The following is a 72,089-nucleotide window of genomic DNA, read 5'->3' as shown; positions in this document are numbered from 1 at the left end:
GACAATACTTAGTAATTTAACTCCCCGATGGCTGGGGCTCTTTGTTATATCTGGCTTTTAATTGATAAATAAATAGACCGGAAATGTAACACCCTTGCCAATGAGATAGTTTGGTGGTGTGACAATAATCACCATCACTGGGAGCAGAGGATGGACACTTTATGTAGCTCCACGGATTACTCATCTTTAGGTCACCTTGTGCCCATTACAGTGTGCGGGTGTGGCGACCATAACAGTCAATGAGATTAATTAGAAAGATATGGGGGAGATTAACTAGCGTAGATGGTTGTGACAAACTCCCCTTTTTTAAGTGAGTTTGTCACGAGTTCTTGGAGGGGACTGCTTGCCACCCTCCTTCCCACAGACTATGGACCCGATAAACTGTGATATAAAAGTCTCCGTTTGTCTATTGGAATTATGTGGTTCAGTAACTGAGCAGCCGCACGAACCAGAGACCACCCTGGAGCTTGTTAAACCTAATTGATACTCCAAAACTGTGTGTCGTCCTGTTATTGGAGGGAAAGGTTTACTCCTGTGTCTGCTGTTCCAGCTTGCAGGGGATTTAACTGGGAAAGTCCTTGTAAGGACTAGAGCTCCCAGGACTGCATTTCGGACAGTGCCTGGGGGTGTCTAGAGCGAATTCCCCATTCGGCTACAGGAGGGAGCAATTCCAGGGCCCCAGTCAAGCCACCGCGACTCTGGGCAGAAGTGCTGCGTTTTTTTTACCTGTTCCAGCTAGGAAGCGGTCCTTGGCGGAGGTACCCAGCCGGGGTACAGGGAGCTTCGCTTCAATGGTATTGGGTGGATGAATCTGATAGATATGGGGAGATGAATTAGCGGAGATGGTATTGGGGAGATGAATTAGCGGAGATGGTATGGGGGAGATGAATTAGCGGAGATGGTATGGGGGAGATGAATTAGCGGAGATGGTATGGGGGAGATGAATTAGCGGAGATGGTATGGGGAGATGAATTAGCGGAGATGGTATGGGGGAGATGAATTAGCGGAGATGGTATTGGGGAGATGAATTAGTGGAGATGGTATGGGGGAGATGAATTAGCGGAGATGGTATGGGGGAGATGAATTAGCGGAGATGGTATGGGGGAGATGAATTAGTGGAGATGGTATTGGGGAGATGAATTAGTGGAGCTGGTATTGGGGAGATGAATTAGCGGAGATGGTATTGGGGAGATGAATTAGCGGAGATGGTATTGGGGAGATGAATTAGTGGAGATGGAATTGGGAAGATGAATTGGCGGAGATGGAATTGGGGAGATGAATTAGCGGAGATGGTATTGGGGAGATGAATTAGTGGAGATGGTATTGGGGAGATGAATTAGTGGAGATGGAATTGGGAAGATGAATTGGTGGAGATGGTATTGGGGAGATTAATTAGTGGAGATGGAATTGGGAAGATGAATTGGCGGAGATGGAATTGGGGAGATGAATTAGCGGAGATGGTATTGGGGAGATTAATTAGTGGAGATGGTATTGGGGAGATGAATTAGTGGAGATGGAATTGGGGAGATGAATTAGTGGAGATGGAATTGGGAAGATGAATTTGCGGAGTTGGTATGGGGGAGATGAATTAGCGGAGATGGTATGGGGGAGATGAATTAGTGGAGATGGTATTGGGGAGATGAATTAGTGGAGATGGAATTGGGGAGATGAATTAGTGGAGATGGTATTGGGGAGATGAATTAGTGGAGATGGTATTGGGGAGATGAATTAGTGGAGATGGAATTGGGAAGATGAATTGGGGAGATGAATTAGCGGAGATGGTATTGGGGAGATGAATTAGTGGAGATGGTATTGGGGAGATGAATTAGTGGAGATGGAATTGGGAAGATGAATTGGCGGAGATGAATTAGCGGAGATGGAATTGGGGAGATGAATTAGCGGAGATGGTATGGGGGAGATGAATTAGTGGAGATGGTATTGGGGAGATGAATTAGTGGAGATGGAATTGGGAAGATGAATTGGCGGAGATGGTATGGGGGAGATGAATTAGCGGAGATGGTATGGGGGAGATGAATTAGCGGAGATGGTATGGGGGAGATGAATTAGCGGAGATGGTATGGGGGAGATGAATTAGTGGAGATGGAATTGGGGAGATGAATTAGCGGAGATGGTATGGGGGAGATGAATTAGCGGAGATGATATGGGGGAGATGAATTCTATGTTTCTATGTAATTAGCAGAGATGGTATTGGGGGACTGATTGAGAATCCATGGGGTTACATTCTATTTATTACCAGTGATGGGATATTAAATACTGGAGAGTGGTCTCCATTAAATCATGTCTGTTTCTCTCCATACAATTCAATGGTCTCTGCTACACATGATGTCTTTTTTTTTCTGCTCTTATCATTTTCCCTCCCTTCCAGTGCCGTCTATGAGCCAGTGACTAAATCTTATTCCCCAATCCATATTGTACAATATGGAAAGCACCGATAAGCTCTATAACATTTATTAACAAAACAAAAAAAAATGCAGTTACACATGTGGCCACTAGAGGAGTGTGTAGACTAGGACATGATACCCATCCACTGCTTGTCACTGTGACCGAATCCTCTCTCTGCGTCCTCTCTCGCCTCTGGAGGTGAGATGATGGACTCTACAGATAGCCTTTCAGTTGGATTTTCCGTGGGGAAGTGTGAATTCATGCAGTCTGTCCGATTGAAAATTAAAGGAACTACAGATTGGCTCAGAGAATCACTTCTGATGATGTCAGCCAAGCAGGCAGATCATGAATAGAGGTAGCAGCAATTCTGTCTAATCTGGTATCTGGTTTAAGATCAGAAATTCATGGGAGCAAATCCCATACAAAGTTTATATTGACGTATTTTTCAATACAGTGAATTTCTATTGAATTATAATCTGTTCTATTAGAATTCAATCAATACAGTAAAGTTAACTGCCCCCTATTAACCAGGAAGGACCGTAAGGACACCAAACCTGGAGCAGGACGGTAGACTCTCTCAGAAACATATCAAGTTGTTTTTATTGTGCATGAGGTAACAAAACATCTTACGATGCCACAACAGCATGTGTAAGCGCATTTATAACATAGCAAATCACAGATATGGCATTGAGATTTAGTATAAACAAGTGTAGTTTGCTACGTCTGTGGTTCTTCATTAAGAGGTATGAAACTAAACAGGCTAAACTAGTTGACATATGGCTTAGAAAAATGAATGTGTATAATGAATGATGATTATCATGTATAGTCTGCCCTCTTGATAGTAATAGGTTGCCCTCTGGACAGTAATAGGTCGTTTAGCATTAGTTTACTGAGACAATGTGAGACAATACAGCCCTGTCAGTTAGTGAGGAGGTCTGTCTAGGTCCTGGCATGGAGAAGCAGTAAGCAATTATAAAACATAGGGGACATGGATTGCATGGGAAGGTTCATTCCTTCTGGCAGCAGTAATAAACCTGTTAGGCAGATAGAAAGATAGGGAGTAGTAGAAGGCAAAACAAAACATAGCTTAAGGGAGAGCATATCTGAGCGTGTCCCTCCTGCGCTGGTGCGCCATGCCGTTACCCTATACCCTTGCTGACTTGCATGATAAAGGATAGTGTCCCGTTAGTCCAGATTTGGTCGCTCTGCCGACCCCAGGCCTTCGCGGGAGCCCCTGTGCATGTCCCTCCGCTCCAGCTGCTCTCAGTGCTGCAGGCGATATCCCGGGTGGTCTTGGTGGTCGGTAGTACCTTCCAAGGACGTGGGTTAGGCAATCGGGTGCTACCCCTTCTGCTCCTCAGCCCAGGAAGGCGGCAGTGGGCTTTGGGTTTTGCAGGACGTGGCTTTTTTCTTGCTGGTCTCGCACACTCAGGCGCTGTTGGTAGTCTCCGTCGGTTGTAAGCCGCTAGGTGCAGTTTGACAGGAGGTAGGTGTCTGTGCTCTGCTTGTCCCTGTTTCTCCATTAAGGCAGAATCTGCGAAAGAGATCGTCCAGTTGCTGTTCGAGTGGCTTTAGTAAGCTGTGTGTCTCTGCAGCAGGATCAGCAGACGCCATCTTGGCCCCTTGTATACTGCTATGTGCTTGCATCAGGGGTTGATGGATGTCGTAGTTCCGCTGGTGACTCATATGTGCCGGGATAACTCCCACCGGCTGGGGGGGGAGCGGGGTTTCCACCAGTTTTGGCATTTTCCAGCTGGTCTGGGAGCAGGGAGATCGGCCGCTTCTCCCACGCTCACCTCCAACTTTAGGCCGCAATTTCACTGTCGGGTTCAGCTTGTCCGACCGGGCTCCAAATCCTCCAGTGTTGAGATCCAGGGTGTCGCCTGCTCTCTACTGTGTGGAATCAACGTATTTGCCGGGGGAAAAGTTATCAATATATTAGCTTTTAGAGAGTTCTCGCTCGGAGCACACGGTTCATGCAGCCATGCAGCTCGGCGGTCAGGCCCCGCCCCTGTTGTTGTATTTTTTAATTCATTTTAATTATTGGGGTATGTTAGACTCCTCTATGGAGCTGGCTCATTCTCCAGGAATTATAAAATTAACTTGAATTAGAGTTTATTTCTCCTTCTGTGCAGCAGCCCCATTGGTTGTTGTCAAATAATCTTTGGTTTACGATAGCACCTTTTAGAGTTGATTTGCAAATGACCCCAGCAAATTCAGAGCACTTTCCCATCGTTAAGGTCAGTGCTCGGAAGTATCGGCAGGAGATAAAATCCAGTGTACATTCTCATCCATCTGGAGGGTGTAGTGCTAGATACAAAGACTGATAAATGTGGTGAATTGTGTCCACATTTTTCCTTGCAGACTAATCTGTATTTATTTTGCTATCTGGGCTAAATTAGAATTGGACTGTGGTATTTTTTAAAACATACCATGGATATGGGGGTATACATAAACGAGACAAACCACGGATACGGTGGTGTACATAAACGAGACAAACCACGGATACGGTGGTGTACATAAATGAGACGTACCATGGATATGGGGGTATACATAAACGAGACATACCACGGATACGGTGGTGTACATAAACGAGACAAACCACGGATACGGTGGTGTACATAAATGAGACGTACCATGGATATGGGGGTATACATAAACGAGTCACCTTATGGAAGTGCTGTATGTGGGTCTTCAGGGATAAGAGGCTGAACCTTGGCATGAGTGCAGTGGACCATTTACATGGTACGACCCTCGGTAACTAAAGGGGTACAACAATGATTGACAGGGAGCTAAGATGGAGCTGGCTCTCTCTATACTGACTGCCAGGTGTAAAGGGCGGGGCTTATAACAATGATTGACAGGGAGCTAAGATGGAGGTGGCTCTCTCTATACTGACTGCCAGGTGTAAGGGGCGGAGCTTATAACAATGATTGACAGGGAGCTAAGATGGAGGCGGCTCTCTCTATACTGACTGCCAGGTGTAAAGGGCGGAGCTTATAACAATGATTGACAGGGAGCTAAGATGGAGGTGGCTCTCTCTATACCGACTGCCAGGTGTAATGGGCGGAGCTTATAACAATGACTGACAGGGAGCTAAGATGGAGGCGGCTCTCTCTATACTGACTGCCAGGTGTAATGGGCGGAGCTTATAACAATGATTGACAGGGAGCTAAGATGGAGCTGGCTCTCTCTATACTGACTGCCAGGTGTAATGGGCGGAGCTTATAACAATGATTGACAGGGAGCTAAGATGGAGCTGGCTCTCTCTATACTGACTGCCAGGTGTAATGGGCGGAGCTTATAACAATAATTGACAGGGAGCTAAGATGGAGGCGGCTCTCTCTATACTGACTGCCAGGTGTAATGGGCGGAGCTTATAACAATGATTGACAGGGAGCTAAGATGGAGGCGGCTCTCTCTATACTGACTGCCAGGTGTAATGGGCGGAGCTTATAACAATGATTGACAGGGAGCTAAGATGGAGCTGGCTCTCTCTATACTGACTGCCAGGTGTAAAGGGCGGAGCTTATAACAATGATTGACAGGGAGCTAAGATGGAGGCGGCTCTCTCTATGCTGACTGCCAGGTGTAAAGGGCAGAGCTTATAACAATGATTGACAGGGAGCTAAGATGGAGGTGGCTATCTCTATACTGACTGCCAGGTGTAAAGGGCGGAGCTTATAACAATGATTGACAGGGAGCTAAGATGGAGGTGGCTCTCTCTATACTGACTGTCAGGTGTAAAGGGCGGAGCTTATAACAATGATTGACAGGGAGCCGAGATGGAGGTGGCGCTCTCTATTCTGACTGCCAGGTACAATAGGCGGAGCTTAAAACAATGATTGACAAGGAGCTAAGATGGAGGCAGCTCTCTCTATACTGACTGCCAGGAGTAAAGGGCGGAGCTTATAACAATGATTGACAGGGAGCTAAGATGGAGGTGTCTCTCTCTATACTGACTGCCAGGTGTAATGGGCGGAGCTTATAACAATGACTGACAGGGAGCTAAGATGGAGGTGGCTCTCTCTATACTGACTGCCAGGTGTAAAGGGCGGAGCTTATAACAATGATTGACAGGGAGCTAAGATGGAGGTGGCTATCTCTATACTGACTGCCAGGTGTAAAGGGCGGAGCTTATAACAATGATTGACAGGGAGCTAAGATGAGGTGGCTCTCTCTATACTGACTGTCAGGTGTAAAGGGCGGAGCTTATAACAATGATTGACAGGGAGCCGAGATGGAGGTGGCGCTCTCTATTCTGAGTGCCAGGTACAATAGGCGGAGCTTAAAACAATGATTGACAAGGAGCTAAGATGGAGGCAGCTCTCTCTATACTGACTGCCAGGTGTAAAGGGCGGAGCTTATAACAATGATTGACAGGGAGCTAAGATGGAGGCGTCTCTCTCTATACTGACTGCCAGGTGTAAAGGGCGGAGCTTATAACAATGATTGACAGGGAGCCGAGATGGAGGTGGCGCTCTCTATTCTGACTGCCAGGTACAATAGGCGGAGCTTAAAACAATGATTGACAAGGAGCTAAGATGGAGGCGGCTCTCTCTATACTGACTGCCAGGTGTAAAGGGCGGAGCCTATAACAATGATTGACAGGGAGCTAAGATGGAGGTGGCTCTCTCTATACTGACTGCCAGCTGTAAAGGGCGGAGCTTATAACAATGATTGACAGGGAGCTAAGATGGAGGCGTCTCTCTCTATACTGACTGCCAGGTGTAAAGGGCGGAGCTTATAACAATGATTAACAGTGAGCTAAGATGGAGGTGGCTCTCTCTATACTGACTGCCAGGTGTAAAGGGCGGAGCTTATAACAATGATTGACAGGGAGCTAAGATGGAGGCGGCTCTCTCTATACTGACTGCCAGCTGTAAAGGGCGGAGCTTATAACAATGATTGACAGGGAGCTAAGATGGAGGCGTCTCTCTCTATACTGACTGCCAGGTGTAAAGGGCGGAGCTTATAACAATGATTGACAGTGAGCTAAGATGGAGGTGGCTCTCTCTATACTGACTGCCAGGTGTAATGGGCGGAGCTTATAACAATGATTGACAGGGAGCTAAGATGGAGGCGTCTCTCTCTATACTGACTGCCAGGTGTAAAGGGCGGAGCTTATAACAATGATTGACAGTGAGCTAAGATGGAGGTGGCTCTCTCTATACTGACTGCCAGGTGTAATGGGCGGAGCTTATAACAATGATTGACAGGGAGCTAAGATGGAGGCGTCTCTCTCTATACTGACTGCCAGGTGTAAAGGGCGGAGCTTATAACAATGATTGACAGGGAGCCGAGATGGAGGTGGCGCTCTCTATTCTGACTGCCAGGTACAATAGGCGGAGCTTAAAACAATGATTGACAAGGAGCTAAGATGGAGGCGGCTCTCTCTATACTGACTGCCAGGTGTAAAGGGCGGAGCCTATAACAATGATTGACAGGGAGCTAAGATGGAGGTGGCTCTCTCTATACTGACTGCCAGCTGTAAAGGGCGGAGCTTATAACAATGATTGACAGGGAGCTAAGATGGAGGCGTCTCTCTCTATACTGACTGCCAGGTGTAAAGGGCGGAGCTTATAACAATGATTGACAGTGAGCTAAGATGGAGGTGGCTCTCTCTATACTGACTGCCAGGTGTAAAGGGCGGAGCTTATAACACTGATTGACAGGGAGCTAAGATGGAGGCGGCTCTCTCTATACTGACTGCTAGGTGTAAAGGGTGGAGCTTATAACAATGATTGACAGGGAGCTAAGATGGAGGTGGCTCTCTCTATACTGACTGCCAGGTGTAAAGGGCGGAGCTTATAACAATGATTGACAGGGAGCTAAGATGGAGGTGGCTCTCTCTATACTGACTGCCAGGTGTAAAGGGCGGAGCTTATAACAATGATTGACAAGGAGCTAAGAGGGAGGTGGCTCTATCTATACTGACTGCCAGGTGTAAAGGGCGGAGCTTATAACAATGATTGACAGGGAGCTAAGATGGAGGCGGCTCTCTCTATACTGACTGCCAGGTGTAAAGGGTGGAGCTTATAACAATGATTGACAGTGAGCTAAGATGGAGGTGGCTCTCTCTATACTGACTGCCAGGTGTAAAGGGCGGAGCTTATAACAATGATTGACAAGGAGCTAAGATGGAGGTGGCTCTATCTATACTGACTGCCAGGTGTAAAGGGCGGAGCTTATAACAATGATTGACAGGGAGCTAAGATGGAGGTGGCTCTCTCTATACTGACTGCCAGGTGTAAAGGGCGGAGCTTATAACAATGATTGACAGGGAGCTAAGATGGAGGTGGCTCTCTCTATACTGACTGCCAGGTGTAAAGGGCGGAGCTTATAACAATGATTGACAGGGAGCTAAGATGGAGGTGGCTCTCTCTATACTGACTGCCAGGTGTAATGGGCGGAGCTTATAACAATGATTGACAGGGGGCTAAGATGGAGGTGGCTCTCTCTATACTGACTGCCAGGTGTAAAGGGCGGAGCTTGTAACAATGATTGACAGTGAGCTAAGATGGAGGTGGCTCTCTCTATGCTGACTGCCAGGTGTAATGGGTGGAGCTTATAACAATGACTGACAGGGAGCTAAGATGGAGGTGGCTCTCTATACTGACTGCCAGGTGTAATGGGTGGAGCTTATAACAATGATTGACACGGAGCTAAGATGGAGGTGGCTATCTCTATACTGACTGCCAGGTGTAAAGGGCGGAGCTTATAACAATGATTGACAGGGAGCTAAGATGGAGGTGGCTCTCTCTATACTGACTGCCAGGTGTAAAGGGCGGAGCTTATAACAATGATTGACAGGGAGCTAAGATGGAGGTGGCTCTCTCTATGCTGACTGCCAGGTTTAATGGGCGGAGCTTATAACAATGATTGACAGGGAGCTAAGATGGAGGCGGCTCTCTCTATACTGACTGCCAGGTGTAAAGGGCGGAGCTTATAACAATGGTTGACAAGGAGCTAAGATTGAGGTGGCTCTCTCTATACTGACTGCCAGGTGTAAAGGGCGGAGCTTATAACAATGATTGACAGGGAGCTAAGATGGAGGTGGCTCTCTCTATACTGACTGCCAGGTGTAATGGGCGGAGCTTATAACAATGATTGACAGGGGGCTAAGATGGAGGTGGCTCTCTCTATACTGACTGCCAGGTGTAATGGACGGAGCTTATAACAATGACTGACAGGGAGCTAAGATGGAAGTGGCTCTCTCTATACTGACTGCCAGGTGTACAGGGTGGAGCTTATAACAATGACTGACAGGGAGCTAAGATGGAGGTGGCTCTCTCTATACTGACTGCCAGGTGTAAAGGGCGGAGCTTATAACAATGATTGACAGGGAGCTAAGATGGAGGTGGCTCTCTCTATACTGACTGCCAGGTGTAATGGACGGAGCTTATAACAATGACTGACAGGGAGCTAAGATGGAAGTGGCTCTCTCTATACTGACTGCCAGGTGTAAAGGGCGGAGCTTATAACAATGACTGACAGGGAGCTAAGATGGAGGCGGCTCTCTCTATACTGACTGCCAGGTGTAAAGGGCGGAGCTTATAACAATGGTTGACAAGGAGCTAAGATTGAGGTGGCTCTCTCTATACTGACTGCCAGGTGTAATGGGTGGAGCTTATAACAATGACTGACAGGGAGCTAAGATGGAGGTGGCTCTCTCTATACTGACTGCCAGGTGTAAAGGGCGGAGCTTATAACAATGACTGACAGGGAGCTAAGATGGAGGTGGCTCTCTCTATACTGACTGACTGGTGTAAAGGGTGGAGCTTATAACAATGATTGACAGGGAGCTAAGATGGAGGTGGCTCTCTCTATACTGACTGCCAGGTGTAAAGGACGGAGCTTATAACAATGACTGACAGGGAGCTAAGATGGAGGTGGCTCTCTCTATACTGACTGCCAGGTGTAAAGGGCGGAGCTTATAACAATGATTGACAGGGAGCTAAGATGGAGGTGGCTCTCTCTATACTGACTGCCAGGTGTAATGGGCGGAGCTTATAACAATGATTGACAGGGAGCTAAGATGGAGGCGGCTCTCTATACTGACTGCCAGGTGTAATGGGCGGAGCTTATAACAATGATTGACAGGGAGCTAAGATGGAGGTGGCTCTCTCTATACTGACTGCCAGGTGTAAAGGGAGGAGCTTATAACAATGATTGACAGGGAGCTAAGATGGAGGGGGCTCTCTCTATACTGACTGCCAGGTGTAAGGGGCGGAGCTTATAACAATGATTGACAGAGAGCTAAGATGGAGGTGGCTCTCTCTATACTGACTGCCAGGTGTAAGGGGCGGAGCTTATAACAATGATTGACAGAGAGCTAAGATGGAGGTGGCTCTCTCTACGCTGACTGCCAGGTGTAAAGGGCGGAGCTTATAACAATGATTGACAGGGAGCTAAGATGGAGGTGGCTCTCTATACCGATTGCCAGGTGTAAAGGGCGGAGCTTATAACAATGATTGACAGGGAGCTAAGATGGAGGTTGCTCTCTCTATACTGACTGCCAGGTGTAAAGGGTGGAGATTTTAACAATGATTGACAGGGAACTAAGATGAAGGTGGCGCTCTCTATACTGACTGCCAGGTGTAAAGGGCGGAGCTTATAACAATGACTGACAGGGAGCTAGGATGGAGGTGGCTTTCACTCTATACTGACTGCCAGGTGTAAAGGGCGGAGCTTATAACAATGATTGACAGGGTGCTAAGATGGAGGTGGCTCTCTCTATACTGACTGCCAGGTGTAAAGGGCGGAGCTTATAACAATGACTGACAGGGAGCTAAGATGGAGGTGGCTCTCTCTATACTGACTGCAAGGTGTAATGGGCGGTGTTACGACACTCACCGCCAGGGGAGTGAAGCCGCCACTTAGTAGTTAATCCCCTTTCTCCAGAAATGCAGTTTTAGTCCAGCCGATCGTCAAACTCCCGAACGGAGCATACGAACACGGCAACTCCCGATCAGCAATCCATCCGAAATCCTTTCACAGCTAGAAATAAACGAAAACGCTGTCCCAATAGTAAATCCCTCCACAAACGAGACCAAGCTCCGTCTTGAAGGTCAAACAGGAATGTCTTTAATGGGGGCTACCTGCCCGGTATTTATGCGGGTCTCCACAAGGTGGACACTCCCCTAGGGGACCTTGTGGAAGACTGTACAATATATTAGACAGTAGCCAATCGCAGTGGCTTCAATATAAGCCCTTCCCATTTTACCCATAAATCCTTCTTCTCTATCCCTGAGATAATTAGGAAGAAACCTAATTATCTCCCAGGGTAGAGGCCAACGCCATTTTAAAACATAGTAAGAAAAATACAATAAAATACATAAATTCAGAAATACCGATTGCATATGGTTCGTGTAACGTATCCCCAGATAGCCTGGATCTGAGTGCATATTCCTACCGAATATCGCTCAGATCCGATGTACATAGTTCAATCGCCATGGAGTCAAAGTCTTTCACAAGTCCTTCGGGATACGACTGACTCCATGGGACGGCTACCTGGGTAAAGTCCATACGAAGGATAGAAACTCCCGAACTGACTGGTGTTCGTACGCCTCGACGAAATAGAAGGCGGGCAGCAGCTTCCAGCGGTGTTCGGCAGATAAAGTATCCGTTTTTAGTTCCATAGGTTTTGCACCGAACACCGCTGATTCACCTCGTGTCCCAAAATGGCCGCCGCCTCGTGGTCGGCATACGAACGACGACCACCCGTACGAATGGAATGGAGAGGTGTCTGCGGTTAACCGCAACGTTCTAATTGTGGTCAAGGTGTTAACAAGCAGCACACTCCTCTCCTGGTTGGCCATTTGTTCGGTAGTTTCCATCGGTATTCGGGGAAACACACGGACAGGGGCATACGGAGAGGAAATCCACGAAATCAAGGCAAACAGACGAACCAGCAATATAAGTCTATACAGATGGATTTGTCACAGGCGGAGCTTATAACAATGATTGACAGGGAGCTAAGATGGAGGTGGCTCTCTCTATACTGACTGCCAGGTGTAATGGGCGGAGCTTATAACAATGATTGACAGGGGGCTAAGATGGAGGTGGCTCTCTCTATACTGACTGCCAGGTGTAATGGACGGAGCTTATAACAATGACTGACAGGGAGCTAAGATGGAAGTGGCTCTCTCTATACTGACTGCCAGGTGTACAGGGTGGAGCTTATAACAATGACTGACAGGGAGCTAAGATGGAGGTGGCTCTCTCTATACTGACTGCCAGGTGTAAAGGGCGGAGCTTATAACAATGATTGACAGGGAGCTAAGATGGAGGTGGCTCTCTCTATACTGACTGCCAGGTGTAATGGACGGAGCTTATAACAATGACTGACAGGGAGCTAAGATGGAAGTGGCTCTCTCTATACTGACTGCCAGGTGTAAAGGGCGGAGCTTATAACAATGACTGACAGGGAGCTAAGATGGAGGCGGCTCTCTCTATACTGACTGCCAGGTGTAAAGGGCGGAGCTTATAACAATGGTTGACAATGGTTGAGGTGGCTCTCTCTATACTGACTGCCAGGTGTAATGGGCGGAGCTTATAACAATGACTGACAGGGAGCTAAGATGGAGGTGGCTCTCTCTATACTGACTGCCAGGTGTAAAGGGCGGAGCTTATAACAATGACTGACAGGGAGCTAAGATGGAGGTGGCTCTCTCTATACTGACTGACTGGTGTAAAGGGTGGAGCTTATAACAATGATTGACAGGGAGCTAAGATGGAGGTGGCTCTCTCTATACTGACTGCCAGGTGTAAAGGACGGAGCTTATAACAATGACTGACAGGGAGCTAAGATGGAGGTGGCTCTCTCTATACTGACTGCCAGGTGTAAAGGGCGGAGCTTATAACAATGATTGACAGGGAGCTAAGATGGAGGTGGCTCTCTCTATACTGACTGCCAGGTGTAATGGGCGGAGCTTATAACAATGATTGACAGGGAGCTAAGATGGAGGCGGCTCTCTATACTGACTGCCAGGTGTAATGGGCGGAGCTTATAACAATGATTGACAGGGAGCTAAGATGGAGGTGGCTCTCTCTATACTGACTGCCAGGTGTAAAGGGAGGAGCTTATAACAATGATTGACAGGGAGCTAAGATGGAGGGGGCTCTCTCTATACTGACTGCCAGGTGTAAGGGGCGGAGCTTATAACAATGATTGACAGAGAGCTAAGATGGAGGTGGCTCTCTCTATACTGACTGCCAGGTGTAAGGGGCGGAGCTTATAACAATGATTGACAGAGAGCTAAGATGGAGGTGGCTCTCTCTACGCTGACTGCCAGGTGTAAAGGGCGGAGCTTATAACAATGATTGACAGGGAGCTAAGATGGAGGTGGCTCTCTATACCGATTGCCAGGTGTAAAGGGCGGAGCTTATAACAATGATTGACAGGGAGCTAAGATGGAGGTTGCTCTCTCTATACTGACTGCCAGGTGTAAAGGGTGGAGATTTTAACAATGATTGACAGGGAACTAAGATGAAGGTGGCGCTCTCTATACTGACTGCCAGGTGTAAAGGGCGGAGCTTATAACAATGACTGACAGGGAGCTAGGATGGAGGTGGCTTTCACTCTATACTGACTGCCAGGTGTAAAGGGCGGAGCTTATAACAATGATTGACAGGGTGCTAAGATGGAGGTGGCTCTCTCTATACTGACTGCCAGGTGTAAAGGGCGGAGCTTATAACAATGACTGACAGGGAGCTAAGATGGAGGTGGCTCTCTCTATACTGACTGCAAGGTGTAATGGGCGGTGTTACGACACTCACCGCCAGGGGAGTGAAGCCGCCACTTAGTAGTTAATCCCCTTTCTCCAGAAATGCAGTTTTAGTCCAGCCGATCGTCAAACTCCCGAACGGAGCATACGAACACGGCAACTCCCGATCAGCAATCCATCCGAAATCCTTTCACAGCTAGAAATAAACGAAAACGCTGTCCCAATAGTAAATCCCTCCACAAACGAGACCAAGCTCCGTCTTGAAGGTCAAACAGGAATGTCTTTAATGGGGGCTACCTGCCCGGTATTTATGCGGGTCTCCACAAGGTGGACACTCCCCTAGGGGACCTTGTGGAAGACTGTACAATATATTAGACAGTAGCCAATCGCAGTGGCTTCAATATAAGCCCTTCCCATTTTACCCATAAATCCTTCTTCTCTATCCCTGAGATAATTAGGAAGAAACCTAATTATCTCCCAGGGTAGAGGCCAACGCCATTTTAAAACATAGTAAGAAAAATACAATAAAATACATAAATTCAGAAATACCGATTGCATATGGTTCGTGTAACGTATCCCCAGATAGCCTGGATCTGAGTGCATATTCCTACCGAATATCGCTCAGATCCGATGTACATAGTTCAATCGCCATGGAGTCAAAGTCTTTCACAAGTCCTTCGGGATACGACTGACTCCATGGGACGGCTACCTGGGTAAAGTCCATACGAAGGATAGAAACTCCCGAACTGACTGGTGTTCGTACGCCTCGACGAAATAGAAGGCGGGCAGCAGCTTCCAGCGGTGTTCGGCAGATAAAGTATCCGTTTTTAGTTCCATAGGTTTTGCACCGAACACCGCTGATTCACCTCGTGTCCCAAAATGGCCGCCGCCTCGTGGTCGGCATACGAACGACGACCACCCGTACGAATGGAATGGAGAGGTGTCTGCGGTTAACCGCAACGTTCTAATTGTGGTCAAGGTGTTAACAAGCAGCACACTCCTCTCCTGGTTGGCCATTTGTTCGGTAGTTTCCATCGGTATTAGGGGAAACACACGGACAGGGGCATACGGACAGGAAATCCACGAAATCAAGGCAAACAGACGAACCAGCAATATAAGTCTATACAGATGGATTTGTCACAGGCGGAGCTTATAACAATGATTGACAGGGAGCTAAGATGGAGGTGGCTCTCTCTATACTGACTGCCAGGTGTAAAGGGCGGAGCTTATAACAATGATTGACAGGGAGCTAAGATGGAGGCGGCTCCCTCTATACTGACTGCCAGGTGTAATGGGCGGAGCTTATAACAATGATTGACAGGGAGCTAAGATGGAGGTGGCTCTCTCTATACTGACTGCCAGGTGTAATGGGCGGAGGTTATAACAATGATTGACATGGAGCTAAGATCGAGGTGGCTCTCTCTATGCTGACTGCCAGGTGTAATGGGCGGAGCTTATAACAATGATTGACAGGGAGGTAAGATGGAGGTGGCTCTCTCTATACTGACTGCCAGGTGTAAAGGGCGGAGCTTATAACAATGATTGACACGGAGCTAAGATGGAGGTGGATCTCTCTATACTGACTGCCAGGTGTAAAGGGCGGAGCTTATAACAATGACTGACAGGGAGCTAAGATGGAGGCGGCTCTCTCTATACTGACTGCCAGGTGTAAAGGGCGGGGCTTATAACAATGATTGACAGGGAGCTAAGATGGAGGTGGCTCTCTCTATACTGACTGCCAGGTGTAATGGGCGGAGCTTATAACAATGATTGACATGGAGCTAAGATCGAGGTGGCTCTCTCTATACTGACTGCCAGGTGTAATGGGCGGAGCTTATAACAATGATTGACAGGGAGCTAAGATGGAGGTGGCTCTCTCTATACTGACTGCCAGGTGTAAAGGGCGGGGCTTATAACAATGATTGACATGGAGCTAAGATCGAGGTGGCTCTCTCTATACTGACTGCCAGGTGTAATGGGCGGAGCTTATAACAATGATTGACAGGGAGATAAGATGGAGGTGGCTCTCTCTATACTGACTGCCAGGTGTAAAGGGCGGAGCTTATAACAATGATTGACACGGAGCTAAGATGGAGGTGGATCTCTCTATACTGACTGCCAGGTGTAAAGGGCGGAGCTTATAACAATGACTGACAGGGAGCTAAGATGGAGGCGGCTCTCTCTATACTGACTGCCAGGTGTAAAGGGCGGGGCTTATAACAATGATTGACAGGGAGCTAAGATGGAGGTTGCTCTCTCTATACTGACTGCCAGGTGTAAAGGGCGGAGCTTATAACAATGATTGACAGAGAGCTAAGATGGAGGTGGCTCTCTCTATACTGACTGCCAGGTGTAAAGGGCGGAGCTTGTAACAATGATTGACAGGGAGCTAAAATAGAGGCGCCCAGTGACCGGATAAAGAGCTGGGAATTTCTACATTTTAATTTTCACATCTCACGAATACATATTTGTTACAAGCAGAGATAAGTAAATATTATATAAAAATATAAAAAACTCAGTGAAGTGACATTTCCCCTTTAAACGTCTGTCTATGTGACTCATTTCCTTAAACTATGTGAATCATGGTGAGATGACAAGCATAAATTCACTATTTGGGAAGGATTGCTACTTCTAATTGAATAGTTTCCTGCTCTCTTGACTTCCTTGGCTGCGTTCCAATGTGCACACGGAGCCCTTCGGCCATGTGGAATTCTGTGCGTTTGGAAAACATTAAACAATATACAGAAATAAACAGGAGATTTCCGGTTTAATGGAAACAAGCTCAATATCCCACAGACTATCTCAAAATCTGCCGCTGTCATTTTAATTGTTTCGTTATAATAACTTGTACAACAAAACACAACTGATCCGAGGACAGATCAGGGAAAGTGGATATTCTGCTTGTTACATGTTTTATTTACATTGTAGTCTCCATGTTAGGACAGGGTTATCCGACCTTTTCGCACCCCAGATGTTATGAACTGCATCCCCCATAATACTCCAACAGTCGTAATGCTGGCAAAGCATCAGGGGAGATGTAGGCCACAACATCTGGATTAGCGAAGGTTTTCTACCCCTGTGGGTCTTCATTCTCTCCTGGGCTCTGCTCTGCCCCCTAGGGACCACATTGAGAGATGTAACACTTAAAACAAAATGACATGCAATTCTAGCCCAGGGGGATTCCGAATGTTCGTTAAAGTGATGGAACCTGTCCTGCAATTTACAGGTAATACATTTTCTGAATCATACTTTATTTTGTGATTTAGTTTGTAATCAGAGGCCATCAATTCATGGTTAGTGACCAGTAAATGATCAGATGGTTTAAGTATTACTGACCTTTATAATGTATAGATTAACTTTTAAAATCTGACAATTCCATAGAATACATCTCTCCCTTTCTTATAGATAATATTAAAAAATGAAATAAAAAGTAATGTAAAGAAGATATACACATTCTAAGAAAGAGACGGCATGTAGTTTCAGGTAGACACCTCAATCACCCGACTCCACTGATCAGAAACATGTCATTCTCTAGTGTACAAACACATACAGTCACTGACAAACACATAGTCACTGACAAACACATACAGTCACTGACAAACACATACAGCTATTGACAAATGCATACAGCCATTGACAAACACACACAGCTATTGACAAATGCATACAGCCACTGACATACACATACAGCAATAACAGCAGTCATTACCTGCGGGTTACAAGATATCAACCTCTGGCCATCACCCTGGGGAGTGCACTGCTCTCCCAGACCTTCTTCCTCCTCGTGGAAATAAAAGTTCCAATATCAGGAATGTATAGATCGAATCAATACCAATGTGTAGCTGCTCAGAGCTTCACATGGCCACTCGCTCGCTGGACACTCGACCCTCGGTGCCAGCCCTGGACGGTGGGACGGGAGTCCACCTTCTAAACTGACCCAATAAATGCAGAGTTGTTGGTTAATAGATTGCTTGCTCACTTTTATTTTATGGTTTGTTGTGTCAACAAGATCACAATATATATTTTTTTAAATAATCCCTAAATTATTAATGTCTTTCTCTGAAGTGTAGAAAGGAAGGAACAGGAATTAAAACAGCTGAGATGGAAAAAAAACTATGAAACAAAAGCCCACAGCTACAATTTAACCTCCACCTTCCAGAGTTATATAAATTATTTACTGTTTGTTATATTGTGCATCTTACAGCGACGGTAAAACAGTATTCATTTTATATGAAAATCCTTAATAAAGTGAAAATTAAAGTCACCTTAATATTATTTTTTTATCAAACAGGGCAGTGAAATAATAACTTTAACATAACAGGAAATCCCCGTAACGAACGGTGTCATGCTTTAATAGGGAAGACAGGGAGACAGGGGACCTCCTTACGCCATAACCTTATAGCTGCAGTTATAATACACTGTGTGCGGGGAGACAGGGGACCTCCTTACGCCATAACCTTATAGCTGCAGTTATAATACACTGTGTGCGGGGAGACAGGGGACCTCCTTACACCATAACTTTATAGCTGCAGTTATAATACACTGTGTGCGGGGAGACAGGGGACCTCCTTACGCCATAACCTTATAGCTGCAGTTATAATACACTGTGTGCGGGGAGACAGGGGACCTCCTTACGCCATAACCTTATAGCTGCAGTTATAATACACTGTGTGCGGGGAGACAGGGGACCTCCTTACACCATAACTTTATAGCTGCAGTTATAATACACTGTGTGCGGGGAGACAGGGGACCTCCTTACACCATAACCTTATAGCTGCAGTTATAATACACTGTGTGCGGGGAGACAGGGGACCTCCTTACACCATAACCTTATAGCTGCAGTTATAATACACTGTGTGCGGGGAGACAGGGGACCTCCTTACGCCATAACCTTATAGCTGCAGTTATAATACACTGTGTGCGGGGAGACAGGGGACCTCCTTACACCATAACTTTATAGCTGCAGTTATAATACACTGTGTGCGGGGAGACAGGGGACCTCCTTACACCATAACCTTATAGCTGCAGTTATAATACACTGTGTGCGGGGAGACAGGGGACCTCCTTACACCATAACCTTATAGCTGCAGTTATAATACACTGTGTGCGGGGAGACAGGGGACCTCCTTACACCATAACCTTATAGCTGCAGTTATAACACACTGTGTGCAGGGAGACAGGGGACCTCCTTACACCATAACCTTATAGCTGCAGTTATAATACTGTGTGTGGGGAGACAGGGGACCTCCTTACACCATAACCTTATAGCTGCAGTTATAATACACTGTGTGCGGGGAGACAGGGGACCTCCTTACACCATAACCTTATAGCTGCAGTTATAATACACTGTGTGCTGGGAGACAGGGGGCCTCCTTACACCATAACCTTATAGCTGCAGTTATAATACACTGTGTGCGGGGAGACAGGGGACCTCTTTACACCATAACCTTATAGCTGCAGTTATAATACACTGTGTGCGGGGAGACAGGGGGCCTCCTTACACCATAACCTTATAGCTACAGTTATAATACACTGTGTGCGGGGAGACGGGGGACCTCCTTACACCATAACCTTATAGCTGCAGTTATAATACACTGTGTGGGGAGACAGGGGACCTCCTTACACCATAACCTTATAGCTGCAGTTATAATACACTGTGTGCGGGGAGACAGGGGACCTCCTTACACCATAACCTTATAGCTGCAGTTATAATACACTGTGTGGGGAGACAGGGGACCTCCTTACACCATAACCTTATAGCTACAGTTATAATACACTGTGTGCAGGGAGACAGGGGACCTCCTTACACCATAACCTTATAGCTACAGTTATAATACACTGTGTGGGGAGACAGGGGACCTCCTTACACCATAACCTTATAGCTGCAGTTATAATACACTGTGTGTGGGGAGACAGGGGACCTCCTTACACCATAACCTTATAGCTGCAGTTATAATACACTGTGTGGGGAGACAGGGGACCTCCTTACACCATAACCTTATAGCTGCAGTTATAATACACTGTGTATGGGGGAGACAGGGTACCTCCTTACACCATAACCTTATAGCTGCAGTTATAATACACTGTGTGCGGGGAGACAGGGGACCTCCTTACACCATAACCTTATAGCTGCAGTTATAATACACTGTGTATGGGGGAGACAGGGGACCTCCTTACACCATAACCTTATAGCTGCAGTTATAATACACTGTGTGCGGGGAGACAGGAGACCTCCTTACACCATAACCTTATAGCTGCAGTTATAATACACTGTGTGCGGGGAGACAGGGGGCCTCCTTACACCATAACCTTATAGCTGCAGTTATAATACACTGTGTGCAGGGAGACAGGGGACCTCCTTACACCATAATCTTATAGCTGCAGTTATAATACACTGTGTGCGGGGAGACAGGGGGCCTCCTTACACCATAACCTTATAGCTGCAGTTATAATACACTGTGTGCGGGGAGACAGGGGGCCTCCTTACACCATAACCTTATAGCTGCATTTATAATACACTGTGTGCGGGGAGACATGGACCTCCTTACACCATAACCTTATAGCTGCAGTTATAATACACTGTGTGGGGAGACAGGGGACCTCCTTACACCATAACCTTATAGCTGCAGTTATAATACACTGTGCGCGGGGAGACAGGGGACGTCCTTACACCATAACCTTATAGCTGCAGTTATAATACACTGTGTGCAGGGAGACAGGGGACCTCCTTACACCATAACCTTATAGCTGCAGTTATAATACACTGTGTGCGGGGAGACAGGGGGCCTCCTTACACCATAACCTTATAGCTGCATTTATAATACACTGTGTGCGGGGAGACATGGACCTCCTTACACCATAACCTTATAGCTGCAGTTATAATACACTGTGTGGGGAGACAGGGGACCTCCTTACACCATAACCTTATAGCTGCAGTTATAATACACTGTGTGGGGAGACAGGGGACCTCCTTACACCATAACCTTATAGCTGCAGTTATAATACACTGTGTATGGGGGAGACAGGGGACCTCCTTACACCATAACCTTATAGCTGCAGTTATAATACACTGTGTGCGGGGAGACAGGGGACCTCCTTACACCATAACCTTATAGCTGCAGTTATAATACACTGTGTATGGGGGAGACAGGGGACCTCCTTACACCATAACCTTATAGCTGCAGTTATAATACACTGTGTGCGGGGAGACAGGAGACCTCCTTACACCATAACCTTATAGCTGCAGTTATAATACACTGTGTGCGGGGAGACAGGGGGCCTCCTTACACCATAACCTTATAGCTGCAGTTATAATACACTGTGTGCAGGGAGACAGGGGACCTCCTTACACCATAATCTTATAGCTGCAGTTATAATACACTGTGTGCGGGGAGACAGGGGGCCTCCTTACACCATAACCTTATAGCTGCAGTTATAATACACTGTGTGCGGGGAGACAGGGGGCCTCCTTACACCATAACCTTATAGCTGCATTTATAATACACTGTGTGCGGGGAGACATGGACCTCCTTACACCATAACCTTATAGCTGCAGTTATAATACACTGTGTGGGGAGACAGGGGACCTCCTTACACCATAACCTTATAGCTGCAGTTATAACACACTGTGCGCGGGGAGACAGGGGACGTCCTTACACCATAACCTTATAGCTGCAGTTATAATACACTGTGTGCAGGGAGACAGGGGACCTCCTTACACCATAACCTTATAGCTGCAGTTATAATACACTGTGTGCGGGGAGACAGGGGGCCTCCTTACACCATAACCTTATAGCTGCATTTATAATACACTGTGTGCGGGGAGACATGGACCTCCTTACACCATAACCTTATAGCTGCAGTTATAATACACTGTGTGGGGAGACAGGGGACCTCCTTACACCATAACCTTATAGCTGCAGTTATAATACACTGTGTGGGGAGACAGGGGACCTCCTTACACCATAACCTTATAGCTGCAGTTATAATACACTGTGTGCGGGGAGACATGGACCTCCTTACACCATAACCTTATAGCTGCAGTTATAATACACAGTGTATGGGGGAGACAGGGGACCTCCTTACACCATAACCTAATAGCTGCAGTTATAATACACTGTGTATGGGGGAGACAGGGGACCTCCTTACACCATAACCTTATAGCTGCAGTTATAATACACTGTGTGCGGGGAGACAGGGGATCTCCTTAGACCATAACCTTATAGCTGCAGTTATAATACACTGTGTGCGGGGAGACAGGAGACCTCCTTACACCATAACCTTATAGCTGCAGTTATAACACACTGTGCGCGGGGAGACAGGGGACGTCCTTACACCATAACCTTATAGCTGCAGTTATAATACACTGTGTGCGGGGAGACATGGACCTCCTTACACCATAACCTTATAGCTGCAGTTATAATACACTCTGTGGGGAGACAGGGGACCTCCTTACACCATAACCTTATAGCTGCAGTTATAATACACTGTGTGCGGGGAGACAGGAGACCTCCTTACACCATAACCTTATAGCTGCAGTTATAACACACTGTGTGCAGGGAGACAGGGGACCTCCTTACACCATAACCTTATAGCTGCAGTTATAATACACTGTGTGCGGGGAGACAGGAGACCTCCTTACACCATAACCTTATAGCTGCAGTTATAACACACTGTGTGCAGGGAGACAGGGGACCTCCTTACACCATAACCTTATAGCTGCAGTTATAATACACTGTGTGCGGGGAGACAGGGGACCTCCTTACACCATAACCTTATAGCTGCAGTTATAATACACTGTGTGCGGGGAGACAGGAGACCTCCTTACACCATAACCTTATAGCTGCAGTTATAACACACTGTGCGCGGGGAGACAGGGGACGTCCTTACACCATAACCTTATAGCTGCAGTTATAATACACTGTGTGCAGGGAGACAGGGGACCTCCTTACACCATAACCTTATAGCTGCAGTTATAATACACTGTGTGCGGGGAGACATGGACCTCCTTACACCATAACCTTATAGCTGCAGTTATAATACACTGCGTGGGGAGACAGGGGACCTCCTTACACCATAACCTTATAGCTGCAGTTATAATACACTGTGTGGGGAGACAGGGGACCTCCTTACACCATAACCTTATAGCTGCAGTTATAATACACTGTGTGGGGAGACAGGGGACCTCCTTACACCATAACCTTATAGCTGCAGTTATAATACACTGTGTGCGGGGAGACAGGGGGCCTCCTTACACCATAACCTTATAGCTGCAGTTATAATACACTGTGTGGGGAGACAGGGGACCTCCTTACACCATAACCTTATAGCTGCAGTTATAATACACTGTGTGGGGAGACAGGGGACCTCATTACTCCATAACCTTATAGCTGCAGTTATAATACACTGTGTGCGAGGAGACAGGGGACCTCCTTACACCATAACCTTATAGCTGCAGTTAAATACACTGTGCGCGGGGAGACAGGGGACCTCCTTACACCATAACCTTATAGCTCCAGTTATAATACACTGTGCGGGGAGAAAGGGGACCTCCTTACACCATAACCTTATTGCTGCAGTTATAATACACTGTGTGCGGGGAGACAGGGGACCTCCTTACACCATAACCTGATAGCTGCAGTTATAATACACTGTATGCGGGGAGACAGGGGACCTCCTTACACCATAACCTTATAGCTGCAGTTAAATACACTGTGCGGGGAGACAGGGGACCTCCTTACACCATAACCTTATAGCTGCAGTTATAATACACTGTGTGCGGGGAGACAGGGGACCTCATTACTCCATAACCTTATAGTTGCAGCTATAATACACTGTGTGCGGGGAGACAGGGGACCTCCTTACTCCATAACCTTATAGCTGCAGTTATAATACACTGTGTGCGAGGAGACAGGGGACCTCCTTACACCATAACCTTATAGCTGCAGTTATAATACACTGTGTGCGGGGAGACAGGGGACCTCCTTACACCATAACCTTATAGCTGCAGTTATAATACACTGTGTGCGGGGAGACAGGGGACCTCCTTACACCATAACCTTATAGCTGCAGTTATAACACACTGTGTGCGGGGAGACAGCGGACCTCCTTACTCCATAACCTTATAGCTGCAGTTATAATACACTGTGTGCGGGGAGACAGGGGACCTCCTTACACCATAACCTTATAGCTGCAGTTATAATACACCGTGTGCGGGGAGACAGGGGACCTCCTTACACCATAACCATATAGCTGCAGTTATAATACACTGGGTGCGGGGAGACAGGGGACCTCCTTACACCATAACCTTATAGCTCCAGTTATAATACACCATGTACAGGGAGACAGGGGACCTCCTTACACCAGAACCTTATAGCTGCAGTTATAATACACTGTGTGTGGGGAGACAGGGGACCTCCTTACACCATAACCTTATAGCTGCAGTTATAATACACTGTGTGCAGGGAGACAGGGGACCTCCTTACACCATAACCTTATAGCTGCAGTTATAATACACTGTGTGTGGGGAGACAGGGGACCTCCTTACACCATAACCTTATAGCTGCAGTTATTATACACTGTGTGCAGGGAGACAGGGGACCTCCTTACACCATAACCGTATAGCTGCAGTTATAATACACTGTGTGTAGGGAGGGACCTCCTTACACCATAACCTTATAGCTGCAGTTATAAAATACTGTGTGCGGGGAGACAGGGGACCTCCTTACACCATAACCTTATAGCTGCAGTTATAATACACTGTGTGGGGGGAGACAGGTGCCCTCCTTACACCATAACCTTATAGCTGCAGTTATAATACACTGTGTGCGGGGAGACAAGGGACCTCCTTACACCATAACCTTATAGCTGCAGTTATAATACACTGTGTACGGGGCGACAGGGGACCTCCTTACACCATAACCTTATAGCTGCAGTTATAATACACTGTGTGAGGGGAGACAGGGGACCTCCTTACACCATAGCCTTATAGCTGCAGTTATAATACACTGTGTGCGGGGAGACAGGGGACTTCCTTACACCATAACCCTATAGCTGCAGTTATAATACACTGTGTGCAGGGAGACAGGGGACCTCCTTACACCATAACCTTATAGCTGCAGTTATAATACACTGTGTGCGGGTAGGCAGGAGACCTCCTTACACCATAACCTTATAGCTGCAGTTATAATACACTGTGTGCAGGGAGACAGGGGACCTCCTTACACCATAACCTTATAGCTGCAGTTATAATACACTGTGTGCGGGGAGACAGGGGACCTCCTTACACCATAACCTTATAGCTGCAGTTATAATACACTGTGTGTAGGGAGGGACCTCCTTACACCATAACCTTATAGCTGCAGTTATAAAACACTGTGTGCGGGGAGACAGGGGACCTCCTTACACCATAACCTTATAGCTGCAGTTATAATACACTGTGTGCGGGGAGACAGGGGACCTCCTTACACCATAACCTTATAGCTGCAGTTATAATACACTGTGTGCAGGGAGACAGGGGACCTCCTTACACCATAACCTTATAGCTGCAGTTATAATACACTGTGTGCGGGGAGACAGGGGACCTCCTTACACCATAACTTTATAGCTGCAGTTATAATACACTGTGTGCGGGTAGACAGGGGACCTCCTTACACCATAACCTTATAGCTGCAGTTATAATACACTGTATGCAGGGAGACAGGGGGCCTCCTTACACCATAACCTTATAGCTGCAGTTATAATACACTGTGTGCGGGGAGACAGGGGACCTCCTTACACCATAACTTTATAGCTGCAGTTATAATACACTGTGTGCGGGGAGACAGGGGACCTCCTTACACCATAACCTTATAGCTGCAGTCAGGGCTGCCATCAGAAATTGTGGGGCCCCTGGCACAGCTCAAGGTCTGCTCTCGAGTCTGCCCACAGGGATGCAGTGTGTGTATTGATTGTGGTCTGTGTATAGTGGATGTAGAATGTGTGTAGTGGATGCAGAGTGCGTTTGTAAAGTGGATGAACATTGTACATTTGTGTAATGTCTGAGGTTTACATTAGGTGCAGAGTGTGTTGCTGTAGTGTGTGTGTATAATGAATGCAGAGTGTGGATGTAATGTTTGTGTGTATTAGATGCAGTGTGTATAGTGCCTGCAGAGTGTGTGTTTGTGCAGTGGATGTAGTGTGTGTATAGTGAATGCAGAGTATGTGTGTATTAGATGTGGTGTGGTAACCCGTGACAACACTCTCATGGCCGCGGGAGCCACTGGGAAGGGAAATGAGAGTGTGCTGCGGGCCCCCTCTGCAATGAACAGATACACATATATATAGCGAAAAGGGCAACGTGGGGCCCGGAACTCCCAGAGCAGTCCGGGCCCCCAAGGACCGCCTGGCCCATGACCACCGTCATGCCCTGATGGCGGCCCTGGTTGCAGTTACACCCTGTTCCCAATTATTATGCAAATTATATTTTTCTCATTTACCTAAACAATTGATGTAAATAACAGTCAGCATAATTCTCATGTTATCAACTATTAAGAGTACAATTCAAATGTTATTGAACAAACCTCCTAATGGTAACAGTATTTTTTATAAACATAAAAAAAAAAACTTACAATGCACTGTTCCAAATTATTACGCACAGTAAGTTTCAAAACACTTTATAGGTTGTAAAGAACTGAAAATTGTCATTTGTTGTGTTTGCAGCATATTTACTGAAATCAAAAGCTATTTCAATCAAACTTATAACAACATTTTAACTTTTTAAACATTTTAACAGGTCACGTTACATTTTAACATAGGACCCCTTATTTGATAGCAGCTTCACAAGTCTTGCATCCATTGAACTTGTGAGGTTTTGGACAGTTTCTGCTTGAATTTGTTTGCAAGATGTCAGAATAGCCTCCCAGAGCTGCTGTTTGGTTGTAAACTGCCACCCACCCTCATAGATCTTTTGCTTGAGGATGCTCCAAAGGTTCTCAATAGGATTGAGGTCAGGGGAGGATGGAGGCCACACCATGACTTTCTCTCCTTTTATCCCCATAGCAGCCATTGATGCAGAGGTATTCTTTGCAGCATGAGATGGTGCATTGTCATGCATGAAGATGATTTTATTACGGAAAGCATAGTTCTTCCTTCTGTACCAGAGAAGAAAGTGGTCAGTCAGAAACTCCACATACTTTGCAGAGGTCATCTTTACACCTTCGGTGACCCTAAAGGGGCCGACCAGCTCTCTTCCCATGATTCCGGTCCAAAACATGACTCCACCACCGCCTTGCTGACGTCGCAGCCTTGTTGGACCAGGGTGGCCGTCCACTAACCATCCATCCATCTGGACCATTCAGGGTTGCACAGGACTGTTTGAAAATTAGTCTTCATGTATTTTTCTGCCCAATGCAGCAGTTTCTGCTTGTGAGCATTGGTTAGTGGTGGCCGAATAGAAGGTTTATGCACAGTTGCAAGACTCTGGAGGAGAGGACTCTACACCTTGATGTCCGTCGGACTCCAGAGGCACCAGCAGCTTCAAATATCTGTTTGCTGCTATGTAATGGTATTTTAGCAGCTGCTTTCTTGATCTGATGCATGGATCTGGCAGAAATCTTCCTCAATGTGCCTTTATCTGCACGAACCCGTCTGTGCTCTGAATCAGCTACAAATCTTTTAATAGTGCAATGATCACGCTTAAGTTTTCATGAAATATCTAATGTTTTCATACCTCGTCCAAGGCATTGAACGATTTCACTCTTTTTGGCAGCAGAGAGATCCTTTTTCTTCCCCATATTGAATGAAAATGGTGCTCTGCTTAATAATGTGGAACACCCTCCTTTAGTAGTTTTTCCTTAAATTGGGCTCACCTGGCAATCTAATTATCACAGGTGTCAGATTGTTTTCAGTGATAAAAAGAGCCCTGAGACACAATGCCATCCATGAGTTAAACTGAAAAACTAAATATTTAATCTTTGTGACACTTAAATAGAATTTGCATAATAATTTGGAACAGGGTGTATGATCCACTGTGTGCATTGATTCAATGCAGCTCTTTGAGGATCTCTTATTGGCCACAGCTCTGTTTCCTATGGAAATCTTTGGATTGTCTGAGATTGTCAAGTTTGATGATCTCAGGCAAGGAGGTGGAGTGGGGCAGTGCTGGAAACAAGGTGCGTAAAATCACCCTTTTAACTGGGAACAAGGGGTGATGGGGACCTAAATAGCGGTTTTCAAACTATAGTGTTAGGAATACATGTTAGTATTATAGAAAGCACAGTGTTCATTTAAAGGGACAGGGACACAGCACCCGGATTACGCCAATGAGATGCAGGGGTATAGGTGCCTATAGTGTCCCTTTAAGTGATTAGTTAATTTGATTTCGTACAAATTAAGTAATTACTGGTTACCTTCAACCAAAAACTAATGCACAAGTCTTGTTTTAGCAGTATTTATCTCCCTTATTTCAGTTTGTACAAATGTTAAGAATAAAGCGAGTTATCTGTCAGATGGATTTTCCGTTAGCTTCGCAGAGCGTTCACCGAGGATCGGGAATGATTTAAAGCACATTACGTTACACATATTTAATACGCAGCCTGCTTTATGGAGACACGCTGTCACTTTATTACACAAACAACTGGGCTTTAACATGAGGAATGGCAATTTATAACCAGAAACATAATCCTCCTGGTCATATTTTCGCCTCTGTGACTGTGCGGATTGCAGTAACTGTCAATCAGGCTTTTCATGCGAGAACTAAAACCAAATACAATCTTAACGTTTAATGTTTTTTTATACAGAACAGATAACACCACATACAGGATGGCCAGCAATTATAGTGTAATGACGTCATCCAGGTGAGATTGGGAGCTGTTACATTTTAATCCCACTTGTACTTAGTCTGCAAGACAGAAAAACCGGAACGGTGAGATTGTAACCCCCCAAGCAAGCTGCAAGCATGTCGCCAGTCAGGACTGGGGGTGCAGCGCTATGCTGTGCTTAGAATGAGCCCCTGGGCACGGGAATTGTGCCCAAATAGAGCCTGGGAGCGTATTCTAAGCACCGTATAGAGCTGCGCCCCCAGTCCACCCAACTCAACGTGGCCGAGCTGCTAGTTTGGAAGATTAGGAAGGCCTGTAGCCCCAAGAAGAAAACCGCTGCTTAGCAGAAGGGGCCTTGACAGGCCTTGTACAGCTCCCTTGCGCCCTGTGTAGTGATGCCGGGGCCGGAGTGACGTCATATTCCAGCTCTGGCATCACTGCGGTGCGCATGAGGGAGCTGAACAGGAGGATCAGTGCTCCCTCACTGCCCTGAGGTGGCCAGCCGGCCAGCTCCTGGCCCCCCAGGAAAAGAGGCTGGCAATGCATGTGCCAGGGCGATTAGGGGGCGGCTTTTTTTGCCGCCCCCCAGAAAGTGCCGCCCAAGGCAAATGCCTTGTCACCCTCGCAGTAAATACACCCCTGGTTGGGGCGAGAGGTGAGGGCAGCTGCCCAAGTGAATGTTTTTGGTTGACAAGGTGGTACTCAGTTACGGATATATATTTACTAAGGATATAGGATGTTTTATGTTTAAAGTTTTATACATATTTATATATTAATAGAGCTGTGGTCTATTTTCATCAAGTAAGTCTGTGGTTTGATTATTTCAAACAAGAAAAGTGGTTACGGGTATATTCCCATACACAATACCCTCTACCTACACACAAGGATAGTACTAGGTAGCTGTTTCTGGGGAATTATTTTGTACACATATGTTGACAGTACTTGAAGTACATTTAAACTGCCGGAGTATTGGGGGTTGGGGGGTATTAACAAACATCTGGGGGTGCCAGAGTCATTTTTGCAATAAATACTGATACAGCTTCATTTTCAAGCTGCGACCCTGCGCCAAGGCTCTGGGCAAGAAGCATGATCTTAGACTGTGAGCTTTGAGCAGGTCCTCTTCAGTCTTCAACCTATTGTTACTTGAAATGTTTGTAATTGTCTCATTTATTGTTAAATCTCAAGTATGGTAATAGACGGAGTGGTTGGTGGACCGACACCAGTCAATAGGTGGAGCGCTCAAAGTGAGATAACTCACCCCCCTCTTGGGCTGTATGAATAACCTAGAGATGGGGATAGAAGAGAATAGCAATATCGTGTGATATGTTTAGATTAATAATAGAGTGGTTTTAAAAGATATAGATCCACTCACATGGTTCTGAGCCTTAGCAGGATAGGCTCAGATCGCTTGGGCAGGCGTGTTTAGGGTGACACGGAACCTTACACAGGAAGAAGGTCACGCTGTTCCTTTAAAAGATAAAGTGCCAAATTTGGTGCAGTATGTAAGGATAATAAAGCAATTTAGGTGACAGGGTACAGGAAACTGCTCACCTGGTTCAGAGCCTAGACCCTGGCGCTGAGTGTATTAGCATATGTGTCAGTAATGGGACACAGAACCCTGTAGGTAGATAACAGGAACACGGGATATTTTGTCAGTAGGAGGAGGTTGAATAATTAAGGTTCCGTTCCGTGTCACCCTAAACACGCCTGCCCAAGCGATCTGAGCCTATCCTGCTAAGGCTCAGAACCATGTGCGTGGATCTATATCTTTTAAAACCACTCTATTATTAATCTAAACATATCACACAATATTGCTATTCTCTTCTATCCCCATCTCTAGGTTATTCATACAGCCCAAGAGGGGGGTGAGTTATCTCACTTTGAGCGCTCCACCTATTGACTGGTGTCGGTCCACCAACCACTCCGTCTATTACCACATATGTTGTACTTGTGCTAAGTTGTGAGGATTGCACATTGGTGGTAGCAGCACTATTCTTTCCACTACAATCTATTTTAAGCGCCTGAATACACAATATTTTTGTCTTTTTATATTGTTAAATCTCCCCCTCTTATAATATAGTAAAGCGCTACGGAATATGTTGGCGCTACATAAATGGCGAGAATAATAATAAATCTTCCCTTCGTTGTTGCTAGATTTCAGGAAGAGCGATATATAGCTCCCTGCAAAGTAACTTGGTTTTAAAAGGGGTAAAATGAAGAACAGTAAATTAAAAAATATAAAAGGGGAGCATTTCGTGCAGAAACCGTTTATATTCCGTGTTTATGTAGATGATAGTAGGTCGTCAAACACCGCGTTCTGTAATATCGCCCCATGTGATCAGTTTGTTTAATGATATATCTCATAAAATAAATTGACTGTGTAAAGACACTCGGAAACAGAATGACTAATCATTATAAATCTTCCCCGAGGCTCAGATCTGCAGAGTATTTAGAAACTTGTAAAACCTAAATATCCCAACATTAAATAATTCAGGGCAGCCGAACGGCCGGGTGCGTCTTATTTAGGAATAGGGTTCATAAAGAAACGTTTCCAGTGTGTGTCTCAACCCTTTCATTATCAGCGAGATAGGAGTATGGCACAGACCCACGATGAAAGAGTTTATGTGGGGAACCTTTCTTAGGGGCAGAGAATGGAATACAGATAATTAGACAGAATATCTGAAGTATTGTTTATTAGCTATTACTGTCCCGGGCAGATCCCCCCCCACCTGCCAATCATTCATTTACTCCTCCATGTGCCATGGGATATATTGACATGATTACATAGGCAGAAAATTCAGCTTTCCTCACATCTGGTTTTTGCTGTTTTCACTGTTAATCCATAAGAAGGCAAAATCCAAGTTTTCAATTCTACAACAAACTAAGAAAACATTCCTTCTCGACCCCAGAATGGCTGTCAGATTTATCCCTGGATCAGGACAGAGTACGCAATGTTTATATATCTCATTCCTCACTTTGGCTCCAGCTCTGCTCTCGACTCCAACCATCAGCCTGCGATGGTATAATAGAATTCTCCAGCCTGCGATGGTATAATAGAATTCTCCAGCCTGCGATGGTATAATAGAATTCTCCAGCCTGCGATGGTATAATAGAATTCTCCCTTTTCATCTGATCCTTTGTATCCGCTATCAGATAGCAGGGGAGAAGTCCCTGGTAAAGTCGTTAGACCCGGATCCATCCCTCACATTTCATCAAGCAGTCAGCTGAACTCCAGTTAGCAGTGAAGGAGAGTGTGGACCTGATACTGTATACACAGTGAGGGGAGTTTATCTCACAAAGCACGAACGTGAAGCTGGAAAGAGGCACTTGGCAGGTTTTATGTTCACAGCAGCTCATTCACTGTCTGTTTCACTCCCTCAGTCCCTCCCTGTGGGTTCTGGGTGGAGAAAGTGAGGGAGAGTTAGAGTTATTTCACAAGGATCTCCACATTGAGCTCTTACACTCAGAGCTGACTGGATCCACAATCTCCCTGCTCCGGCACAGAGTTCCTTGCCATGTACCCAATTATCGAGTGGTCCGAAGCTGACCGTGGGTGAGACTGGAGGTGTTAGCTCTACAAAGTCCTGCTTCTTTCAGGAGCATGAATGACACAGGAGAAGCGAATCGTTTGACCCATGAAATATGTCAGAACAGTACCTACTTACCAACTGGCGAGACTCCAGCCATCGGCGCTGCAATGTTTGCTGCAGGGGTTCTGGGAAACCTGATTGCTTTGGTCTTGTTGGCAAGTCGCAAGAAGGGTGTCAGGGGCAAGTGCTCACTATTCCTCATCCTAGTGACAGGACTGGTCATCACCGACCTGTTGGGCACCTGCATGATCAGCCCAGTGGTTATGGTGTCCTACACCCAAAACCTCACTTTGTGTGCCTTGGACACAAGCGTTTGCTCTTACTTTGCCTTTGCAATGACCTTTTTCAGCCTGGCCACCATGCTGGTACTTTTTGCCATGGCTTTGGAACGAGCGTTTGCCATAGGACATCCTTATTTTTATGAGAAATTCATTCGGAAACGGTGTGGACTTATTACCTTCCCAGTGATCTACTGCTTTTGTTGCTTGTTCTGCCTCCTGCCATTCATGGGCATTGGGGAATATGTACAGTATTGCCCGGGGACCTGGTGCTTTATAAATATGCGGGGGGACCACGGGAATGGCAAAACCAACAATGTGTACGCCATCCTGTATGCCACCTTCTTAGTAATTCTAATTGTTGCCGTTATTAGTTGCAACCTTATTGTCATGGTCAGCTTAGTAAAGATGCACAAGCGTCAGAAATCCCGAAGGATGGGTTCGTTGATGGTGAACAAGAAAGAGAGGATGTCAATGTCTGAAGAAATAGACCACCTCATTATCCTGTCCCTCATGACGACCATCTTCGCCATATGCTCTGTGCCTTTTGCGGTAAGTGTATTCGGTTACAGGCGAACACTAGGGTCGGTTCAGAATTTGATAAAATGTCTCTGTCACTGTGTATCACAAGGTAATATCTTATCCAAAATTGTAAGCTCGATCGAGCAGGGTCCTCTTCAACCTATCGTTCCTGTAAGTTTATTTGTAATTGTCCTATTTATAGTTAAATCCCCTCTCATAATATTGTAAAGCGCTACGGAATCTGTTGGCGCTATACAAATGGCAATAATAATAATAATAATAATAATAATAATTGTAAGTTACACAAGAACATGAAGAATCGGAGCTTTGACTCTAAATGTCAGGTTTTTATAGCAATCTAGTTTTGATTTAATGGTTTTTGTTGTTTAATTTGAGGATAATTCTTTATGTACTTCTTATTATATAAACAGATGTTGTGGAAGAAGTGGCAATGTATTATAGAAAACAAGAGGTTATTAACACTAAGACAGAATGTGGGGAGGCTCCCAGAGTATAAGTAATAAATATTAGTGAGGGTGGGTGAAAACATGTAGAGATAGGAGGGTTTAAGTGAGATGTTGATGTTAATGGGATGGGATGGGGGTCTCTTATTACAATAAACCGCAGCCGCGTCACTATGATTGATGGGACCGTGGCCGCTCTGTCCTCGTCCAAACATGTCACCCTGTGACCGGCCCACGTGGGTTTACTGAACCTGGAACTGTGGACCTTTCAAAAAGAAATTGCATGTTTTACACCCAGCGCCTGCAGCTCGTTTTGGGGAGATTTTTTACCTAAAATGTGCAATTTCCATGTCGAATCTCCAACATTCCCAGTTTTGGGAAATCCCCTGGGTTTAGAAAAGCAGAACAAACTATTTCATAAAATATAGAAAGAAAAACAATATGACTAAATGAAAAAAGCAAGTTTTAACATGTAAAACGAAGGCGAACAATCTTACCTTCTGTAAAACATTACACCAGAAAAACTGACTAAATGCTAACTTTACACCAAAACAGCTGGAGGTCTGCCCGAATAGGGAATGGATCCATTTCAGATCTTTTTGTCCATAAGGCGGGGATTGCACCCCATCATGCACAGTTTGGGGTGTTTGTAATGGGGAGATTATTAACATTGAAAGGTAGGAATTGGTCTCAAATCTTGGACCCATGAAATGCTCTTAATTCAGACAATGGACACAGTGCAATTATTGACAATCCTTAATCCGATCATTTTACTGGAAAATCACCCAGAACTCCGAACCTTTAAAAATAATAATAAGTGAACTCATTCCGTTTAGAATACCCTAATTAGGCTTCCCCCCATTATAAACGAGAAAATTCAGATAAAACGTACCTGGTATCCAGCACCAGCATTGCTTCCACGCCTCACCCGATCTTCCCTGCGTGGTCCAATCAAATACTACTCAAAGAAATACATTTGATTGGACCTTTTGGACCCTTAAGCATCCTGATACAGAGATCTAGGGGTGTAAATAGCCCCCGGCACACACATGCAAATATCACTGTATGAGCAGCCATTCTAGCAGAAACCGTGCACATACAGTCTCCTACCACCATAACCACTTCTAAAAGCAGATGTGGTCATGGTTGTTTGAGCAACGCTTTAACCTTTTTATCATAAGATGCTCTATTTCCTTTCAAATTTGTATTAAAGATTTAGCAAATTACTGCACTGTCCAATTCAGTCTTGGCACAGCCTGGCACACGCCGCATTGAACATGGAGTCACAGAAACACTGTTTAGGTCCTGGCACAGCCTGGCACACGCCGCATTGAACATGGAGTCACAGAAACACTGTTTAGGTCCTGGCACAGCCTGGCACACACCGCATTGAACATGGAGTCACAGAAACATTGTTTAAGTCCTGGCACAGCCTGGCACACGCCACATTAAGCATATAGTTACAGAAACATAATTTAGGTCCTGGCACAGCCTGGCACACACCGCATTAAGCATAGAGTCACAGAAACAGTGTTTAGGTCCTGGCACAGCCTGGCACACGCCGCATTGAACATGGAGTCACAGAAACATTGTTTAAGTCCTGGCACAGCCTGGCACACGCCACATTAAGCATATAGTTACAGAAACATAATTTAGGTCCTGGCACAGCCTGGCACACACCGCATTAAGCATAGAGTCACAGAAACAGTGTTTAGGTCCTGGCACAGCCTGGCACACGCCGCATTGAACATGGAGTCACAGAAACACTGTTTAGGTCCTGGCACAGCCTGGCACACACTGCATTGAACATGGAGTCACAGAAACATTGTTTAGGTCCTGGCACAGCCTAGCACATGCCACATTAAGCATAGAGTTACAGAAACATTATTTAGGTCCTGGCACAGCCTGGCACACGCTGCATTAAGCATTGAGTCACAGAAACATTGGTTAGGTCCTGGCACAGCCTGGCACACGCCTCATTGAACATGGAGTAACAGAAACATTGTTTAGGTCCTGGCACAGCCTGGCACACGCCGCATTGAACATGGAGTCACAGAAACATTGTTTAGGTCCTGGCACAGCCTGGCACACGCCGCATTGAACATGGAGTCACAGAAACATTGTTTAGGTCCTGGCACAGCCTGGCACACGCCGCATTGAACATGGAGTCACAGAAACATTGTTTAGGACCTGGCACAGCCTGGCACACGCCGCATTGAACATGGAGTCACAGAAACATTGTTTAGTTCCTGGCACAGCCTGGCACACACCACGTTAAGCATGGGGTCACAGAAACATTGTTTAGGACCAGGCACAGCCTGGCACACACCGCATTGAACATGGAGTCACAGAAACATTGTTTAGTTCCTGGCACAGCCTGGCACACACCACGTTAAGCATGGAGTCACAGAAACCTTGTTTAGATATCTCCTCTTCCCTCTCTGCTGATAGCCAGGTGGAAGGGCAGCACCTCCAGTGGGCATTGACAGGGAGATGAGATGGACACACTGAGTACTAGATAAGATATAAATATAACTTTTTGAATTTCTACATTTCATTTTATTTTTCAGACCTCACAGATACATATTTATTTATATATATGGGAGAAATCACCTTCCTAACTTTTCTGAGAAGTGACGGATCCCCTTTAAGAGGGCCGTCACTTTGGGGTGCCTTTATAAACGCACCTGGCTACCGTTTCCCTCATTTAGACTTTCAGCACAATGGAAAGAGACCTGTAATGTAACAAATGGCTGCTGTGTGTCCGGGTAAGTGCCCGCTCTCTCTGTAGCCAAACGCAGCCCTGTTTACATGTTTACCAATCGTGGGAGAGACAGCACTATCGTTAAACAGGATGTTATCATTTCCTAATTACTTCCAGCAGACAGTCTTGTTAGGGGAGACGGTGACTTTCAAAAAACTGCCAAATGTTCCACACCATAAATAATTAAAGGGACATGCCTGGCACCAATACTACTTTAATGCATCGGACCTCATTCATTTTGGTCTTATAAATATGTTCTGTGTTTTCTTGCTCAAATCTTTATAGTTTCCACAGAAAAATGTATGTTTTGCAGAATGCTGCACCGTAAGCCCGCCTACTTAGCCACACCCCCTGACTCCAGAAAAATACTTCCTTATCAAATGTATGTACAAGGCTCAGCTACTGACAGTACTGAACGATGTGGACAACTAAACATCCAGTGTTGGAAGGAGAGGACACCCAGAAGCATATAGTAAGAATATCACTACCTGTTTGTAGTTTCTCTGATTATCTGCAGCCTGGTTGTGGATTATAAACTGAGACTGTGTGCATACTTTTGATAAGGAAGTCTTTCTATCATGAGAGGGGGCGTGGCTAAGGAGGCCGGCTTATGGTGCAGGATTCTGCAAAACATTTATTTTGTACAAAAACTGTAAAGATTTGAGTGTGCAAAAAATACAGCATATTAATGAGGTCAAATCTATCAAATGCATTAAAGCTGTGTGTTGGTGCCCGAAGTGTCCCTTTAGTGTATTATAACGGCAGCTATAAGGTTATGGTGTAAGGACGTCCCCTGTCTCCCTACACACAGTGTATTATAACTGCAGCTATAAGGTTATGGTGTAAGGAGGTCCCCTGTCTCCCCGCACACAGTGTATTATAACTGCAGCTATAAGGTTATGGTGTAAGGAGGTCCCCTGTCTCCCCGCACACAGTGTATTATAACTGCAGCTATAAGGTTATGGTGTAAGGAGGTCCCCTGTCTCCCCGCACACAGTGTATTATAACTGCAGCTATAAGGTTATGGTGTAAGGAGGCCCCCTGTCTCCCCGCACACAGTGTATTATAACTGCAGCTATAAGGTTATGGTGTAAGGAGGTCCCCTGTCTCCCCGCACACAGTGTATTTTAACTGCAGCTATAAGGTTATGGTGTAAGGAGGTCCCCTGTCTCCCCGCACACAGTGTATTATAACTGCAGCTATAAGGTTATGGTGTAAGGAGGTCCCCTGTCTCCCCGCACACAGTGTATTTTAACTGCAGCTATAAGGTTATGGTGTAAGGAGATCCCCTGTCTACCCACACACAGTGTATTATAACTGCAGCTATAAGGGTATGGTGTAAGGAGATCCCCTGTCTACCCGCACACAGTGTATTATAACTGCAGCTATAAGGTTATGGTGTAAGGAGGTCCCCTGTCTCCCTGCACACAGTGTATTATAACTGCAGCTATAAGGTTATGGTGTAAGGAGGTCCCCCGTCTCCCTGCACACAGTGTATTATAACTGCAGCTGTAAGGGTATGGTGTAAGGAGGTCCCCGTCTCCCTGCACACAGTGTATTATAACTGCAGCTGTAAGGGTATGGTGTAAGGAGGTCCCCGTCTCCCCGTACACAGTGTATTATAACTGCAGCTATAGGGTTATGGTGTAAGGAGGTCCCCCGTCTCCCCGCACACAGTGTATTATAACTGCAGCTATAAGGTTATGGTGTAAGGAGGTCCCCCGTCTCCCTGCACACAGTGTATTATAACTGCAGCTATAAGGTTATTGTGTAAGGAGGTCCCCTGTCTCCCCGCACACAGTGTATTATAACTGCAGCTATAAGGTTATGGTGTAAGGAGTTCCCCTGTCTCCCCGCACACAGTGTATTATAACTGCAGCTATAAGGTTATGGTGTAAGGAGTTCCCCTGTCTCCCCGCACACAGTGTATTATAACTGCAGCTGTAAGGGTATGGTGTAAGGAGGTCCCCGTCTCCCCGTTCACAGTGTTATCGAATCAAAACGTCAATTTTTAAACCGTCCAAATTGGTAATTTCTTATTAAGACGTGAAACTGGATTTACAGGCAGAGGATGTTGTTTCCTAACACAGTTTTACATGTCAGTGTGTACGCAATGACACACAGGAAGATGCTGTGTGAGGTCTCGAGGTTAGCAAATATTCTAAAATAGAACGAATAACCGAAAATCAACATTACAATTTTAAACCTTAAAACCGGCATCATCCAATCTGTAAGAACTCACTTCCCTCTGCCAATGAAAGGGCTTAAATTACAGGAGAAGTATGGAAAATAAATTGTTTCCCAGTACATGGGACCTCCTTGCACCATAACAGTTTGGTGGTTCCATGTTATCGTCACTCACTGGAAAAGCGTGCGGCCCCCTAAACTGTAGCTACTGTTCTGATTTGGACGTTATAGTAGCATGTTTTCTCTCGTTTTGTTATCTTATTTCGATATGCACTCTGCTTCCTGCATTTAATGTGTCACAAGGGGCGCTCGTCACACAAACTGTTTTCATTTTCTATAAATATTTTTAAAAAAACATTTTTTGGGGGGTTAATTCATTAAGCGAGAATTCTGGAGAATTGATAAGAGCTAATCTGGAGATTTCTTCACAGTTTCGTTCTGTGATTGCAATTATTTTGATAACTTAAAAACGTAAATATATTATAATCCGCTTAATAATTCAATAAGCTGTGTAATCGTGATCTGCCCTGTATCCTTTAAAATATGTTAATTCTGGCCCCTCTAAGGCCCAGTAATACATTTGCTTCTGTCCCCTTTGTTACTGCTAACCTAGACTCTGCGTTTTGGGGTAACACCTCGTGATATATGCGTGTGAAGCGCAGCGTGCATTAAGGAAAGTATTGACTCATTGCTTTCCTACGGGTTTTTAGACTCTGGATGCACATTGTGAGAAATCAAACTCCGTGAGGCTGCAGGAAGCGCCTCTATTGGCACTAAAGGCAGACAGAATTCCTCTAAAATTGCAATGGGTTCAGCTGCAGGTTTAAGGGGAAAGGAACACTTCAATGAGGTGAGGTGGTCTGGGTGCATATAGTGTCTCTTCAAATTAAAGTTGTTTTGCTGTTTTAGTATTTAAATTATTTCTAAAATACATGCTACTGCTATAATTAAACTTAGATTTTGATTTTAGGCTGGTGAGCTAGCTCAGTGGGCTAATGCGTCATCAGTAGAATCTGGTCAACCCTTGGATCGCAGGGTTGACTCAGCCCTTCATCCTTTCGAGGTAGATAAAATGCGGACCATTAAATTGGGCAATAGTAACAACCCCAGGTTAGTATTATTTGTATCAGTCTCTGGATTGCTAATGTAACTTAGAGTAGAGCAGGGGGTAAACTGACATTTTAAGCAATTTTACAGGGATTATACCATTGTACTGTGCTACGGAATCTGATGGCGCTATATAAATAATAAAATAATAATATCAGTGACTGGTGGCTTCTGGCAGATACGTTGGTTCCTATACACAGGTTTGTAATCATAACTAGAGTATAAATGAGGGCGAGTGAGGCCTTATGGACTAGATTTCATACTGCACATGGAAATAAATAAATCTGCTTGATTTGGATATTAAAGGTTACTCCAAGAACCATAACCACTTCAGTCTGTGTGTGCAGCGCTTTGCTCCCATTGATCGCCAGAGGTGTAACTCAATCTCCGCCAGTGTCCCGGGTTGTCAGAGTTCTTGGCTGGCTCCTGTCTGTGCGATTTCATTGTGAAACACACACACATATTCCCCTTTAATAACTACACCGGGAGATTCATCTAACGCTGCGTTAATGTGTCCGATAGATGTAAGTGAATATAATACCATAATAACATTCTTTAACTCTTTCATGGTTAGGGATTAGCAAAACCCTTGCTTTTGGAATAATCCATAAATGCCATTGGGCCTGAAGAGGTTAATATCCTATTTTTGCGTTTATTCTCCCGATCTACGGAATTTCACATTTCCCAGCATGCACCTGTCATCTCTCTGGTTGGCTGTTCATTTTGCAATATTAGTGATGAACATGAAGGGGTTTTCTCTGATTATGTGAAATGACTTCCTTCCTGGCAGAGCTGTGTGTCTGACAATATGGAAAACATCTGTGAGTTAACAAGAAAACACACGAGAAGGGGACATCGGCCAACGCAATAAAATCCGAATCCGATCCTTCAGGCTGGACCGTATTACACGGGACCGAGAGTGGCAGACATTTAATGCCTGCAGTTAATTCGCACGCAGATCTGTCGTTTATAATTCAATATCTCAGAATATCCTTTTCATTATAATTTCGGTATGATCATTATACACTTCCCTGATGAATTCTCGGTGTCATAATAAACCCCAATATATTTAATGAACCGAAACGTTTCACAATACTCACTTTAAATGGTGAAAAACTAAAATGTGAAATCTGTGTTAAAGTGAAACATTAAAGTTTTAGGTAAGAAACTAAAACGAAATTCCTACATAATGTAACACACCCACAGCGACCCCCCTTCTCGAATATCCTGCGCTCTTACCATGTCAGCGGCAAATATCACACCTTGTTCTGAATCCTCTTCTTCATATTATTAAAGGGACACTCCAGGCTCCCACACACGTTAGGTGCACTGTGTAGGTTAGGTTACAGTTAGTTATACTGGGTGGGTTTATATTATTAAAGGGACACTCTAGGCTCCCACACACGTTAGATGCACTGTGTAGGTTAGGTTACAGTTAGTTATACTGGGTGGGTTTATATTATTAAAGGGACACTCCAGGCTCCCACACACGTTAGGTGCCCTGTGTAGGTTAGGTTACAGTTAGTTATACTGGGTGGGTTTATATTATTAAAGGGACACTCCAGGCTCCCACACACGTTAGGTGCACTGTGTAGGTTAGGTTACAGTTAGTTATACTTGACAGGTCTATAGTCGCCATTTGGGCAGTCGGAATCCAGGACAAACCACCCCCATAACCTAACCCAATAATACACAGACACTAAGTAGTATGGGGAAATTTGTCCACAGCTTTATTAACCAATAATTATAATAATAATAATAATAATGATAATAATAATAATAATAATATCGATAATAAATTAACAGGTAAACATGGGTCATTGCCCCCCATACTCCGCCCCCTCGCATCCTGTTCCTTCGGCTACCATACAAAAGGCAATGACCCCCATATAATAACACATATACATAATTATAACATACACCAACTTTATATCAAAGTGCCAACCACCATTAACCACGGCAGGGGTATACCCGGATACCCCTGCCCCACCAGGTTCTGAGCCACCTCCAGGACTCGAAACCTCTCAACCACCGATGACCACAATCTGTTTATTCCACCTCACGTTCATCCAGGGGAGCCTATTTCCTCTCCTTCAGCTCCCCGTCCCGCCGCTGTGAAAGAAACGGGTTAAATAAACACAAAACAAACAAAGGGAGGGTGGGTGGGACAAACTCGACCAGGTAGGAAGTTAGAATGACTCACCTAAAATGGCTGCTCATTTAAATAGCCAATCCCACTTACCCATAATTCCAACCCACGCTTACTTCCTCCTAAGCCCGCCTCCTAACCCCTGTCAAGGCCTTTTTCCGCTTAGCTGCGCTCTAGCTACATGGGGCTACATGACAGGTCTATAGTCGCCATTTGGGCAGTCGGAATCCAGGACAAACCACCCCCATAACCTAACCCAATAATACACAGACACTAAGTAGTATGGGGAAATTTGTCCACAGCTTTATTAACCAATAATTATAATAATAATAATAATAATGATAATAATAATAATAATAATAATAATATCGATAATAAATTAACAGGTAAACATGGGTCATTGCCCCCCATACTCCGCCCCCTCGCATCCTGTTCCTTCGGCTACCATACAAAAGGCAATGACCCCCATATAATAACACATATACATAATTATAACATACACCAACTTTATATCAAAGTGCCAACCACCATTAACCACGGCAGGGGTATACCCGGATACCCCTGCCCCACCAGGTTCTGAGCCACCTCCAGGACTCGAAACCTCTCAACCACCGATGACCACAATCTGTTTATTCCACCTCACGTTCATCCAGGGGAGCCTATTTCCTCTCCTTCAGCTCCCCGTCCCGCCACAAGCTCAGACCTTGACCCCTTAAGCTGTCTGAGCTCCGCCACCCCGAAGAAACAGGGCCATCCTTATACCATCCTGCCAACCCAAGTTGAGCAGGTCCAAACCCACATCCGAGAGGTGAACACCATCCGAGCGGTAGTATCCTGGCAACCCTTCCTCCAACTCCAGGTGCCGTACCACTACACCCCCTACTTTCCGCACAAAGCTTGCCATCAAGCTATTCACCTTCTTCCTGCACCTCTCCATAGCCCCCGCGTCCCGAGCGTGCCGCCACCGGCGCCGCGGGACAATCTCAGACCAGACCAACATTACCCCCGGAAGCAGGCCCCTCAACTTATTAATGTCCTGCTTCATCCACTTCACCAGCCGGCGCTGCGGCGTAAGGCCCAGGTCATTACCCCCCACATGTAATACCAGCACGTCTGGCGTGTACCCTGCTGCCAGCATCCCAAACAGTTTCCCACAAACATCCCCCCAGCAAAAACCCCGATACCCAAACCAACGAACTGCCAACTGGCCTCTCGGAAAACCCAGCTGCTGGCCTTGCGCTCGAGCTGCGGCCCTCCTCTCGGCCCAGAAGACAAACGAATGGCCCACGATCCATGCCACACGCCCTGGGGGGAGAAAACAAATGATGAGGGAAGTCCAACAGAGACCCCTACCCCATCCCCAACCAACACAGCGAAACATCCCAACATAGCCATTAACCCCTCATATCATAACACAACACCTTTTAAATTTGATGGTTATTTTTTTTTTTTTGAAATACAAAACAGTCCCATGCCATTAATCCAATAGACCCAACCGGACATAGGAGCGGAATCTTACCGATTCCCACCTCCCGATCCTCTTCACCACCTCGTCCCCCAATCCCAACCGTGCGGCCTCCGTGGCCGCCCCAATACGGAACGAGTGCGTCCCAAATCGTGCAGCTTGAAGCCCCAACCTGCCCAAGCCCAACCGAAAAACTTTCGTGAACTGGAACCGAGAAAGGGACGATCCGTCAGCATGTACCAATAAGGAGCCCCCTACCGCTGGCCTCCGCGCCAGATACTCCACCGTAGCAGCCACCGGGCACAAAGCCGAGCCCGGCAAGGCCCCCAGTGTCACGTCCCGGCCCACGCCGCGGACGTCCGTTTTGGACCTGCCAAGGTGCACCACCACCTTCCTATCCAAGATACGGACCCCCGAAAATTGCAGGCCCCCCTGCGCCATTTTACTAGCACTCACCAATTCCCCTACTCGGAATGCCCCAAAAAACGCCAAAACAAACGCTACTTTGAACAGTAAAGCCTCAAACCCATCAAAACAAACCTCAGGCAATATACCCACCAAATCCCCCAGCAGCCGCACCGACACCGGGCGCCTGGTATCCGGCGCCCTGCGCCCCTTGCGATAACCCTTCAGGGCTTGCCTGATGACGAAGGTCTTGGTAAAGTCCTCCTTCCCATGCCACCGAAACCAAAACGCCATCGCCGCCATGGATCTGTCCACCACGGCAGGGGACGGCCCTTTTGTCAGCAACTGACAGGTGTACCACAAGAAAGCGTCCCGCAGGGCCTCTCCGCTGTCCATGGCCAACCCTTCCAGTGACCGTTCCCACAAGCCCCAAACCTTACTGTACGAGGCCCAAGTGGCCGGTGCCAGAGAAGCCTTCACGAGTCCTCCAAGCAGGACGCCCCCAGCTGCCAAATCTCGTCCGGGCAAGCCAGCCCTTCCTTCGATGCCCCCGGCGCCGCCAGCCAGAAACGGGACCACTGAAAACGAGATAGAGCATCAGCCACCTCATTCAAATAGCCGGGAACATGGCGCGCGCGAAAAACAACATTTCGGGACATACACAGCAATACCAGTCGCCTAAGCAGCTGAACCACCGGCTTTGATGCCGCCGACTGGCGATTCACCGCGTGAACCACCGCCATGTTATCCGAGAAAAATACCACTTTCCGATCACGCAACCTGTCACCCCATAACGCTACTGCAACAACCAACGGGAACAACTCCAAGAAAACCAAGTTGCGCATAAGAGGGCTCGAACCCCAAGAGTCCGGCCACCGCTCCGCACACCAGGAGCCCCCAAAATATGCCCCAAAGCCTATACTGCCCGAAGCATCCGTAAAAAGCTCCAGCTCGGCCGACGACTGGCCCTCCTGCCGGAACAACACCGTCCCATTAAAATCCCGCAAGAAGGCATCCCAGATGCCCAAGTCCGCTCGCATGGCCGCCGACACCCGTACAAAATGGTGCGGGGATTTAACCCCCGCGGTAGCGGCCGACAAGCTGCGACTAAACACCCTTCCCATCGGGATGACCCGACACGCAAAATTGAGCAACCCAATCAAGGACTGTAGCTGCACCAGAGTCACCGTGCGTGCCCCAGCAACGGCAGCCACCGCCCCCCGAAGCCTTGCCAGCTTATCCTGGGGCAGCCGACATTCTCCCCTCCCAGAGTCAATCTCCAGACCTAGAAAACTCAGACACGTGGTCGGGCCCTCGGTCTTATCCGCCGCCAGCGGAACCCCGAATTGGCCCGCCACCCACTCAACCGTCCGCAGCAGGCGCAGGCAATCCAGGGAACCGGCCGGTCCCACACACAGAAAATCATCTAGATAATGTACGATAAGACGACTCCCCGCTTCCACCCGTATCACCCATTCGAGAAAAGTGCTGAATTTCTCAAAATAGGAGCAGGAAATGGAACAGCCCATGGGCAGACACAAGTCCACGAAGTAGGCCCCTTCAAAGAAACACCCCAGCAGGTGATGACAGTCCCGGTGGACCGGTAGCAGCCGGAACGCGGCCTCGATGTCCACCTTAGCCATCAGGGCCCCATGCCCGGCCCGCCAGACCAAATCGACCGCCCGGTCGAAAGATGCATATGACACCGAGCACAATTCCTTATGAATACCGTCATTCACCGACTCCCCTTTCGGGTATGAGAGATGGTGAATGAGTCTAAATTTACCCGGCTCCTTCTTGGGGACCACCCCAAGTGGGGAAACCCGCAGGCCCTCCAGCGGAGGCACTACAAATGGGCCTGCCATGCGGCCCAGTCCTACTTCTTTGCCCAGCTTTTCCCTAACCACATCCGGGAAGTCCGCCACAGACTTCAGGTTGCGCAGCCTCCCTTGACCCCCTCGTCGCTCCTGAAACGGAATAAAGAACCCCACCGCAAACCCCGCCAGGAGCACCGCAGCGTCCGCCCTGTTACCGTAGCGGCCTAGCCACGGCTCCATCGCGCTTAGCTTCACTGGGGTTAGGCCCAGGGGAAGCGGATGCACCCCCTCCCCCCGGCGCGACAGCCGCGCCGGCGCCTCCGGACTTACCCTTCTTAAAGCAGCGGTTGAGCCCATGAGCTCCCCCGCAGCCGGAGCACTCATGCTTGAAACGACAGGAGGCTCCCCATTTGCATTGGCCCTCGTTATAGAGCCAGCATAAGCCCTTTTGTAAGGTGGCCGACGAGGCGGACTGCCCCCTGGCGCCGGCCGAACTCTGAAAGGGCTGCGCTTTTTGCGCCATCATTAGCTTCATCCAGAGCGGCAGGTCCATTTGGTCCCACCGCATACCCGGGTTAGCCGCCAGCCGCTGCCGAAACTGCTCGTCGTACCTCCACCATGCCAACCCCCCGTAAGTCCGGTACGCCTCCCAAATGCCATCCAAATAGCAGAACAAAGACGAGCACAACCCCGGCGATTTCTCGCCGAGCACACTAGCCAGCACACAAAAGGCCCGCAACCAATTACCGAAGGACTTCGGTATCTTGCGGTACCGCTTCCTCTTCTCCTCCTCCTCTTTTTTCTCATCCTTCTTATCCTCCTCCTTGAGGTCAATGAAGTCCTCTAACGGGAGGAGGGAGAAGATCTCACAGAACTCGCCCTTCCAAATCTTATCCTTCACGTCCTGTTTCAAATGGACCCCCAGTGGGCCCGCAAAAGATACGTACGCGTGCTGCCTAGCCGCGTCGGGGATACCCCCGGACAACTCAGCCCTTTCGCTCCCAACCTCTCCTACGTCCTGCGGCCCCGCCAAATCCCCGCCCGAACTAGGCCCCGCGGAATCCCGGATCCGAGAACCTGAAGCCCCTGCACCCGGAGCCCACACCTGACCAACGCCGCTAGTGTCACCCCCCGCCCCCAATGAGTGGAGTAGTGCCTGAAGTGTGGTAACTAGTGCGCTAGAGTGTAGTGACCCACTGGACTCACCGGCCAAGCCCCCCGACACCGGAGCGGTGGGGGCTGCAGTACAGATCGCCTGACGTCCGGGAAGAGGAACTTCCGCCGCCATCTCGCCGACCGAGGAGCCCACCCGGTGCCCAGCCTGTGAGGAAGCAGAACGGCTCCGAAATCTAGGACAAGGAGAAGAAGTCCTGGGTAGGGGGTAGCGAACATCCACTCCCCTCCCGTCCCGACCCCGGGAGCGCCTGCTCTGCACCGAAGCCTCCCGCTGACCTCTACCACCACGTGGCACCCGGGAACCCCTGGGGCTACGGCTCCTCCCGTCTCTACCCGCAAGCCGCCCCTGCTGTCCATACCGAGGGGCTGCCGCACCTTCCCCTGCTGAGCTATCCGAGGGGGAGCAGTGCCGACCCGACCGCCCCCGAGCATCCCGGGACCCCAGAGATCTAACGGGCGAGGGACTGTCACTACTACTCCTGGAACCCGGGCCCCCCCTGCGCCCCTCCACTACGGAAAGACCCGACTCCCGGCCTACCCTACGCCCTTGCCTAGCTACCTCCGAAACCCCCTCCCCCACCCCCTTACCTCTGACCCCTTGCTTGCCAGACCCCGATGGCCCCGAACTACCCACCACCCCTACGGGAGACCCTCTGTCTGACCTGGCCCCCCCCCGGGAACCCCTACCACCCGTAGAACTTACTCCTTTAGAGCCACATTTCCTCTTCGGGGCCCCAGGGCCCTCCCCCTTTCCCACTAAGGCCTGTGTACCCCCAACCGGCTTACTCCCGCCCCCCACAGTGGCAGAGCTCCCCCGAACAACCTTCCCGCCAAGAGGGCCCCGACCTGAGCCCTCTGCACTTGCCTGATGCCTGCCATGCGGTCTCCCGAATCCAGCCTCCTCATTGTCTCCGCTGTCCGAAGGGGGGAAGCCCTCCTGGGCCTCCCCTCCGTGGGTCTCGAAGCACCAGGGGGCCGCCCGGCCGCCTCCGACCTGCTAGCAGCCGCGCCCCCGTCCACGATATCCCTTTGCCGCCTAGTGCACATCCGAGGCTCCGTCCGCACACGGGGAGGCAAGGCCTTGACCACGCGGCTCCCGGGCCTGCTGCCGGTTGTAACTGGAACTCCACTGCTACCGGGTACCACTTCACCGGGCCCCGCGCCCGGGCTTAGCCTCCTCGGGGGCCTCCGGGCCCGGACCGGTCTCCCGCCATCGCCGTCCCGATCCGCCGCCTCCGCCAGGGCAGGGCCAAGCTGTGCCCGAAGCCAGTCCACACCTTGATGCCGTGCTGCCGACCTGATCCCTTCCAGCAAACGCTCCACGTCGTCCATTGTTCCTGCAGAGGAGACAAAAGAAATCCGACCAAGCAAAGTCCGCGCACACCGAGGCGAACACAAACTCGACCAGGTAGGAAGTTAGAATGACTCACCTAAAATGGCTGCTCATTTAAATAGCCAATCCCACTTACCCATAATTCCAACCCACGCTTACTTCCTCCTAAGCCCGCCTCCTAACCCCTGTCAAGGCCTTTTTCCGCTTAGCTGCGCTCTAGCTACATGGGGCTACAGGGTGGGTTTATATTATTAAAGGGATACTCCAGGCTCCCACACACGTTAGATGCACTGTGTAGGTTAGGTTACAGTTATACTGGGTGGGTTTATATTATTAAAGGGACACTCCAGGCTCCCACACACGTTAGATGCACTGTTTAGGTTAGGTTACAGTTAGTAATACTGGGTGGGTTTATATTATTAAAGGGACACTCCAGGCTCCCACACACGTTAGATGCACTGTTTAGGTTAGGTTACAGTTAGTAATACTGGGTGGGATTATATTATTAAAGGAACGCTCCAGGCTCCCACACACGTTAGATGCACTGTGTAGGTTAGGTTACAGTTAGTTATACTGGGTGGGTTTATATTATTAAAGGGACACTCCAGGCTCCCACACACGTTAGATGCACTGTGTAGGTTAGGTTACAGTTAGTTATACTGGGTGGGTTTATATTATTAAAGGGACACTCCAGGCTCCCACACACGTTAGATGCCCTGTGTAGGTTAGGTTACAGTTATACTGGGTATGTTTATATTATTAAAGGGACGCTCCAGGCTCCCACACACGTTAGATGCACTGTGTAGGTTAGGTTACAGTTAGTTATACTGGGTGGGTTTATATTATTAAAGGGACACTCCAGGCTCCCACACACGTTAGATGCACTGTGTAGGTTAGGTTACAGTTATACTGGGTGGATTTATATTATTAAAGGGACACTCCAGGCTCCCACACACGTTAGATGCACTGTGTAGGTTAGGTTACAGTTAGTTAGACTGGGTGGGTTTATATTATTAAAGGGACACTCCAGGCTCCCACACACGTTAGGTGCACTGTGTAGGTTAGCTTACAGTTATACTGGGTGGGTTTATATTATTAAAGGGACACTCCAGGCTCCCACACACGTTAGGTGCACTGTGTAGGTTAGCTTACAGTTATACTGGGTGGGTTTATATTATTAAAGGGACACTCCAGGCTCCCACACACGTTAGATGCACTGTGTAGGTTAGCTTACAGTTATACTGGGTGGGTTTATATTATTAAAGGGACACTCCAGGCTCCCACACACGTTAGGTGCACTGTGTAGGTTAGGTTACAGTTAGTTATACTGGGTGGGTTTATATTATTAAAGGGACACTCCAGGCTCCCACACACGTTAGGTGCACCGTGTAGGTTAGGTTACAGTTAGTTATACTGGGTGGGTTTATATTATTAAAGGGACACTCCAGGCTCCCACACACGTTAGATGCACTGTGTAGGTTAGGTTACAGTTAGTTATACCGGGTGGGTTTATATTATTAAAGGGACACTCCAGGCTCCCACACACGTTAGGTGCACTGTGTAGTTTAGGTTACAGTTAGTTATACCGGGTGGGTTTATATTATTAAAGGGACACTCCAGGCTCCCACACACGTTAGGTGCACTGTGTAGGTTAGGTTACAGTTAGTTATACTGGGTGAGTTTATATTATTAAAGGGACACTCCAGGCTCCCACACACGTTACATGCACTGTGTAGGTTAGGTTACAGTTAGTTATACTGGGTGGGTTTATATTATTAAAGGGACACTCCAGGCTCCCACACACGTTAGATGCACTGTGTAGGTTAGGTTACAGTTAGTTATACTGGGTGGGTTTATATTATTAAAGGGACACTCCAGGCTCCCACACACGTTAGGTGCCCTGTGTAGGTTAGGTTACAGTTAGTTATACTGGGTGGGTTTATATTATTAAAGGGACACTCCAGGCTCCCACACACGTTAGGTGCACTGTGTAGGTTAGGTTACAGTTAGTTATACTGGGTGGGTTTATATTATTAAAGGGACACTCCAGACTCCCACACATGTTAGATGCACTGTGTAGGTTAGGTTACAGTTAGTTATACTGGGTGGGTTTATATTATTAAAGGGACACTCCAGGCTCCCACACACGTTAGGTGCACTGTGTAGGTTAGGTTACAGTTAGTTATACTGGGTGGGTTTATATTAATAAAGGGACACTCCAGGCTCCCACACACGTTAGATGCACTGTGTAGGTTAGGTTACAGTTAGTTATACTGGGTGGGTTTATATTATTAAAGGGACACTCCAGGCTCCCACACACGTTAGGTGCACTGTGTAGGTTAGGTTACAGTTAGTTATACTGGGTGGGTTTATATTATTAAAGGGACACTCCAGGCTCCCACACACGTTAGATGCACTGTGTAGGTTAGGTTACAGTTAGTTATACCGGGTGGGTTTATATTATTAAAGGGACATTCCAGGCTCCCACACGCGTTAGGTGCACTGTGTAGGTTAGGTTACAGTTATACTGGGTGGGTTTATATTATTAAAGGGGCACTCCAGGCTCCCACACACATTAGATGCACTGTGTAGGTTAGGTTACAGTTAGTTATACTGGGTGGGTTTATATTATTAAAGGGACACTCCAGGCTCCCACACACATTAGATGCACTGTGTAGGTTAGGTTACAGTTAGTTATACTGGGTGGGTTTATATTAATAAAGGGACACTCCAGGCTCCCACACACGTTAGATGCACTGTGTAGGTTAGGTTACAGTTAGTAATACTGGGTGGGTTTATATTATTAAAGGGGCACTCCAGGCTCCCACACACATTAGATGCACTGTGTAGGTTAGGTTACAGTTAGTTATACTGGGTGGGTTTATATTATTAAAGGGACACTCCAGGCTCCCACACATGTTAGATGCACTGTGTAGGTTAGGTTACAGTTAGTTATACTGGGTGGGTTTATATTATTAAAGGGACACTCCAGGCTCCCACACACGTTAGATGCACTGTGTAGGTTAGGTTACAGTTAGTTATACTGGGTGGGATTTTATTATTGAAGGGAAACTCCGGGCTCCCACACACGTTAGATGTACTGTGTAGGTTAGGTTACAGTTAGTTATACTGGGTGGGATAATATTATTAAAGGGACACTCCAGGCTCCCACACACGTTAGATGCACTGTGTAGGTTAGGTTACAGTTAGTTATACTGGGTGGGTTTATATTATTAAAGGGACACTCCAGGCTCCCACACACGTTAGATGCACTGTGTAGGTTAGGTTACAGTTAGTTATACTGGGTGGGTTTATATTATTAAAGGGACACTCCAGGCTCCCACACACGTTAGATGCACTGTGTAGGTTAGGTTACAGTTATACTGAGTGGGTTTATATTATTAAAGGGACACTCCAGGCCAGGGGCGTACCTAGAGCATATGGCACCCGGGGCGGGTCCTAGTTTTGGCACCCCCCCCCCCCCCCCCCCCACCCCCACTTTAAAATGTACAAAACACCCACATTTTTTTTAATGTATGTAGCATTGAGCCGTGCTTGCATGTTTCAATGTAAGCATGCTTTTGTATGAAGTAAGTGTGAGTGAATGAATGGGTGTGTTTGTATGTAGTGTTGGCATTTTAATGCAGGCATGCTTTTGTGTGTAGTGTTGGCGAGATGCAGTGGTGTGGTTATATATAATGGTGATGTTTTAATACAGAGGTGTGTTTGTATGTAGTGTTTGCACTGGAATGCAGGGATGTGTTTGTGTGTAGTGTTGGCAAGATGCTGAGATGTGGGATTGCCATATTTAAGGACACCAAATAAGGGAACTATCTGCTAAACAGCACCCTAATTTGGTATCTTTACATATGGAATCTCACATAAGGGCACCAATTTAGGGAATTCTCTACTAAATAGCTAAAAGATCAAAATTTAAAAAGCCTTTTTCTTAATTTTAATCTTTAGGTTGTTTAGTAGATAACTCACTTATTTGTTATCCTTATGTGGGATTGACATATTTAAGGACACCAAATTAGGGAGCTATCTACTAAACATATACACAACCACATTTAGTTATTAAGAGGTCCAACCAACCTCCCTACCTTACTCTGGGAGTGACAAGCGGTTGCTGCTGGGCTGGGATCTCTGTGCTCTTCCTTCACAGCTCACTTGCACGACCAGTAGTGATGCCGATGCCAGGATGATGTCATACCCCGGCTGCCGGCTTACTGCAGGGCGTACACAAACTCCTATATGGTCCATAAAAATGTTTAATCTCACTGCCTTCCAGTATATATCTGTCCTATCTGTCTGGGGGAATGTGACAACGTGGATGTATATGTAAGTGGTAGTATTACTATCAGGAGAAAGGTATATGGCAGGGTGGGACAGTGTGGTGGATACTATGACAGTGTGTGCCATTGCACACAGTGGATTAAAGGAGGTGACTGCAGGTGAGGTGGTGAGTATATGGTGTTTTATGTCACAGGTGGGAACAATGGGATTGGGTGTTATATGGAAGAGAGGATATTATGTCAAGGCAGGGCCAGGGTGTATGGCAGGGTGTGTATTATGATACGGTGGAGGTATATAGCAGGGAGGGGATTATGGCAGTGTGGGTAATATATGACATGTTAAAGGGGTATATGCCAGGGTGGGAATTATGACCAGGTAGTGGGTTTATAGCAGGGAGGATATTATGACAAGGCAGGGGTGTATATGGCAGGGGTGTATATGGCTGGGGTGTATATGGCAGAGAGGGCAGGGGTGTTGAAATAAAAAAAAAAAAAAAACTACTTGTCCAGGGACTAAAGTGTTTGCCCAATCTAGTTGTCTGCCGTCACAATCTACTTGTCCTGATACAAATCTTTATTGACAGTAATTTAGGAGACAGACCTGGTGTAGGGGTGATAGGGATGTAGTATGGGTAAGACACATAGTGTGGGGGTGGGATGTAGTGTGTGTAGGGCATTGTAAGGCACATAGTGTGCTGTGGCATTGGGTTGGCAGAGTGAGGAGGGGACAGGTGGCAGAGCGTAGGAGGGAGGGGCTGACAGATTGTGGGAGGGAGTGACAGGTAGCAGAGTGAGGGAAAGAGGGGTTGATTGGTGACTGAGGGAGGGGGTGACAGGGTGACTGAGGGAGGGGGTGACTGGTGACAAAGTGACGGGGTGACAGGGTGACTGAGGGAGGGGGTGACTGGTGACAGGGGGTGACTGGGGGGGTGACTGGTGACAGAGTGACGGGGTGACAGGGTGACTGAGGGAGGGGGTGACTGGTGACAGGGTGACTGGTGACAGAGTGACTGAGGGGGGTGACAGGGTGACTGAGGGGGTGACAGGGTGACTGAGTGGCTGAGGGGGGATGACAGGGTGACTGGTGACAGAGTGACTGAGGGGGGGGTGACAGGGTGACTGAGGGGGGTGACTGGTGACAGGGTGACTGAGGGGGGGTGACTGGGGGGGTGACTGGTGACTGGGTGACTGAGGGGGGGTAACTGGGGGGGTGACTGGTGACTGGGTGACTGAGGGGGGTGACAGGGTGACTGAGTGGCTGAGGGGGGATGACAGGGTGACTGAGGGAGGGGGTGACAGGGTGACTGGTGACAGAGTGACTGAGGGGGGTGACAGGGTGACTGAGGGGGGTGACAAGGTGACTGAGGGGGGGTGACAGGGTGACTGAGGGGGGGTGAATGGTGACTGGGTGACTGAGGGTGGTGACAGGGTGACTTGGGGGGTGACTGGTGACAGGGTGACTGAGGGGGGTGACAGGGTGACTGAGGGGGGTGACAGGGTGACTGAGGGGGGGTGACAGGGTGACTGAGGAAGGGTGACTGGGGGGGTGACTGGTGACTGGGTGACTGAGGGTGGTGACAGGGTGACTTGGGGGGTGACTGGTGACAGGGTGACTGAGGGGGGTTACAGGGTGACTGGTGACAGAGTGACTGAGGGGGGTGACAGGGTGACTGAGGGGGGTGACAAGGTGACTGAGGGGGGGTGACAGGGTGACTGAGGGGGGGTGAATGGTGACTGGGTGACTGAGGGTGGTGACAGGGTGACTTGGGGGGTGACTGGTGACAGGGTGACTGAGGGGGGTGACAGGGTGACTGAGGGGGGTGACAGGGTGACTGAGGGGGGGTGACAGGGTGACTGAGGAAGGGTGACTGGGGGGGTGACTGGTGACTGGGTGACTGAGGGTGGTGACAGGGTGACTTGGGGGGTGACTGGTGACAGGGTGACTGAGGGGGGTTACAGGGTGACTGAGGGAGGGGGTGAGAGAGTGACTGAGGGAGGGGGTGAGAGGGTGACTGAGGGAGGGGGTGAGAGGGTGACTGAGGGGGGTGACAGAGTGACTGAGGGAGGGGGTGACAGGGTGACTGAGGGGGGTGACAGAGTGACTGAGGGAGGGGGTGACAGGGTGACTGAGGCAGGGGGTGAGAGGGTGACTGAGGGAGGGGGTGAGAGGGTGACTGAGGGAGGGGGTGACAGGGTGACTGAGGGGGTGACTGGTGACAGGATGACTGAGGCAGGGGGTGAGAGGGTGACTGAGGGAGGGGGTGAGAGGGTGACTGAGGGAGGGGGTGAGAGGGTGACTGAGGCAGGGGGTGAGAGGGTGACTGAGGGAGGGGGTGACAGGGTGATTGAGGGAGGGGGTGACAGGGTGATTGAGGGAGGGGGTGACAGGGTGATTGAAGGGGGTGACAGGGTGACTGAGGGAGGGGGTGACAGGGTGACTGAGGGAGGGGGTGACAGGGTGAGGGGGGGTGACAGGGTGACTGAGGGAGGGGGTGAGAGTGAATTTACAATAATATTTTCTTACCATGATTCAATGGCTGACTCTCTCCATCCCAGGCAGTGCAGGAGGTGCAGGCAGAGTGGCCGCAGGGGAGAAACCTGTCAGAATGCACTGCGCCCCCTGCTGGCACACTCCATAACAGCATCCCTGGTGCTCAGTGATGACTCAGAACACAGGCTGGGAATCCCCTCCCTGTGCTCTGACTCACTCACTGAGCGCCGGAGCCGCGAGGGAGAGGACGACCAGCAGGAGGGACAGAGTGTGGCACCCCCCTACTGGATGGCACCCGGGGCGGACCGCCCCCCCCGCCCCCCCCTTAGTACGCCACTGCTCCAGGCTCCCACACACGTTAGGTGCACTGTGTAGGTTAGGTTACAGTTAGTTATACTGGGTGGGTTTATATTATTAAAGGGACACTCCAGGCTCCCACACACGTTAGATGCACTGTGTAGGTTAGGTTACAGTTAGTTATACTGGGTGGGTTTATATTATTAAAGGGACACTCCAGGCTCCCACACACGTTAGATGCACTGTGTAGGTTAGGTTACAGTTAGTTATACTGGGTGGGTTTATATTAATAAAGGGACACTCCAGGCTCCCACACACGTTAGATGCACTGTGTAGGTTAGGTTACAGTTAGTTATACTGGGTGGGTTTATATTATTAAAGGGACACTCCAGGCTCTCACACACGTTAGATGCACTGTGTAGGTTAGGTTACAGGTATACTGGGTGGGTTTATATTATTAAAGGGACACTCCAGGCTCCCACACACGTTAGATGCACTGTGTAGGTTAGGTTACAGTTAGTTATACTGGGTGGGTTTATATTATTAAAGAGACACTCCAGGCTCCCACACACGTTAGATGCACTGTGTAGGTTAGGTTACAGTTAGTTATACTGAGTGGGTTTATATTATTAAAGGGATACTCCAGGCTCCCACACACGTTAGGTGCACTGTGTAGGTTAGGTTACAGTTAGTTATACTGGGTGGGTTTATATTATTAAAGAGACACTCCAGGCTCCCACACACGTTAGGTGCACTGTGTAGGTTAGGTTACAGTTAGTTATACTGGGTGGGTTTATATTATTAAAGAGACACTCCAGGCTCCCACACACGTTAGGTGCACTGTGTAGGTTAGGTTACAGTTAGTTATACTGGGTGGGTTTATATTATTAAAGAGACACTCCAGGCTCCCACACACGTTAGGTGCACTGTGTAGGTTAGGTTACAGTTAGCTATACTGGGTGGGTTTATATTATTAAAGGGACACTCCAGGCCCCCACACACGTTAGATGCACTGTGTAGGTTAGGTTACAGTTAGTTATACTGGGTGGGTTTATATTATTAAAGAGACACTCCAGGCTCCCACACACGTTAGGTGCACTGTGTAGGTTAGGTTACAGTTAGTTATACTGGGTGGGTTTATATTATTAAAGAGACACTCCAGGCTCCCACACACGTTAGATGCACTGTGTAGGTTAGGTTACAGTTAGCTATACTTGGTGGGTTTATATTATTAAAGAGACACTCCAGGCTCCCACACACGTTAGGTGCACTGTGTAGGTTAGGTTACAGTTAGTTATACTGGGTGGGTTTATATTATTAAAGGGACACTCCAGGCTCCCACACACGTTAGATGCACTGTGTAGGTTAGGTTACAGTTAGTTATTCCGGGTGGGTTTATATTATTAAAGGGACACTCCAGGCTCCCACACACGTTAGATGCACTGTGTAGGTTAGGTTACAGTTAGTTATACTGGGTGGGTTTATATTATTATAGGGACACTCCAGGCTCCCACACACGTTAGATGCAATGTGTAGGTTAGGTTACAGTTAGTTATACTGGGTGGGTTTATATAATTAAAGGGACACTCCAGGCTCCCACACACGCTAGATGCACTGTGTAGGTTAGGTTACAGTTAGTTATACTGGGTGGGTTTATATTATTAAAGGGACTCTCCAGGCTCCCACACACGTTAGATGCACTGTGTAGGTTAGGTTACAGTTAGTTATACTGGGTGGGTTTATATTATTAAAGGGACACTCCAGGCTCCCACACACGTTAGGTGCACTGTGTAGGTTAGGTTACAGTTAGTTATACTGGGTGGGTTTATATTATTAAAGGGACAATCCAGGCTCCCACACACGTTAGATGCACTGTGTAGGTTAGGTTACAGTTAGTTATACTGGGTGGGTTTATATTATTAAAGGGACACTCCAGGCTCCCACACACGTTAGGTGCACTGTGTAGGTTAGGTTACAGTTAGTTATACTGGGTGGGTTTATATTATTAAAGGGACACTCCAGGCTCCCACACACGTTAGATGCACTGTGTAGGTTAGGCTACAGTTATACTGGGTGGGTTTATATTATTAAAGGGACACTCCAGGCTCCCACACACGTTAGATACACTGTGTAGGTTAGGTTACAGTTAGTTATACTGGGTGGGTTTATATTATTAAAGGGACACTCCAGGCTCCCACACACGTTAGGTGCACTGTGTAGGTTTGGTTACAGTTAGTTATACTGGGTGGGTTTATATTATTAAAGGGACACTCCAGGCTCCCACACACGTTAGGTGCACTGTGTAGGTTAGGTTACAGTTAGTTATACTGGGTGGGTTTATATTATTAAAGGGACACTCCAGGCTCCCACACACGTTAGGTGCCCTGTGTAGGTTAGGTTACAGTTAGTTATACTGGGTGGGTTTATATTATTAAAGGGACACTCCAGGCTCCCACACACGTTAGGTGCACTGTGTAGGTTTGGTTACAGTTAGTTATACTGGGTGGGTTTATATTATTAAAGGGATACTCCAGGCTCCCACACACGTTAGATGCACTGTGTAGGTTAGGTTACAGTTAGTTATACTGGGTGGGTTTATATTATTAAAGGGACACTCCAGGCTCCCACACACGTTAGATGCACTGTTTAGGTTAGGTTACAGTTAGTAATACTGGGTGGGATTATATTATTAAAGGAACGCTCCAGGCTCCCACACACGTTAGATGCACTGTGTAGGTTAGGTTACAGTTAGTTATACTGGGTGGGTTTATATTATTAAAGGGACACTCCAGGCTCCCACACACGTTAGATGCACTGTGTAGGTTAGGTTACAGTTAGTTATACTGGGTGGGTTTATATTATAAAAGGGATACTCCAGGCTCCCACACACGTTAGATGCACTGTGTAGGTTAGGTTACAGTTAGTTATACTGGGTGGGTTTATATTATTAAAGGGACACTCCAGGCTCCCACACACGTTAGATGCACTGTGTAGGTTAGGTTACAGTTAGTTATACTGGGTGGGTTTATATTATAAAAGGGATACTCCAGGCTCCCACACACGTTAGATGCACTGTGTAGGTTAGGTTACAGTTAGTTATACTGGGTGGGTTTATATTATTAAAGGGACACTCCAGGCTCCCACACACGTTAGATGCACTGTGTAGGTTAGGTTACAGTTAGTTATACTGGGTGGGTTTATATTATTAAAGGGACACTCCAGGCTCCCACACACGTTAGATGCACTGTGTAGGTTAGGTTACAGTTAGTTATACTGGGTGGGTTTATATTATTAAAGGGACACTCCAGGCTCCCACACACGTTAGATGCACTGTGTAGGTTAGGTTACAGTTAGTTATACTGGGTGGGTTTATATTATTAAAGGGACACTCCAGGCTCCCACACACGTTAGATGCACTGTGTAGGTTAGGTTACAGTTAGTTATACTGGGTGGGTTTATATTATTAAAGGGACACTCCAGGCTCCCACACACGTTAGATGCACTGTGTAGGTTAGGTTACAGTTAGTTATACTGGTTGGGTTTATATTATTAAAGGGACACTCCAGGCTCCCACACACGTTAGGTGCACTGTGTAGGTTAGGTTACAGTTAGTTATACTGGGTGGGTTTATATTATTAAAGGGACACTCCAGGCTCCCACACACGTTAGATGCACTGTGTAGGTTAGGTTACAGTTAGTTAGACTGGGTGGGTTTATATTATTAAAGGGACACTCCAGGCTCCCACACACATTACATTGCATTTGTAGTGGAAATTCTGCAGAGTGAGCAGCAGTGTTGGGATTACATTACTGATTCCATTTAAAGAAGATAAACAAAAAGAAACAACAAAACAGAGTGTCGTTCATTGTGTATCTCTGAAAGTGGGGACCCCATCGGGGAGACGCCAGAGAAATCCTTGTGAAACAAATACAAACACAGAGTGTCCACGACAAATACACTGTGTCAGGTCAGGGAGGATGTGCACGTTCGGTCCCTCGGTAGAATAGAGGGATATGGTCCCCAGTCTAGGGGATGAGGATGAGGTAGATTCCCCATCGAGACCCGTATCAGATTATTCCACCCCTCCCACCATTAGAGTCTGATTCTCCGGGAATACCAGGCGGTTTATTGAATAGACGGTCTATGGTCAGTGTGTAAGGTTTGTACGTAGGGTTCTGAGACCTTCTGTATGTTGGGAAGCTACGACTGAGTCCATTGTAAACACACAGGGGTTTTCATATTATAAAATATTTTTATACATCACAGTTGAGAAACTCGCCCAGGATTGTTCACTAAAGAGGTGAATTCAATGTGAATTTCAAATTTAATGTCCAAATACGTGAAGTGGAGAAAGTCAGCTGTTCCTTATATCCAGTTACTCTGGCCTTAAAGGGACTTTGAATTCACGTTTAATAATTAACTCTGACTGTTTATCTAAAGCACTTCATATTTCCTGTTTTCTGAACTTCTAAAACATGTTACAAAACAAGTGAATGGTAGAGAATGATGGTCATTCCATATCGTTCTATAAGGAGATTGCTGGAACTTGCTCTGTGACTTTAAACGCCAGTGACCTGGTGTATGAGGGATAGTCATTCCATTTACATCATGTCAAATGTCAATAAAATAATGCTAATTCAGTAGAAAGGAAGCTGCATGACAAACCATTCACTTCAACGATCATTATTTCATTATTATCTTGCCCTCCTCTCTATAGACCTTCTCTACAAATGCTGCCGGGGCTACCAGTCCAATATTATGAGAATTGTGTATTACATGGATGATGCATTGTGTATATCAGCGTTGCTCCATCTATCTCAGTTATTTCAGAGATATTTAATGATGTTCTATTTTCTTTGCAGGTCCGTGTCTATATTAACAGTTTCACCAGTCACCCAGATGACAAGTTGGATCTCCTTGCTCTACGATTTCTGTCGGTAAATCCAATTATCGACCCTTGGGTGTTCACCATATTAAGACCCTCGGTTCTAAGGGTGATACGTTATTTGCTATGCTGCCAGATTCCACGTACATCTAATATGACAGACGCCCCCACACTGACCTCGCGGATATCATTCAACAAGCACAATGTTATCGACATGAACTATGGAAGCTCCCAGAAGAAACCATTAAACATGGGCGAGAAAAGTAACCAGAGCGATAAGACCGATATTTAGAAAAATGATCACGCATTAAAGGAAGATTAATGCAAGTTCTGGAGGGCTTGGGACGCACAGAAACAAAATGGTGGCAAAACCATTTGCTTTAATGATGGCAAAAAAGGTCAATGAATTGGACCAAATGTCTTTCGGGACAGTGAGTTCTCCTAGGTCACCAGGACACTAAGGCTGTATCAATGTGAAGCATTGTTTGAAGTTCTTTTAGAAATAATTAGTGCTCCACTTTTTCACTAAAGAAATACGTATAATAGGTTTGGCTTCTGAGACGATACCAGACAAATGTGGGCATATCTAACTTTTAGAAAAATTCTATCACACTCAACATGTCCATGTGCACACAAGCACGCTACGCCAAGTGTGTATATTGTGTGTTTCCACGCTGTGTCCTGGTGCCAACTCATGCCAAGTCATTATTCTATACCCTGCAGGATGCTCTGACATCTGATGTGCGGGAAATGTGTCACGCTGTTCTGGCTATTCTTACAGAATGCGGCAAGACAATTTGGAGCGATTATAATTAGCCTGTTAATTATATTAACCTATTCATTGCCAAAAGGACATTTCAATTATTTCACCACTATACTCAGAATCAAATGGGCATTACAGAACCAGGACTGTCTGGAGTGGTTTGGCCAGATGTAATCAATGAGTTCTGAAAAAGTTACACATACTTTGTACGCAACCAATAGAAAATGCAATTCAACCACTTTCTCGCAGGTCTCTCCGCTAAACAAGTCAGACACTCAGGGAACGGCCGGGCAGGCAAGGACTGTCTGTGCAAGTTATCAGCCTGATTTTATTTAAACCTGCATTCAAGTACAGAATGCCCTGCTGGGTGGAGGACACTAGATGTCTTTCTGGGACAATGTTTTAATTTTGTAATTTGTCTAAATGCTACAATTACACTTTAGTTTATCTGGATACAAATAACAAACACATCCATTGTTAAAATCAGACTTTCCGTGTAATCAAAACGTTTGTTGCAGTTTACTATGTAAAACGGGTATGTAGACTTATGGGCATTAATACAATTTATAGAAGATTTCTCGTCAAAACATTAACATTAAATAAATAAACCGAGCAGTAAAATCATCTGTTTTCAAAATGGTTTAGACAATCTTAAATGTTTGTGTTCTGGTATTTCAGATTAGTAATCTACCTGTCGAGGGTTTCATTATTCGAGGGAAGGCATAGCACAACTTGACATCTCAGAGTTTTGTAGAATACATTTCCTGCAGTGTTAGACCACCATTTAGCATTTCATTCCTGTCCTTTTATACATTCTGACAAGTTGAATGTTTCATTTTTTTATTCTTTTTTTTATTGGTGGTACCATGCCATGAGCCTTGTCTTTTATTGGTGGTACCATGCCACGAGCCTTGTTTTTATTGGTGGTACCATGCCACGAGCCTTGTTTTTATTGGTGGTACCATGCCACAAACCTTTTTTTTTATTGGTGGTACCATGCCACGAGCCTTGTCTTTTATTGGTGGTACCATGCCACGAGCCTTGTTTTTATTGGTGGTACCATGCCACGAGCCTTGTTTTTATTGGTGGTACCATGCCACAAACCTTTTTTTTTATTGGTGGTACCATGCCACGAGCCTTGTCTTTTATTGGTGGTACCATGCCACGAGCCTTGTTTTTATTGGTGGTACCATGCCACGAGCCTTGTTTTTATTGGTGGTACCATGCCACAAACCTTTTTTTTTATTGGTGGTACCATGCCACGAGCCTTGTCTTTTATTGGTGGTACCATGCCACGAGCCTTGTTTTTATTGGTGGTACCATGCCACGAGCCTTGTTTTTATTGGTGGTACCATGCCACAAGCCTTTTTTTTATTGGTGGTACCATGCCTTGAGCCTTGGTTTTCATTGGTGGTACCATGCCACGAGCCTTGTTTTTATTGGTGGTACCATGCCACAAACCTTTTTTTTTATTGGTGGTACCATGCCATGAGCCTTGGTTTTTATTGGTGGTACCATGCCATGAGCCTTGTGAACTATTTTATGACCTTCTTCTTTAAAAGGTTATTCGGTTATGATTTAACAAAGACTCCATGAAATTGTACAAATAAGCAACTTATTGGGGTTACTTTATTAAGGGGTAACCTTTCCATTTGATGATTTCCTATCATGATATATCCAATAGACACAAAGTAGCATCCTACAAATCTTGTTTTTTCTTACTTTCTTCTTTCACTCCATCTCTCCCAGACCTGCTGTCTCGGTGTTTCCTGCGTTCCATGCTTGCTTACCTCCACCCTCTGCCTTCTCAGTCCAGTCAATGCTATCAGTGGTTTAACCCAACAAGACTACATGCAGACAGTGCTCATTCTGCGCAGGTAGTGGATCAAACATTATCTTAAGCTTTAGCATAGATCTGAAATTCCAGGAAACCATTTTTCTGAGCCCAGGCTTCACTCTAACTTGGCTTTGGAAATCCATGGAACCTTAGATCACCTTCTCACCAACAAAATGTTACCCCGACTTTGAACCTCTAGCAATGCTCTGGCGCAGGACGTTCTAGCATGGCCTAGAACCAATTGAACTCTGGGTAAGTTCTAGCATGGCCTGGAACCCATAGAACTCTGGCAATGTTCTGGCACAGGAAGTTCTAGCATGGCCTGGAACCCATGAACCTCTGGCTATGCTCTGACACAAGAAGTTCTAGCATGGGCTAGAGCCAGTGGAACTCTGGTTATGTTTGGTCACAGGACGTTCTAACATAGCTTTGAAAGGATTCTAAGAACTCAATGGAACTATCTTGGATATTACTAAATATAAACATTCAGTTGCCGGATACACATCCTGGAAATAGTTAGACTTTTGGAAAGGCATTTCGATTAACTCAACCAAATGAATCTGCTCAAAATGTTATCATTTTTTTTTTTTTAAATTCTTTATTTTATTGGTGCATGTAAAATCACATATAGCATACCATGCCACAACAGCAAGAGAATGCAGAATCAAACAGCGATTTGCAATAGTCAGGCATTGGTGAAAACGTTGCACATTTTTTTTTTAGGGTGTTATCGCTTGACACAGAGTTATATCCAAACTGAATATTAATACAAATAAGAGTAAAAAACAGGATCAGGTTAGTTAAACTTAGCAAGTTGAGGCACATCAACCCAGCCTAGACAGTTACAATAATCGTAGCCAAGTAGTTATGGGCTTATCAGGTAAGACAATTATGTAAAGTATTAGACTGAGTGTATACTGGGTCAGCATGTCTAATGTGGCGGGTCACGTTGGGGTTTACAAGCTTGCGGCGTTAAACATTTATTTCTGCAGAAGTAAGTGAATGTGGGCTTACAAGGATAGCAGAGTTGTGTCTAAACACCTCACTTCGACAGCTAAACTAAACAAACAGACAGACAAGCAAGCAGCCACTGGAGCTGAGCCGGCTCCTGCAATATTAGGTATTAATGTTAGGCATCATAACATGGCTGGGGTGTATAGCAGAGCATGGCAAGTGGTACACGAGTGGCTGTTGCACCCTGTTGAGTCTGTGGGGTTGTAAGAGACTTTGTGCTTCACTGAGTTGGTAGTCACAGGTACTCATCCATGTGTGGTGGAACTCCCCCTGCCAGGCTCGGCGGTGGTCAGATGAGTCCAGCGCTTGTTCTGTGTATGGGAGACCACGTGGCCGTTACTCGCTGAGTTCATCCCTCGCCTCCTGCTCCCGGCCCCGCCGTGGGACAGCCTTTGTGGGCAGTAAGTGTCTCTCTCTTCCAGACAGCAGTGATCTGTAGTTTCCAGCAGTTAGGTTTTACCCAAAGCCCTCCGGCATGGCAGGTGATGCAGCTGCGTCCTTGGTGTAGGAGCAGGTGGCACAGGGCCGCGAACCGCCGCCATCTTGCGAGGGGGGCCTTGCGGGTTTTATGTGCCTCGATCTCCATTCGATCCAGCTCTCTCCAGTGGGGACCGGGATGACCCCCCCGGTCCAAAGGGGGGGGAACGGGGCCGGCAAGCGAATCAGGCAGTCGGCGTGTGGTAGTAGGTAAGGGAGACGTGGCGGCGGCCGTCCACCTCGCTCCCCTCCCGAGTAGGCCACAGCCCCCGAAGCTCCGTGCTTCCTCTTGGGGATCGGAACTCCCGGTCTCGGGATCTGCTACCTCTCCCACAGCCGTGGGTATCTCGTAGGCTTGTTTTGTGTGCAGGAATCCGCATTAAATGGCTTTAGAGGCCCGGTGTCTCCGGAGCCTCTCCTTCATGCGACCGGTTAGCATGGCGGTCCGGCCCCGCCCCCCAAAATGTTATCATTTAAAGAGTCTGTGATCAGACATCATGTCAGTAACGTGAAACGATTCGGCCTCTTCTCCTGAACTTTAATGTATTCCAATTACTTTCTCACATACAAAATCATGAAATAAACTCCGCGACACGAATTCCCAGGTTTATTAAAGTCAAGCAAGTGATATTACTTGTCCGATCAGTAGGACACACGGCTGATATGTCAGGTCGTCTTGTTTTAAACTTTAACTTAAAATTATTCAAATGTGGATTGTGGAAGTCGAATGGTGGATGTGGAGGGGGTACAAACTAACTGTCCATTAAAGTATGTCTGGGGCTCTTTCTTAGCACGACCTCACTAACTCGTAATTGAAAGTATTGAATGCTATCTGCAGAGGCGGCATTGAAGGCTGATATATATACAGAATAATGACCCAAGATGCGTTTCCGGTGTATTTATTGACGCATACTTCGGTCTCCAGTTTCATAATATGACTACCCAAGAATCCGATTAATCTCCACGTGAACGTTTACAACAGACTGGTTCTTTCCCTGTGTAAAAATAATTGAAAAATGTATCTACTACATTATCTACTTTACACCAAGTTAATATTGTGTCATTGTTCATATATATGTTTTAATGCTGAATTGTTTTTATTCTTAAATATAATTTATTAAAAGATGTTTCTAAACTGCTGCTTTGTCGTAATACATTTTTTTAAGAATGCAATATATTAAAGGATTTTTTTTATATTGGGCGTTTTTTAACATATTTTATAATGATTTTAAGTCTGAACCCAAAATTCGAGAAGTCTTATATTTTCCATGAGACATTTTAAAGGGTTGTTTTATTGTGGGGAGCGATGTCAAAGAGGACAGACTGAGGGTAAAGTCGCCATTGATCCGATGTGGCCAGCATGTTGTGCGTGCTGATGACAGATTTAACATTAGCCAACTGGAACTCTTGGTCTGGGCTAGCTAATGATGCCGTCAGAGGCGGAGTTATCCCTCCGGCAGGAAGCTGCTATATCTCTTACTAAAACTCTGCACATACAGACTTAGACCACCATAACCACTTCAAATCACTGACTGTAATGGTGCTTGGAGTAACCTTTCAAGCCCCTTGGATATATTTTGTGTAACAGACCAAACATAAGTACAATATTTCAAGCTGAATTAACTTACCTAAGTGGGATTAATACAGCCTTGACATGCCACGTCATTCCCCAGTTTAAAATGTGTACCCTACAACCTTAGAACACTGAGGGGTGCCGCATGTTCCCCCTTACGCTTGTGGACACTGAAGATGCTATGGATTATAACTCCCAACAAGTCCAGCCATAATTAAACATTTATTTAAAATTCTAAGTAGCAAAACAACTTTAGCTTAATGAAGTGGTTTTGGTGTATAGAACATGCCCCTGCAATTTCACTGCTCAATTCTCTGCCATTTAGGAGTTAAATCACTTTTGTTTCTGTTTATGCAGCCCTAGCCACACCTCCCCTGGCTGTGACTGACACAGCCTGCATAAAAAAAAAAATGGTTTCATTTTCAATCAGATCTTACAGCACAGTGTATTTATTTTAGAAGTTTGTATCTTCTGCTCAGTTAATTGAACTTTAAGAACACTCAAGAGACTGCTGCAGGCTCCAAGGGGCCATTAACAGAGCCCTCTGTGATATGACCGAGCAGAGGGAGCGCCTGTAGTGACTGCCAGGAAGACTGCCGCTAGAGGTAGAGGTAAAAGATTGACATTTTTAGAGACTGCTACATTACAGGGTTAAACCCACCTCGGCGGTCTTCTTGACATTCACTACAGGCGTTTCCTGACACGGAAGCTTATAGGAAAGCATGGAATATTTTAATTGGACGCATACGGCACTCGATGAAGAGCATTGGATTGAGTGTTGCCAGAGCGGGCCGTTCAACCTCGACGATGTCACGGGAGTTGGAGAGGTGAGAAACACAGAGGGAATCTCTGTGCTGGTAATAGGGTGAATAAAACCTTTATTTTATAAAAATTGTTAGCTATAGGGAGAGGGACCTATGGCTTTAGGAAAACAAGTTTGTGTTATTAATGCTATTGGGTTCCTTTAAGATAGGGGGTCTGCTGCTTTCACTGTCCCTTTATTGTAGCTGTTTAAAGGAACGCTATCGTGTCAGGAACACAAGCATGTATTGATGACAAGGGGTGAAATAACCAACCCCCCTCTCCCTACTGGCGGATCCAGGGGGGGGGGCAACAGGGCAATTGCAGCCCCCGAGAAAACCGACGGTCTCCCTCTCCCCTGCCAGCACATGCAGGTGCTAGCCCTGCAATGTGCCTGTGGACCGGAGGGGAGATCAGAGATCTCCCTCCCCGGTCTGCAGGCACTATGCTGGCAGCCGGCAGGGGAGGGAGGGAGAGAGGACCTGGGAGCTCTGTCTGCAGCTCCTCCGGGTCCTCCTCTCGCGAGCACGGAGAGTTGCCACGGTTACCACGGCCACGCTCCAAATCTCGCGAGAGTGAACTCGAGCCCGGGAGCTACGGGCTAGAGTTCACTCTCCCCATTGGGCCACCAGGATCAAGAAATGTCCCCCTCCTCCTCAGTAAAGGTAAGAAGGGAGGGGGGACATCCATATTTATTTAAATTAAATTAAAATATATATATATTATTTATAAAAAAGCCCCCCTACCCTTATCACACACACACACTCTACACACATACACTGCCCCCCATACTGCCCCCATACACACACATTGCCCCCATTCTGCCCCCATACACACACACTGCCCCCCATACACATACTGCCCCATACACATACTGCCCCCCATACACACACAGTGCCCCCAATACACACATACTGCCCCCCATACATACACACTGCCCCCCATACACACACAGTGCCCCCCATACACACATACTGCCCCCATACACACATACACTGCCCCCATACACACACATTGCCCCCCATACTGCCCCCATAAACACACACACTGACCCCATACACATACTGCCCCATACACATACTGCCCCCCATACACACACAGTGCCCCCCATACACACATACTGCCCCCATACACACATACACTGCCCCCATACACACACATTGCCCCCCATTCTTCCCCCATACACACACACTCAGTGGTGTATCCTGGTTTTGTGCTGCCCTAGGCAGGACAAAACTCAGACGCCCCTCTCCCCCCTCCACCCCCCCCCGACACCCACACCCAACCCTTCCCCCCCATCCCGCCTTCTAAATACACACACACACACACACACACAAATTCACTGACAGATACGCATACACTAGCTAACAGACACACACACACACACTCACTAGCAGACACACACACTCACTAACAGACACACACACTCACTAGCAGACACACACACTCTCTCTCTCAGACACAGACACTCATATATATAATATATAATATATAATATAATTAATTTAACCTACCCCCCAGCCTCCTTACCTTTGGGAATGCTGGGGGGAGGTCTCTTTCTCCCTGGTGGTCCAGTGGCTGCCGGCCGGGCGTGCAGGCTGCTGTGTGTTGGCGGGTAGGCGGCTGGCGAGGGAGCTCTTCCTCTGAGCGCTCTGCTCAGCTCCCTCGCGCGCAGCTGAGTGAGGCTGGGAGCCGGAAGATTACGTCATATTCCGGCTCCCAGCCTCACTCTGCGGCGTGCGAGGGAGCTGAGCAGAGCGCTCAGAGGAAGATCTCCCTCGCCAGCCGCCCGCCCAGCCCATCAGCCCGACCGGCAGCCCAGTTAGCGGCAAGGCTAACAAGGCATTTGCCCTGGGCGTTTGGGGGCGGCGTTTTTTGCCGCCCCCTGGAAAATGCCGCCCAAGGCAAATGCCTTGTTTGCCTTGCGGCTAAAACGCCCCTGCACACACTGCCCCCCATACACATACTTCCCCATACACATACTGCCCCCCATACACACACAGTGCCCCCCATACACACATACTGCCCCTCATACACACATACTGCCCCCCATACACACACACTGCCCCTATACCCACATACTGCCCCTCATACACACATACTGCCCCCCATACACACATACTGTCCCCATACACACATTGCCCTCCCATACTGCCCCCATATACACACATTGCCCCCCATACTGCCCCCATACACACACACTGCCCCCCATACACATACTGCCCCATACACATACTGCCCCCATACACACACAGTGCCCCACATACATACATACTGCCCCCCATACACACATACTGCCCCCCATACACACACGCTGCCCCCCATACACACACACTGCCCCCATACACACACACTGCCCCCATACACACACACTGCCCCTCAAACACATACTGCCCCATACACATACTGCCCCCCATACACACACAGTGCCCCACATACATACATACTGCCCCCCATACACACATACTGCCCCCCATACACACACACGGCCCCCCATACACACACACTGCACCCATACACACACACTGCCCCCATACACACACACTGCCCCTCATACACACATACTGCCCCCCATACACACATACTGTCCCCATACACACATTGTCCCCCATACTGCCCCCATATGTGTCAGGAACACAAGCATGTATTGATGACAATACTGCCCCCCATGACAATACTGCCCCCCATACACAATACTGCCCCCCATACACACATTGTCCCCCATACTGCCCCCATATGTGTCAGGAACACAAGCATATATTGATGACAATACTGCCCCCCATGACAATACTGCCCCCCATACACACATACTGCCCCCCATACACACACACGGCCCCCCATACACACACACTGCCCCCATACACACACACTGCCCCCATACACACACACTGCCCCTCATACACACATACTGCCCCCATACACACATTGTCCCCCATACTGCCCCCATCGTGTCCCCCATACACACACACTGCCCCCCATACACATACTGCCCCCATAAACATACTGCCCCCATACACATACTGCCCCCATACACATACTATGTCTGGATTATTTCTTTAAATAATCTACAAGTGCCCCTCCCGAGATCAGGCTCTGGATCCGCCACTGCCTCTCCCTGCAGTAATAAAGTGATTTTACGAACCTTTTCTCTCACGAGAGCTGGTCTCACAGCAGCTGGTCCTGCTTTGCTCCACCTCCGTGGCTGAGATCATCGAACTGCGTGATCTCAGCCAATCCAATGCCTTTGGGAGGCTAATGTGCATGCGTGGCAAAACACTGCGCCAATCAGAATCTCCTTGTAGAATCAATGCATCTATATGGGGAATGTTCAGCACTGCACAAGGAAGGTGGCCATCTGTATGACTGCACCTAGAGGTGTTACAGGCAGTAATGTAAACGCTACCTTTTACCTGAAAGGGCAGCGTTTACAGTGCTCAGCCTCCAAGGACAGGCTACAGACACCAGAACAACTATATTAAAGGGACACTCCAGGCACCCAGACCACTTCTGCCCACTACCCTTAACCCTGCAAGTGTAATTATTACAGTTTTTATAAACTGCAGGGTTAAGTCCTCCTCTAGTGGCTGTCTACTAGAACACGAAAAGTGGTTTAAAATGACGCTGGACGTTCTCACGCTATGTGAGGACCTCCAGCATCGCCGAAATCCCCATAGGAAAGCATTCACTGACAGCCGCATTGTGTATTCCCTGCCGGATGATGTAGGTGGGGGAGGAGCATAGGCGAAGCCTGACCCAACGCCGAGGGACATCGGCAACTTGGGATGGGGGGTGGGAGGGAGAGGGGCACTGGAGGGTCCTGCAGTGCCAGGAAAACCCCTTTAAGCTCTATAGTAAATGTTAAACTGGATCAGTTGACTATAGTGTCCCTTTAATGAGCAAACCAAAATTTAAGAAACCAGAGTGCTTAGTTTAGTTAAGAGAAGACTTGAACTCCTGAGTCCTGCATCTTATCACTGTCTTCCCAACTCATTACACCACAGCAGAGCGCAGTCTGTTAGAGAATTCCAGGGAGGTCATGTAGGACTGTTCTTAGAATAATTACCTGCCTGGTTAATTACATTGTTACAGCACCTGTATGAAGCCCAGGTGCTGCCTCTCATCACAACTCATTCACTTCCAAGGATCACAATCACTATGTGCTAGAGCTAGCCATGGCATGCTATAGTTACCTTGCTGCATATTCTGAGCACGGATTTCTGATTATTTGACTTTGTTTTGATTCTGACTATGGCCTGTGTACTGTGTACTGTGTACTGGACTCTGATTTTGCTGCTGGTTTGGGTACATTTTGCTGACATTCATCGCTGATCTTGTCCTGCAACCCTGGGATTTCTGGGGTCTCACGGGAAGACACCCCCTGCTGGGATACAACACGCTTACCTGAGACACGTGGTGACAAGCTGAGAGTGATGGGAATTACAATCCACAGCACCTGCAGCACAGGTAATATCTAAATAAATGTGGATTGTTCCTAACGTAGGTACCCCCTGTTTCTGACCCCACGTACCTGCCCATTGTGAGTGAGCACTAGCCTGTAACAGGGGATCCTATCACATTGTAACAAACAATACAAACCTGTATTCATAACGCTATAGTGTTCTCCTACTCGTATAGTGTATGGTCCCTAAAATACAATACGGGGAAAAGAAAGGCTTTAACTAATGCTTTCTACCCAGCGCTGCCATAAAATCGGCCTACGGCGACGTCATGCCAGCGCTTCATTCATTCCATAGCTCATAGCTAAGCAGTGGGTATGACCATTGCTGCTCTCCTCCAACGTATTGTAACGCAGCCACAAGAGGCATGATTAACCCTTCAATGTAAACTGCACGGTTTTACGGGCCGCCGTACCCAGGATAATGAGAGGAAGCGATCGTGGTGCCTGTAGTCGTTCTATAACATTTCATTGTATTAATGGATAAAGTACCAATGTATTCTGCTGTCACACTGGTAGGGGTGACCGAGTACAAGGGTCTCGCTGTTATTATATTGGTATCCCATGTTCGAAGCTTCATATGTGTATAATATACATAGACAAAGGAACCCGCTAACACACACAATAGCTACAGACGTATAAAGCGCGAATCGTGGATGGATACAGTTACCGTTTGTTAGCTGCTTGTAGTGTACTTGGTTTATATCTGGTGATCTTTACGTAATATCCTCTCCCGTCTCCCTTATAACTTGGCGAAGGATAAGCCACCTCTCAGAGACGGCTGGAGCCGGGGAAGGACCGTGAGGGTTTGGGGGAGCTTAGACATTGCAATGAATATATAATAACGTTAACTTTCTATTTTGTCCTGCGTTTTGTGTGACCCCAATATGTGCAATATTGAAAGCGTATCGCAATGAGTGACCGTAGCCCATAATGTCAGGGTCATGTCCCAGCCTGTCTGAGATTTGTGAGAGTTACTCCTGTTCCTGATAACCCAAAACCCTGGGAGTGG

The 72,089-nt window shown here is 47.1% G+C and overlaps 1 protein-coding gene across 1 annotated transcript; it reads left to right on the top strand.

Annotated features, from left to right (window-relative positions):
- The first annotated feature begins 32,392 nt into the window (after positions 1–32,392).
- On the top strand, positions 32,393–60,760 carry LOC134583430 (prostaglandin E2 receptor EP2 subtype-like). Its single transcript, XM_063440342.1, has 2 exons — positions 32,393–33,350; positions 60,134–60,760. Exons 1-2 carry the CDS (start codon positions 32,532–32,534, stop codon positions 60,446–60,448), a joined length of 1,134 nt encoding a protein of 377 aa, XP_063296412.1. The 5' UTR covers positions 32,393–32,531; the 3' UTR covers positions 60,449–60,760.
- The last annotated feature ends 11,329 nt before the right edge of the window (positions 60,761–72,089 follow it).

Source organism: Pelobates fuscus, chromosome 13, assembly GCF_036172605.1.
Source record: "Pelobates fuscus isolate aPelFus1 chromosome 13, aPelFus1.pri, whole genome shotgun sequence".
NCBI classification, from domain to species: Eukaryota; Metazoa; Chordata; class Amphibia; order Anura; family Pelobatidae; genus Pelobates; species Pelobates fuscus.
Note: the sequence above shows the minus strand (reverse complement) of the source record. Positions and strands in the feature narration are given on the sequence as shown.

Excerpts from the sequence above, each read along its gene's own strand:
- LOC134583430 (XM_063440342.1), top strand. The coding sequence starts at position 32,532 with ATGAATGACACAGGAGAAGCGAATCGTTTGACCCATGAAATATGTCAG. Across the intron at positions 33,351-60,133 it reads TATGCTCTGTGCCTTTTGCG|GTCCGTGTCTATATTAACAG; the intron begins GTAAGTGTATTC and ends TTTTCTTTGCAG.